The following is a 72,089-nucleotide window of genomic DNA, read 5'->3' as shown; positions in this document are numbered from 1 at the left end:
TCATAAGACACGATTGAGAAGTTCAGCTGAATATGCTCAGTGCATTTTTTTGCTTGTCATCCTTCACAGATTTACTTCTTTCCATTCCATCTAAAAATATTGTTTTGTTTAAGAAGAAAAAAACCTATCCTTGTGACAATTTGCATAATATGTTAATGCTGATATGCATCTAGACATCTGGATGGCATTTTAATATCTCATTCTCATTCAAACAACTAGAAACCACACAGATGGTGGAGACAATTTTAAGAGCATTGTTGTAAACAAATAAGGCAGCCAGGAAATCAAACACGCTTTAAGATAGGCTTTAGAGCCTCTACTGCTTTCTGTGTGAGAATATGCCTATGACATGTTTTGACTGCAAGAGARAGCAGCCTTCTTCAGTTTCAGATAAACTAAGAGGTAAATGCAGAATTTTAAATTGCGATTGGGGATCATTTTATGGGAAACTCCTCACTCTGCCTAGCTCAACTGGCACCACAGATCGTAATCAGCACTTGCAAGATCAAGTAATTTGAGGCTTAGGATGCTGCTGGGCAGAATATGGGTTTTATTTTCTCTTATTTTCAATTAGCATTAGAAATATGAAAAATCCTGACTGCTTCAGGAAGAAACAGGTCGATTTTGTTTTCATACTGTACATAATAATGTACCTTCCAGTACTTCCTTGTCCCCTTTTTGTTACAAATTCATCTGCATGAAGTCGTATAGGACTCAGTAATCCCCTGCAGTCTCCTTTAATCTGCTTCTTGTTTGTACCTCTTTACAGGTATGTAATCTTTCTAAAGCAGAGCGACTACTGCAAGCGCCGATGTTTTGGATGCCAGTCCAACATGCTTATGTAACAGTTACACGACAGCCTGTTCAATAGATGGAGCTGAAGCCTCACCAGATGCTGCAAACTGGATTGTGCTAAAATTACTCATAGGTATCTTTATCAAAAGATGTAATAAACTGATTATTTTTCCCTTCAGTAATGCTGCTCTTGGACCTCTTAGTAATTATGGCTATAGATCCCACATGATTAATTCCACTGACCTTATAGAAGAAGTTTACAGGAATTCAGTTTTACTCAGTGAAATAAATACATACCACAAGAGTCCAGGGCCTCCTCCTTTCCCATCATCTCCCCTAGCATAGATTAAAAAGTTACAGCTCCTACTCCCTGTCTTCGCTATATACTTTTAAGTACATTAAAACACTATGAAAGCTATTGAATCTTGCATTAGAATAAGAGGTATAAAAGCCTCTACTGATTACCCCAAGGAACACCTCAGGTAGTAAGAGCCAGTGAGCTATTTGGCAAACTAGTTAAAAATTTGTGCCCAGTGTAAATAGTCTGATCTCAAGTTAACTGAAGGCTGTGGGACTCTCTTGAATTCAATAGAATASGATTAGAAACTCACAGAAAGAAAGCTGGTGGGTAACCTGATCAGAAAGCAGTTTATCAAGGGAACTTGTAGTTCTTAAAATAGTTCTGCTTTTCCTCCCAATCTCAAAAAACCTGGATTTGTGCATGGCAAGTGCTAAGAAGAGAATGGAAAAACAACTCTCAGAAATGAAAGCCAATGAGAACAGATATTTACTTCAGCAGAAAAAAAAACTGTCTCTCAAATCTAGGAATAAAAATGACACTGCAACATAAAGTGCCCCAGCAGAATCCATGCAGAACGAACTCAGAATAAACCCCCTTCCATTCCTGAATGCACCTCACTCTCAAGCTGACACCCCTAATACCTAACATGTGCGTGACACAGGGTACAGGGTGACATTAGTCTTTCCCATAGATTTCTCTGAGTCTCTGTCTCTTGCCCCTTTCCTTCCTCTGAGAACCTCGCCGTACCCGAGCTTGGTGTCCCAGACTGGCCCATGAGCCAGCTCTGAAACATTCCCAGGTAGCTGCAATGGATCGAAGCCTTTTGCAGTGATTGGGGCTGGAAGTGCTAAGCAGGCAAACGGATGCTGGCAGGAGTGGGAATCTGGGCCAGTGATTCTTTCGCAGCTATGAAAACTTTATGATGTGCTATGTTTTAAGTTTGCCTTAAAAAGATCAATAAAACTTTAATTCTAAGCATGCTTACTTTGACAAATGTAGTTAGTGTCTGGCAGAATAGGAAGGATAAAAATAGTCATTTAATTTTTAGTCTGCAAATTTTAAGATTGCAAACAGCATTTTCTCTCAAAGATGATTCTTTACTTTGTTCACACAGCTGGATTTCTGTGATGTCTTAAGCATGCTTAAAGCAAATCATGTTCATACTGCAACCCTGTTGATGATGTAGCTATTGTGGCAACTGGAATGTATGGAAAAAGCACTAATAATAAATGGTGGAAATGTCACTCTCTGATCAGAGTGGTAGAAAGCAGGAAAATGATTAAATTATGACAGGAGTAGTCTAAAAGCAACAGATAGACATTTTTAAAGGACAGATTCTTGCTTTGCTCTCAGACTGATAGGGCTGCCATGCCTTCCCGTCCCCTGGCTTGGCAGGTCAGTAGAAGAGGAAAGAGCCCCAGCCATGGGGCCAACTGAAGAGGCCACGCTCAGGGAGGGGGAGCCCGGGCACAGCTTCAAGATCTGCCTCCTCATCTCCTCCTCAGTGAATTGAACCGCGTGATAAAAAGGTGAAGTGACAGGTTTGCAAAACTGATGGGGGGGCAGATGGGTGACACTGGTGGCAGGCAGTGTTCTTGGTTGCTTCACTGCTTCAGCCCTGGGGGGGCAGCTTGGTCTCAGGTGGGTGCAACAGCAGCAATATTCTGCTTTTACCTGTCTACTGCTCCTCCAACTGCCTGGATCCCTCTACGGATGTTTGGAGGATTCCTCCTGTGAATCACTGCAGAAAATCTGAGAATTGGACTTCAAATGCCTTGGACACATTTGCCTGATTCATTTCCCACTCACACTGGTTTCACAGCAGCTTGTATTAGTGAAAGTGAAATGTGAATCAGGTCAGAGAATCCAAAGTTATTTTTGAAGTCAATCATCTTACAAATATCAATCTTTCTGAGTATTAAAAAATACAACAAACAGGCATTTTTATAGGCTTGCAAGAGCATTTGGGGAAAGGTTTTCATAAAATATGTATGAATTCATCTTATATATGCCATAAAAAAAGAACAGATATATCACAGAAGATCATATTTTTATGTCATCTTTGGTAAGAAAATATAGATCAATTGATTCTAAACACTTGTTTTTCTGGTACAAAAGCAGTACAAGAAGCACTGATGTAACTGATGTAGACACCACGGGAAGAGTTATTGTCCAATGAGTTTTCTCTATTCAGATCTGTAACTTAGACAATTCCATACTGAAAGAAATTCATTTTGTTGTCTACTATTCTTTATCAACTTATGAAGAACATTTCAAGTCACTCATTTAAGTCATAGAAACATTAGAGCACGTCAATTAAAAAATTGTAAGAAATTCTACATAAAGAAAATGATGCCTTATTCCTTAACCATGTTTCAGAAATGACTGACTTTTTTTTAAAATTGAAGTATCATCTCCAAAACAATGTAGCTGATCATTTGGGCTGAATGATCGAATTTGGGTGTTCGAAAGCAACTGAAAATAGGGTATTAATCAGGTAGTATTGATCTGCATTATGTGTATAATCCCTACTACTGGAACTGGTGGAGGAGAGGAATCACATTTCTTGAAAATGCCTGAAATCTGTTATTACTAATTTGCATAGCCCTAGTTAGGTAGCAGAAAAATCAGTCAGTAAATTGAGGGATCATGACAGACAATCTCTCTCTCTCTCTCTCTTTTTTTTTTAAATATTATGAAGAATTGGCATCCTGCATTTCTATAAAGAAGCTGTCACTGCACATATGTATACAAAAGCATTAGATGGAGATTTTCAAATTTCTATCTGTGATATCAAATACTGCATTATTAAAAAGAGAGGTGTAATTAAAAGGGAATGGGGATTATTCACGTATTAAAGCACAGTGGCTCCTTTAGAGCTATTCCAGACCTTAGTTATTTACCTTAATCAATCAGTTAAAAGGAAACAAGGTAGGCTAGTCTCCTCCATCTGCATGACTAGAATAGCTGTTCTGGAATCATTCCAATATGCTGTGTAATTTTAGACTTAGGACAGCTGCTCACTCTAGTCGAGCTAATAAAATTTCACGAAAAAAAMCAGATCATTGTGTATGCAGAACTAGATGGAGGCAAAGAAATATCAAATGCTTGATTTATCTCACCTCCTTGCAGCAAAGCCGCTCCTTGTTCTCAGAAATGCCGGGGTGTTTGGCACTACAGAAACTCTGTGAGTGCAGCAAGGTGCCAAGGGAAAGGGAAGAGACGCATGCTCGTTGATGGGATTTAATTGTGTCCTCGACTCTCTACAGGATCCCATCTCTCAGCCGTCCTGAAACAAATGACAAACAAGTGGGTGTGTGGTGCCACGTTACAGCTGTATGTGTCACAGTCTAGCAATCACTTGTGGAGTCCTACTGATGGTGTTATGTAAGTTCTGAATCAGGTTTATTTGGGGAATGGCTTAGTACTAACTTTTTTTTTTTGCTATATTTGTGGGGAAGTCGTCTTTACCATCCTGACTCCCCACTAAACGGTCTTTTGTCGGTCTTCAGACATGCATGCATGTCTGCCCTGGAGAAGCCACCTGCAATACATTCACAAATCAATTTACTGTCGAGTGCTTTGGAGTGGGTCTGTGCTCTGTTAGAGATGTAGTTGCCATAAGCAGCTGAATTTCAACATCGTTTCCTAGAACAGTACTTACAGTAAATTAAACTGTTCCAAAGGTTTTTCATTTAGACACAGGCAAGTGTTTCTGTACTTAATCAATGTTGTTTTGATTAGGATCTATTCTATAGGACTTCCATGTAGCTCTTAGTCCTCCCTGCAAGCAGACAGGGAAGCAGAGGTTTCTATAATATCTCCTGGCTGCGTACAAAGGCAACTGCAGATGTAGCGAGCGAGCCAGCTAGGCTTTCGGTCACCCCTTCAACTGACACCAGCCCTGGCGCAACCAGCCTCCTTTTACCCGTACTTCAGCGGGAGCCCTACCTCTGCTAGGGCTGAACCTGTTTGCATCTCGCTCAGGATAGTTTTTTTCAAAGCTGAAGATAACAACACTTCCCTACCAATGTGCTTTCCACATATTATCAGATTTYGTTGTCGGTATCACCTTCCTTTCTAACAGACAAGTTGACCAATCCTGACAGCTTCAGGGTYGGAATGGATAGATGAAGGCAAAGCCCCTGAAATCTAGCAGAAGGGAATCTCACTCCGCTTATGCTAAGTAATTTCCAGGYTTGTGCTTTTTCTTTTATATTATGGACCATTCAGCAAGAGACCCAGCCACTTTTTTCTCCCCTAATGCTCCTCCTAGACAAAATTCCTGTTTCTGATCACCATGCAAAATACTCAATGGCCTGAAATGGTATCAACAAAGCAAAATCATCCCCAAAGAGCGGGTAACATTCTGCAACAATTTGTACGAGGAATGTTTCATCTGTGAAYGGAAATGAGGAGACCTGTATGCTTTTGTGCATGTGTATGCATTATGTAGGTATATATAATACAGTACCTGTAATATAACCTCGATACTGTTTAATTTTCTTAGCTGTTTTTTTGTTTAGTAAGATCARTTTTGCCCTCACTCTTAAGGGGATGGATATCTTAACCATATTTATAGCATTTATAAAAATCATACCTGCTTATATTTTATAAGATGACCTGAGGTATATAGTAAATTTCTAGAAAGAAACTTTCTTTCTTTCCAACCTAACAAGAGCTAGAAGGACCGCATTAGATTATATGAAATTTAAATGCATTAGCTGTTAGCCGAAGTGAATTTTCATATAAATTAATATTGTTATTGTATTTTAATAAAGCAATAGCTTTGTGGAATTACATAGACTTCAATCACTTGGGGGTGTCTTGGAACAATTATTGACTTCATGCATCATCTGCTTCTGCACTTCAAGATTTGTTGCACTTTTCATAAATACCATATATCAGTGAGCCATAAAACACATTTTAAATGCCTTCTAGACCATCACAAACACTGTTGTTAGAAAAAGCCCCCTGAGCTGATGACATCCTAATATTTGACTATGTAATTAAAATTTTGACATATGCAAAGAATTGTAAAATAGATAAAAGAGTATGTATTGTAAATAGAAGTTTAAAGGCGCTGAGCAGATGGTTCGTTTGTGAAAGAGGTACGGGGAGTGCCAAGAAATKACAAACAGATGGCTTAGGTGTGAAGGACAGACAGGGAAGTTTGAAAGAGCTGAGGACATAATGGACAACTCGCTGAATTTTTGCACACACTAAGTGAATAACAGGGTTTGAATAGAAGGTTAAACATTTTACATTTTTGTGTTTGCACTTATACAAATGTGTCAGTGGAAAATATACAGCAATAAAGCCCAATAATAACGATCAAGACAAGTCATGCTCCATAGGCTTTAGTGACAGAAAGTCTGTTCAAACTGCAAATATCACTTGAGTCAAAGCTGGTTAGATAACACAGGCACTTCCATCCCAAGTCATACGGGTGCGCTGAGTTGTCTTAATTCAAACAGAAGAATTCAGAACTGTAGCAAAATCATATTGCCAATGTTTACAGGTGCCTGAAGAATCTTATTAGTAAGGTACTACTAAATTACCTAACGCTTGCCAGCAGCTGCTCCTCGCTCCTCTGACTGTTGTGATAGCAGGCTGTTGCGTGAATTGAGTTCAGCTTTTGGTGCTTATATATCAAAACCATGATCAAAAAGGAATCTCATTTGGGCACAAAGAAAAGGTCAAATATTGCTCTACTTTTTAGAACAATGGCAAGTCTTAAACTATGACCAGTTTAAAATTATGACAGTGATAAATCTATCCTTGAATCTCATTTTCTGTTATTTTTTGACTCTGACATATCTGACTCCAGACAAGCTTGAAAAATACACTGTCAGCTATAAAATAAAAGAATTTGTGCACACAAATGGGCAAAGGAGCACTTTTAGTAATCAAAATCAAAGTTTCCTAAGAACTGTGAAAGTGGAGGGATTTTGAGAGTGCTCTTTGATTCAATTCTACGTGAAAACTTGATCTAGGTAGCAAAGGGGGACCGATATTTATGAACATTTTTGCAGAAGTCAGTCAGTTTTGTCAGCAGGTATTCATTCTGAAAATGGCAACTGGAACCAGAAGAACCTTAGGCATAGCCAAATAAACATCCTCATTTTATAGCTACGGCTAGTGCCCAACTGAGAAAATAGAAACTTATAAGCAGCATGAAATGATCTTCTGTGTAGCTTTGTGAAAACTCGAGTGAAGCGTTCTTTCAAGGCTAGGAAGACAGATTTCTCGGATTACTGCAGACGAAAAAGAAAAGCAAAATGGGACCTCCAGTACTTGTGGAAATCTTGCAGTGCTCACCATGCCTGTACTGAAAGTCTCACAACTGCAACTTAGCCTAGCAGACTGTATTAATGATGTGCCTTAATAGTTATTAAGGACCCAATATTCAGAAGTGCTTAAAGCTACTGTTAGTCATAGCATGTTTTGTGAAATCTAGCTTCTATAGGGCTGAGAGGAAAAAAAAGTAAGTTTATCCAGTGCAGATTACTGAAAGATCACCACCTTTCTGCAGGTTGTTACAGGTATGTATTTAAAACCTTCCAAAACAGCATTTAAATAAAATTATTCTTGCTTAATTCTATGTTGTTTAATCAGTATTTATTCTTTTCTCCTGCTACAAAAGGCTATTTATATTTGAAAATGGCATTTATGATGATGAAAACTTAATTTCTGCAAAGCAAATGTTACCTGAGAAATGATGGGCGGTTTTACCCTGGAAGAACTTGCAAATAAAACCTCTCAACGTGATCATTACTTTTGCATTCTGCAGTTTCTTCCACAACAGTAACACAAGTGGAATTAGTAGCTGTGTGCAGTGCAGGTACTATGGCAATATGCAGGGGGACACAGGATGGTTAATAAGAAACTGCTCTTTGCTAGCTTCTTGTCCATTATATACATGTATAGCACTCTTTAGTGCAACTGTTGAAACACTAGAAGCCTACGGTTCCTCCAAGAATCAAACCAGAGGCTGTAGAGTCCCATATTCAATATTACTGAAAGCAACAACCACTTACGCTTGCCTTGAGGAGTTCACATAAACTGGTTAAAGCCAATTCTAGTTTTTGCCTTACAGGGGCCCAGGAGGTTTCCAAGGCTGCCCTGGCAGAGTCATCTCCCTTGCAAGCTACATGCACCTTTACGATTCTGTCTGGTTTTTGATCTTCATCTGCATTTACTTTGCTTACAGGATAATCTCTTTTTAATCGCTGATTTACGTCTTCTCCTCTGCAATCTTGTTCTTTTGTACATGTCTCTCTGCCTAGTTAATTTTGTCTTTGCATTTCTCAGGCATGCCAAGCAGGAGCTAGCATCCTCCCAGCTGTCATCCCTCCCTTATGGTGACATTCCCTTCTCCTGCCAGCTTCTCCCCTGATTTTCCTACTCAAAACATCTCTGTTGCTCTTCTCTCCTGTTCTATGGTACTGGAGTGTGCTACCACATAGCATAATTCTCATCATCAATCCATCCTTTTTTCCTAGGATGTTGGTAAATTTATCTTCCATTTGCCTGGAGAGGAGCTGTGTATGTGAGCTATATGTTATTCTCAGAAGGATGAACTTATCTATCATCTGACCTCCTTTTTTTTGGCTAAAGGAGAGACTGTTACTCGTGATGCTTTTTATCTCGCTCTTGTATTCTAGGCTACAGTGGTTCTTCTCCTTGATTTCTTTTATCTGCTGGTATCACACCATACCAGCTGTCCAAAGGAGATGAATTTTAGTAGGGCTGTTTGTGTGATGACAGTTAAGGTTGTGTCAGAAAAGTATTACAAACAACATCCTTCAAAAGTTTCTAGTAGCCATAAACATTTGTTCTAAAAGTCTGTGTAGGTTTTTACTACGGTTTTTGCTACTATTTTTATGTTTATGCATCTGCATATGATTTATATAAATATTTATGAATTAGATACATATATAAATATACTGATCTATAATAAATGCTTAATATAACCAATATAACTATATAATTAATATGTGTATAGCTATAGGCTACTATTTTATCAACGGGGGAATTGCTCTTATGTAAAAATGTTACTTGAATAACAAACAGCATACTTATTTTGGAGTATGTATTTTTCAATAAATTTTAAGTATAAGCATTATATTTAGATATAACCGTTCCTCAAAACTAAAACAAAAACTCACCTCTGCCTAATTCCTTTTTCAGGAGAAAGCATTAAGGGTAGTCTCTATACATGTTTCTGAACTTCAACAAATACCTTAAAAAAATCATATATCCATACCTACTTTCTGGGTAAGGCACAGAGAAGGCAAAGGCATTCCCCAAGACGAAGGTAAGAATGCTGATGCCACATCATAAGCTTGAGAATTAAAACAAAGAATTAAAGCAAAGCCAGCCAGAGGACAATACAGTATTTATTTGAAAAGTAATGGAAACAAAGTGATAGATTTTCTCTCTTTCTCCCTTCCAGTCTGTACACTCATGAGGATACCAATGCTTGAACAGTTTGTTTAGTGTCTTTTCAAGGACTAAAAGGACTAAATGTTGAGGCTTCTAATATGGAAAGGAAATAAGGGTCACTGCAGTCCCTTTTCTCCCCGTGTGGGCTCTCCATGTGATGCTCTGCAGAGCAGACAGGAGAGCAGCTCCTGCAGGGCTGAGCACGAGGGGGAACTGCTGAAAGTCTGAAGTCCTCTCCCTGCCGCGCAGGCACGGCAAAGCAAGCATCTGYGAGGGAAGCCAGATAAAGCATGTGCCACTTACTGTATCAAGGCAGATGCAAGAAGGAGAGGAAAAAAGGAACTTTCTTTTGGATATCTGACAGTCACAGTCTCTCTTCTGGTGTCCTTCTTTGATGACATGTGGCTCCCTTTCTATCAGGACTCTGACAAAAATCATAGCAAATTTTGTTCTGTTCTCCTCTATGAGAATAAAAATCTTAAACTCATTCCAGTGAGGAAAGCTGTGCCCTCATTTACACTAAGTCAATGATTTCTTCAAATGACTTCAGATTTATAGTGCCCTGAATGAGAGAAGAATTTGACCCATAATTTTTTAAAAGTAGTTATGGTTTTTTGCACAATCTTCCTTCTGAAGACTCACTTTATTCAGCCATCAATATTCACACTTTAAAAGCTTATTTCCATCAAGTTCCATCAATGACCTTTAGAAATTGGTCCCTTCAAATAAGAAAAAAGACCTCAATTACAACAACATCTGCCTCCGTCTAGCACTTTATTTGCCTTAGAGAAGGGATGGAATGATGATTAACTTAATGGATAGGTCATTTTCATTTTTCATATTTACCATCTAAGTGCCTCCATGAATCACCATTTATTTGGGGCCCAATCATGGAAGGCAGTGGCAAAACATCCATTGACTTCCACAGGCTCTTTTCCTGCACACTTCAGTGAGGGGAAGCAGAGTACTGGCATTAAGCAACTTTTACAACCATCTCATAATATATTTGTCTTTTATTAGAGCTGGAAAATAAACACGATAGCCCTCAGGCTCCCACTTCTCTAAAATCTCCATTGGCTACCTCAGGTTTTCTGTTGGCACTCGGTTATACAGCATCACAGCTCTCCGTGGCCGCTCACGAGCAATAAATTGACAATTTTGCTCACTTAGCTAGGATAAAACAAAGTGTAGTAGGTGGGAGTAACAACAGAAGAGAGAACTTCTCTACCAATTTATTCTATTTTACTAGGCTGCTGTAAATATTTAGCCACAGATATATGGCCAGCGGTGGCATGAAACATGAGAGTGTCCTGGTCGGTACAAGTAGCACTGCAAAACACTGCACATCACGGCACGATTGTCCTGCATGTGGACTGCTGTTGCTGGCCATGACAGGGGCAAAAGAGGTGGCATATAATCAAGGTAGATTTGTGAACCCCTTAAGTGGAGAGGATACGTATAAGACAGGACGTGTATAACATAAGAGAGGATACGTGTAAGACACAGAAAGAGTGGAAAGCCTGCGCAGATTGGGCTTTTGGGAGGAACTGGACAGAAAGCTGCCAAGCTACAGGGCTAGCCACAGCTGCAGAGCTGCTYGCCCCCTATGCAGTGTTTTATCGGTCCTTGGATCTTCTAAAGTGACAATCTGCGACCAGAGCACCTCGTTTGCCCATCTAGTTTCATCTGCACCTTCGCAGGCTGGCGAGGACTGTCCTTGAAGATTTTAATTCCAAGACCAGCTTTCTGGTGAGCTATGCTGGCCAGATCTTGGCCTGATGATGGAAGCAGGGGACTTCCCCAGCACAATGTTGTGAAATTACCTGTGTACACACACACACACGTGCTTATATATGTACATATGTATATATAAATATATATAATACAGATTGAGATTGAAAATACAGACTGAGTCGCACAGTAACCTTTAAAAGGGAACAGAAGCTTTTAGCAAATGAAGGCTAAAGACACTAGAAAGCAAATGGAAGATCATTATGTACATTACCATTGCGATTGTTTTCTGATACATCTCGTACTAAAAAAGAGGGAGGAAGCAGAACAATCTGTCAGTGCTGGAGATGACACTGAAACTTTAAATGAGAGTGCATTGCAACAAATTAAACAAGTGGGAATCAAATATGCATAAAGAATAGCTCTCTTTGGAGCAGAAATGTATTATGGGGAGAGGCTGTTCAACCATACCATTTGTTGACAAAGTTATAAAGATCAAGATCACTAGACTGAGCAACTAGACAAGAATTCCAAGAAAAGGAACAGTAACATGAAAAAATAGAGATGGAGTTTTTTATTTGAACTGACAAATTGCATTTATTATTCAAACACTATAACCATCAACTGGTTCAACACCAGAAGGAACCTCGAATGACGAGACATAAAAAGAACTTAAACACAGAGCTGGAGAGAACAATATGATCAGCATAAGGACAATAAAAACCAGATCAGGAAGTTTTATTCTGAAAAACTCACGTGGCGTATGGAGAAGAGACAAACCGGGCTGAATGTCGTGACTTAAATGTAAACAAGGGCTGGACCGCAAGGCATGTAACAGCAGTATTTACTAACAGAAAGTGCCAAAGGGAAGAAGCTGCATGGAGTGTGTGTATTTGGTTAGCGGCACAAAAGCACTTGTGGCACAGAGCAAAAAGAGAGACACGTAAAGCGAAGAGCCTCTCAGACGATGAGGCTGGCTGTGCCGTGGGACTGGCAGCAGTAACGTTCGCAACAGAAAAATGTGAGAGCCACATGATTTAGCTGCCTATAAATGTATACTCAGAAATAACCTGTCACCGCTGCAGAGTCAACTATTGTAATTACTAGCCCAAAGCTTAGCACTTCGAGTTTTGGGTGTACACACACACACACACACACACAAATGCATGTACATTTTTTTCTAATGGCAGAGTATGCCCTGTGTCTACTGATACCACAGAACACCAAAATAATTAAGCATCACGTTGGAATATATCAGCTGTAAAAAGAAACACATTTGGGGATGTGATAACGTAAACAATCCTACGGAAAAAATTATTTCCAGAGAGAATCTTCCTGTTTAAGCTGCTTTTCCTTATCCTTCAGGGATATGGTGTCTCTTCATATGAAGATAATGTATATCAATTTTAAGCCACATTTATGAACTCCGTTCAAAAGCTAGGACTCCTCTGAGTTATGAAGCCATTAAAGGCTTTGTCACTTTTCATGTCAAGGTTAATAATCAAATGATTAAAACAGTTTAAAGTTAGAACTCCAGTAGTAAAAATGCAACATTTTCACCCATTTTACTAGATTCAAGAACAATCCTAAATGGTTTTTGATGTGAATAACTGCATTAAACCATTAGTAATTAAAAGATGGCTGCTGGAAAAGGAACTTAAAATATTTTTCATAACATTATCAAAAGGAAGTTGTTTGATTCTTCCTTCCAGCAGGGAAATTTATCTTGCATTTCATTTGAATATATTAACAATGCTTCATCACTTTAATTTCCCTTACTTTTTTTCAGATTAGGAGTCTGAACATGCTTTCGCCATCAGAAGGGCCTAATCAAGACCAACGGCGCATTATCACCGGGAGATCAACAGCAGCTTTGGTCCTGGCAGACTCCGAAGCCACCTCGCACAAAGCCGCTTGACAAAACACACGGCCGACGCAGCTGCTTTTCGCTTTGCCAGCGCGCGGGGCAGAGCGCTCTCAGAACAACCCGCACACAGCAGGGCGGTCGGAGGCGGTGTCGCGGTGGCGGCGGCCCCGTGCCTGCTGCGAGATCCTCGCGGCCGGGCGGCTGGGCTTCCGCGGGGCTGCGGCTCGGCCGCGTGCAGCTCACAGCCTCGAGGACGCACCACAGCTGGCAACTGCCGGATCTTATTTCTCGCAGCAGCCCGAAAAGGCAGCCCTCATTTTGGGTGATCTCCACCTAGCATGTGCTGCCTCACTCACTGTTTTGCGGAGGGGGCCACCTGGATATCTGTAACTCAGTTACACTTAGGTAATGCCAGCTCGGTCATGATCAGGAGTGCTTCAGCTTGGTAAAGTCTGCATTTTGGGTTCCTTAATTAACTTCCTTACTGACACTAACTTACGTGCTTACRTGTGTGCTTGAGCGCTTTGCTGTTTAGAGGCTTACTTTTGAAAAGCTAACCAACAACCGGAGTTAATGCTGCATGAAAAAATTAATCTAACTCATGTTTCAAGTAACTCTTAACCTCCCGATGATTCCTGCAGTTGGATTTGAATTGTCTAGATAGGTTTTCTTTAAGCGTAAGCTATTTTGGGGAAACTTGACCAAAAAAGGTGGTTTCTCCTACAAGTGTATGCAAACATATATATATATATATTTATATTTGCAAGTTATTTTTAAGTGGCAGTGGAAGGTTGAAATTTGCTGCAGAAAGAACTGCTGTAGAAACATTTTCCTGGAGRAGAAATGTGTTGAAATTCCTTCAAGAATATTGCTGACAACTTCACTGACTTCTACTGCTGCTTCTATTTTGGGATCGTTTGTGAAGGATTTATCTGGTCTGTGAAAAGCTGAAAGATGGTGTTGTACACTGTATGAAGATACAAAGATGTTAGCCTTCATTACCTTTTGGATTTGTGYGCTATAGCAATCTTTCAATTTTCTGATGCAATGCTGTGTATCAGATACCACCGTATAACACTGCATATTTCTTACCCTATTAGACGCCTCTAGCGAGCTCTTTGTTGCTCTTGATAGTAAGTATTGCTGTGGCATCTAGGTGCTGCAGCGTACTGTGATACACAATCTACAAACACGCAGTAAGTGACAGGCCCTTCCAGCCAAGCGGATGAAAAAAAAGGTGTTTGAGACRAGGGCTTTCTATCTTAGGTCATATGAAAAGTCTTAAGAAAACAATATTCCAGTTACCTAAAAATGTAAAAAAGTAGACATATCTCTTGCCATATACAACTGAACAAAAGCAGAGCAAAATTATCCCTATAGTTATGTATCCAATCACCTGAGTTACGTTCAGAGAAATCTGAATGACAAACACATGCCCTTGAATGAAACCTAGGCTTTGGTACACATCAAAATAAATTGATAATTAATGCAATCAATATCTTAAATTTACCATAGCAATGTCCAGTCATTAATAAAATGCACCTCTTGCAATGTGGTTCTGTATAAGAAAAATAATCTCTCTTGATTAAGATTCAGAAAACAGSAAACAAGCAGGAAAGTTAAAGCCCCTTCTTTAAAATTTAACYTTTTATTTCAATTCCGGGTGGAAAATGTGCATGTAGACATAGCAGTATTCACATGATGATTTGCTAGAAACATCCGACTTGAATTAACTTCACATTTTATTAGCTTGCTATTGTTGAAGATAGCAATATAAGGTTGTAAAAGACACTCCCTCGATGTATACTGTTTCTTTATAGTAAAATGTCATGATTTATTATTTTTATTTCCAGTCGCCTGGCTTCCTCTCTGGAGGAATAGCTGATTAGTCTCACTTCAGGCAGTTTCAACCGGAAAGAGAGAAACAGCCCAAACGAGCTAGGAAAAAACACTACAGGAGCTATTTTGCTCTCTTCATAATTTGAAAGAGCTCTTCAGCCACTGTGCTTTTAAATTCCATAGGGTTCTCCTCACAGGAGCAGAATGCTGCAGGCAACTTGCATAGGAATTAAATAGGTTTTTTTCAGCTGCATAGTTCTCCTTTTTAAAAAATATTTTTAGCTGAAATCCTTGTAGTCTAACATAAATCTCATACTTGAGATATATAACAGCAAATCTTCTTGTGCAGTAGTGAGAAGTTCGTTTCCCAGGCATCAGGAGAAAATGTCAATGCACTTGTATGGAAAGAGGAGAACTGAAGATGAGGCTTGCTGTTGCAGCAAGGGGACAATGGCATTGCAAGACCCATGGGTTGTTATCTGTGCTTGTAAGCGCAGCAGATCTCTGGAGCAAGACAGTGCTGAGGACCTGCTGCCCACTGTGCACGTCTCAGGGATGTCTACCCACGCAGTGAATGCCTAGTAGTGGTGGAGCATGTTAGGTCCGCTCCTCCAGCATATCCAGAAGGAATCCAGCCCATGTACTTTGAGATGTGAACTGAAATGCAGTAAGGGGAGACAGCCAGGAGATCCATTTCAAAATCACACTCCTGGGCTGAACTAAATCGCTACTGCAGATGCACTAGGAGAACTTTGCAGGGCTCTGAGCGCTCCCCGAGGAAGACGATGGAGAATCAGGTGACACTTCATCTGATGGGCCCAAATTAGGTGGTGAGGGCTGCAGGCCAGCTAGGAAGGAGCTCAGAGTGAAGGTGCAAGCTCCTTAACCTGCATCTGCGCACTGGAGCCTTGAACCAACTGTCACAAACAGTCGGAGTGGCAGAGACGAATTAGGGATCCAAGTGCCACGGCTTTTAACAGCACTGGAGCACCTAACTGCTCTTCCATAATATGCACTGACCTGCTATTGTTACAACCTTGCTCTTTTGAGAGGCTCTGAAAGAGAAAAAGGTCTGACTTCAATTTCTTCAGCAAAAAACACTCAGTGAAACAAATGACAGCTCAACAGAATAAAACAAACTCTTCTTCCAAAAACCTTAAATTAAGGCAACTGTAGAGATAAAATCTTCATGCTATCTGTTATAATTTACAATAACTTCATTTAGTATTGGCTTATTTTAATCATCTTTAGGCACACTAGAATAATATTTTTCCTTCAAATTCAACAAAATATAAGAGTTTTAGATTACGTATATCTATGAAACGAATTAAATGATGTGATATGATAGCAGGAGACAGGATATGCTCACCCAGGAGATCCTTCCCCAGTTCCATTTCTTTCAGTGTTCCTGTGTTCCTACTTAGGAGGCTAGTATAATACAAGTGGTACTCATAATATGCAATACATTTTTCCTGWTTACTTTAATAGTACCAAAAAGATAACCAATGAATAAGCATAATAATGTATATGTAAAGGGGATCACAAATCTCACTGATGCAGAACAGGAAGAATTTATTTTCAAAGTGTTGCTAATGACTTGCTGCCTGCCCCTTTGAAAATTGCTTTGAGCTTAGTACTATCCCTCGGAAATCCAATTCATACATTCACAAGCAGCATGAAATTCCAGTAGGAAATAAAGCACTTTTATTCAAATATATTACAGCATGTTAATGTTTCCTAGAACATAAACCACAGTAAACATTGCACTGAAAWACATACAAGGAGCGACCTTAGTGTACGCTTTTGAAAAGTTTCTGGGTTAAAAGCCAAAAACTCAACGCACAGACAACTTGCAAACAGATTACTACAAACGGATCCAGCTGATACTCTGCGGCTAACGCAATCGAAGAGGAAACGGCACTTGTGTGAGCAGCGTAGCCCRTCCCCACACTGAGGAATCAGTACGGGGACCTTCTGCCTTGGGTAGCTGCAGGAACAGGCATGATGCTTCCCAGCTCGCTGCCAAAACCAGCAATATGCAGTGAGCAGGTGCTGCAGACTGGTGGTTTGGCACGACTGCTGTGTCATTCAGCAGCTGCTGATATGTGATAATTTTTCATGGGAGCTATCTCAGAAGCACTTCTCCAAGTGGCTGGCTCTCGTGACTGCCTCTGCTCTCATTTTATTCCGAGTGCTCCTCTTAAGCACACTCAACTAATGTGCTATGCCTGGAGGGCAATAGAAAGTTGCTGAAATTCTAAATATTGCCACTAAACACATACTGGTTTGTAACTGGGCTCTGGAAATAGCTGGTAGCCTCCTTGTCTCATGTTCTCTATAACTCTGCTAAATATTTTCTCAGAGCAAATGGAAAAGGCTTCTCATACTACTGAGCATTGCCTATGCATATTTGGCTATGGCATGACACGGGTTGCTCACCTCCTTTTCATATTTTCTTTTTTAAAGGAAACCAACCAATATTCTTAAAGAATCATAAAAGGAAGCAACAGAGGTATCTAAGACATGGAAATAACAGGGAGAGCAGAACTTCCTTGGTACCTGCTTTAAGCAATGGACTGCAAGGGGGTTCAGGACTGGGAAGCTCCGAGCCCCATGATACCTGGAGGAGCTGGACCTCTCCAGGGACTCTGGAGAGCATTTGTGTGGAGTCATTTGTGACTCCAGAAATGCAGTGAAATGGTGCTCTCTTTGGAAAAAAAAAAAAAACACAAAAACCATTAATTGCAAATCAGAGCAATTATCTTTGGAAAAAAAAAAGAAGTTAATGAACTGCAGCTCATGTAGGTCCTGGGAACGGGAAATTGTCAAGCCCTGTTCAGTTCATGAGGGAAGAAGTGAAAGATCAGCCACCTGGAACGCTACCCAGCTGGGGGGGCTCAGCACAAACGAACATGGCCTTCACGGGAAACAGCCTGTCTTGCTCATCTTCTGGAAGTCTCTCAAAATATCAAACAGKAGATGAAAGTGACTTCTGCTGAACTCCAAAACTTATGCAAACTTTTTTAATAAGAAGCATTCATGCCTACTTAGTTCACTTTTAATTACAATTTAACTTTTTCAAATAATTGTATACATGCCTACAAAAATAGAAAGGACATCTTCATAGACTAAGATGACTGAACTACTGGAAAGACAGAAAGTCTAAAGGAAAGGTGGAATATCAAGAACTGGCTGATTTGRGATCAGTGCTCAAAAATCTGTGTTTATCCAGGAATGGTCTCCTGATATCTCGATAGCTGTACAATGCTTCTATCTATTCTATAGATTCTGTCTATATCTATCTATCATCTGCGTGTTGATTTATGAGAAAGGTTGCTCAAGTTTCCTATGTTTCTAACTAAAAAACTTCAAAGGTGAAAGAAGTCTGTTTAAGGGGCCACTCCTCTGGAACTCTACACTTTATAGAGTAAACAGGCAAACTACGCCTCTGTCTGTGYGTGTATCTGCCTCCCGGGCTCAGGCCTCCGGGGCTGGCTGAACGCAGCGGCACTCGGCAGCGATGGAGGCAGCCCATCATTGCAGTCCCTGGGCCGAGGCCAAACGGCTGCGGCCAGTCCTGGCACCCCTATTCCCTCYGGGATAACCTGCAGCCAAACAGCCTCTTTAAAATATTGTTTATTTTGACAAAAGCATTATAGAGAAAAATCTGTCTCAAAAACCGATACAGAGCTACATCTCCTCTCAGACCTAACTCTGGGGATTTGGCAAAGGTCAGTTCCTTCAGGCTCTTCCACGGCTGCTGCGAGCTTGGGCTCCCTGACATGGTCTGCAAAGCTCCCCGGCCCCCGGCCCTGGCCCTTTTAACCCTTTCCTTTTGTGCTCCAGTTCCTCAGGCTATTAAAACAAAACTTTCACTTCTCAGGAGACAAAGCAGCAAAATCTTCAAAGCAAACTGCATGAGCCCTTGCCTGCTGGGAAAGAAACCAGACATTCCTATTCCAGTTTGAGGGCAATAGATCAATTTTGGTATTTTCCACTTTGCTCCTTCTAAAAATTCTATGAATTCAGTCATCACAGTGAATAACAAACACTCTACTGCACATGCCTAATGGCCTCTCTTAATAAGTGTGTTGTATTTCAGTATTCTTCCACTACATTGTCTGAAGAGTTAAGAGCGTTATTAAATAACAACTCCAATTCTGTTATTTCAGGCTCCCTAATGCAGTTGAAACTGTCATCAGATTTGAAAATCAGATCCTAAAACAAGCCCAAGAATATCCTGTTGCTTAAAATTAGACATCTAAATTCACCTTAAACGTCCAAATAAAATCAGTCAGGGTCTCAAAAGTGCTAAGAATCTACATCATTCACAGACATCAGTGAGGTCAGATGCCTGCGCCTTTTGAAATAAAAAAGTGTGTTTTATGCCAAAATGTATAGGTTTACTTGCTAAATGTCAGGTACCCACACTTGAATATCTTATTCAGAGAACTCTCTATTTCACATCCAGAAATGTTTTCATTTCCTGGAATAGCTGTGTTTATTACTTTAATAAACTGAATTAGGAAATATGGTTATTGGCTTCCTAACTAGGCTAAATTAAGTTTCATTAAAAAATAAAATCTCGGATTCCAGTTTGTACTTGACGTACTGGCACTTAAAATGTAAAAACATCCTTATTCCCTTTCTTTTTTTAAAAAATGTGTTGATAAAGAATATCCCTCCTGCATTAAAGGTAGAGCTATTCTCAGCATTTCAAATGGACTAAATATCATAAATAAAACTTTTAATTAAAATAGCTGGTATAAAATGTTTCTATGCTTATTATATGTACGATTTTTTTTGTTTGCTATAGATCACAGAATAAAGCTGTGAAATGTCTTTATTAAACTAGCCGGGTGAGGCTACACAGCTGTTAGCTTGCATCTCCTGTAGGAAGGGAAGTTATTCAGTGCAGCTGCTTTGGGCTGTAGAAGCTGCTGTTCTGGTGGCCATGATCGTTTCTGTGGAAGCAGGAGATGAACATGGACATGGGCTGCAGCATTATAGCACAGCTAAACCCACCAAGAAATTATATGTCATTCCTGGATGAAATTCAGATGTCTCACACACAACCTATTTAATGGCCATGCTAGAGGTACATCTCAAAAAAGAAACATCGGGTAGCAGCATTTTTTGTGCTTACTATGTTCAGATTGAACACTGAGATCATTAGGTCACGACTTTCAAAGCAGATATCAAGTTAGTTGCACATCCAGAGATAATGTTGCTTGGCTCATGCTGAGTTGTTATGTTACCTCCCTGTCTCGCTGGTCTTTAATGGGCATGATGCATTAGCTGAAGCCTTTYGGAAAGCTCTGATACAACATGATTTACTATGTTATGAGTGAACAAGCATATGTGGAAGCAATGCAAGCAGGATACAACATTATGCTTGGGCCCTTCAGAGAGTTTGCCTGCTGTGAAAGAGGGCCAAAATATAACAGTGAGAAAAATGTGCACACACGGCTCAAGAGAAAAGCCTAAGTTTTGTTCTCCTGTTCACTCGACTTCACCGTAACACAGCATCCTGTGGCCTCCTGAGCGAAAACTGAAGGAACAAGCGAAGTATCACATCTTTAGCRTGGACAAAATGGCTTGGCTTCTGCTCTGCAGCTTCAGCTGAAGAGTCCTGCTCCCTACGCCACCTCCCCAGCGCCAGGTCTCACCCTGCCCGTCACCCTGCTGGGATAGTCTGCTCTTACAGATAGTCCTTCGGCACAGTGTGYGCGCACTGCTGTGATAATGCATTTTGTTGGAAACCTCACGGCGAGAGGAAGACGCRCCGTTAGCCAGCGAGCCCCTGACGACCGGAGGCTGCTCAGATTGAGCTGAGCGTACTAGGAAGGCACAAGCAGTGACGCACTGCTGAGAAGAGCCTGTCAGCTCTTTTCTTGTCACATCCCTTGCAGACCAATTCCAGCTGCATTTATTAAAGAAGAATCACTGAGGCATGAGCTAATTCTTTTACCTACAGTTTTGTCCCTGCAAATTGGTGTTTAATTGTCTGAGTGACAAAAATGGTGGGTGGACACTGTAACAAAGATAAACTCTGATTCTCATCAGGGCAGCAGTTAAAGCCTTGCTTATTGCCACAGAGGATCCTGCTTAGTATATTTATAAAAGCTGGAGAGCTGCTTTGGACTGTGGGCAGGCTACTGTGTGCTAATTTCCACTTGAAAGGTTTTCACATGGTAGATTATCTCCAAAAAAATGACTGGGGTGCTAAGCTGAAAAGGTTCCCGTCCTCAGAATCTGTGTTTCAAACCTGCAAGGGTTCAGTTCCCTCTAAATATAAAGAATGGCAGATTCAGTACATGTTCATCATGTGCCATGAAAATTTCTGTAGTTATGTTAGCAGGAAGTTCTGCAAGCTTTTTTCCAGATTCCTAATCAAATGGCTTCGCTTTCCACTTCCTAATTTGCCTGTTGCAGGGCAGACACTATGGGAAGGGACAGAAAGCATTAAATTCAGTTTCTGTGACAGCAGTTAATAAAAAGAGAAATAGTAACAAAGCTTTGTGGTATCTTTAATACTTAACTAAATGACCAAAACCAAAGAAAGTGGTTACCACTGGGAAGTCAAAATGTGCCAAACCCCTGTTTGCATATGTTGAAGGCTTAAYGATGCAACTGTTTATTTCTTTGTCCTCTCTCACATTTTGCCCTTTTTAAACTCTATTAAAGTGTACAGACAAYGCAGCTTAAGCTAAAGCCACCTTCACATAAGCCAGGCAAGTCAACCCGCTGAAATCAGTGAGAGGATTTCAGACATAATGTGGTTTAAGACATTAGGATAGAAATAATTGTCTTCTATTTTATAACAAATCACATGACCTTCCTGGACACCAATCCCGCCCAAAGCATATTCTTTCCTCTGATTACGTATCAATAGTTAAAAAGTTAATTACTACATCTGTAGCTACCAGCCTGTTGCAGAAGCGTAGGTTCACTAATCGCTGTGTCTTAAACAACAAGTCTGTGTAAATTATCCAGAGTCTTTCAGTCACTTGCAGGGAAGCAGCACTCGCCTATACGCCAGCCCAACCCACGCTCAGATTTCACGTACTGCATAAACAGAAATGCAGTGCAGTTAATCCCCCCAAAATAAGAACATGTTCAAGAACGAAAAGCCTCTTTAGCTTTGCGCCACCTGGGACCATGGTACATTCGCCACGCACTTGGGGGAGGCATCGAGTGCTTCCTCCTCCTGCAAGGGGGTGCCTGCGCACTGTTTCTTGCCTGCCATTACAGGCAGGCGTTTTTGCTGTTGTTACCATTGCCACTGCGCTTTTTTAGTCTTCATCCTTGAAAGAATAATAATTAAAGTGTTGAATAATGCTGAAAGACGTAGCAGTGAGTGAGTGAAAAATTACAGTCACAGGTTCTGGGTTTGTATCTATGCTTCACACAAGTAACATGAGAACAGGGCAGGACATTCCACACCACCAGGCAAGAAGAAGAGTAAAATATGAATTAAAACTGAAATGAACCAAAACTGCATTATTGTCTAGACCCTTAAATCATTATTCATCTTGATGAAGAAAACAATTCAGTATAGCGTGCAATGTTGTCCATCATAGTTCTGCTTTTAGCCTATTAAGAACGGTTCCAGTTTTAATCTCGCCATATGCTTTCTGCCCAACTGTTCCCACGTGRACGTTCACACGTGGAAGTAAGTTGCATCCTCACCTCCCAAACCTTGCTGCATCTACTCATGGCAAACTYGAGACTTCTCTGTCTCACCCTCCTTTCTTTCTTCCTGGCCCTTTCAATTTGTCCCTGCAGGCCCTCAACTGGCTGACGAGCCCTGAACGCCCTTCCTCTTCTCTCTACCCACTTCACCATGCATCAGAAGTCCGGTCCCTAAGTGGCCATCCACATTAGAAAYAGTTTGACCTTAATTATGAAGAACTTCTTCCAAAATCCTGTTGAAATCAATGGGAATTTTGCCTAAGAAAACATTGCAACATATAACTCTTCAGGTTAACATGACAATAAACGGTTGAGTGGAACGAAACAGCAGTTTAAACTGGTATCAATATATAAGGTTTAGCACCGCAAAGCTGTTTTACTAACTCCAGCAATRGTAACTGATTAATGGTAATGTGTTAAAAAATACATAAATAGATGCATTAGCTAATTATGAAAGAATCACTTTCTTCTCTAGTTGCATGAAGAGCACAGGAATGATTTCCCAGCTCATTAAGTTAGTAAATGAAAGAATAAAAACCCAAGCTGCATGTGGCGGAAGCAGTTACTGGAGACAGGCCTGGGCCGCAAAAGCAGAGCGCGGATCTCTCTGCCAGTGCACAGGTGAGGCCAAGGCCCAGAGCAAAAAGCCTAGCGTATCTGCAGGCAGTATATCAGCACACACGCACACAAACAGAAGAATTTCTTTCTGATTTTCATGCCTTGCCCTGGGTGCCTCGCAGGCTCTCAGGCAGGAGGTCTTCACCAAGCTCACTGCTTTATGCCTTAATTACAGCAGGGACAGGGACAGGTGAGAAACAACAGCGCAGCGCTGGCCTGCGCGGTAACCGGCGGTGCCCCGGGCCTGCTGCCCCTCTGCCGGCGAGCTGCTGGTTTTCGCAAGGGTCACGGCAAAGAGCAGAGCCTGCAGAGAAGCGGCGGAGCAACTGCACAGCTGGGGGAGCTCTTCCCACAGCTGAGATGAGCGCGCTGGGCTGCGCGGAGGTGCTCGTCTGAAATTGTAATAAATGAGCAATGCATACTGGTGTTATTGGGCCATGAAGGCAACATCCCAGTAATGAATTGAGAGATAACTGAGTGAGGAGAGGTCATGAAAAAGAGAACAAGTAGCTTATGTTTGCTGCACCACAAAGAGGAGCTAACGGGAGAACGCTGGCGGTGCGATGATGTGCTCAGGTGAGAGAACTAAATATTCATTACTGACGTACTTTGAATGTATGTGAGTGGAGCAAGATGAGATTTGTCAAGGTCAGAGAAGAGGATGATGCGTCCTTCCTCTTCTCCATCCCAGACAGAATTCCCTTGGAAAATCTGAGATACTTGATTGGTTTTGTCCCACTAAAACAAAATCTACTGCATTGATCACGGATTATTTGGGAGCTTTTATTTATACAGAAACCCTGTGGCAGAGCACAGATCAGATACAGAATCATGGTAAATGGCCACCGTTATAATAAATATTTTGATTGCAGTTAATTTGTCAGGTACAGAATACAAAGGGGAGACTAATTAAATGGGCCAAGATGCAGCTCACGTAAGCAAAGTCAGGATACCAGGTGTTAAAAAGTAAACCAAGATCTTCGAGAACAAAATTGCCAGGTTTTATATTTTCCATGATTTAGAGAAGCAAAACTGCTGATGATCTGTTATATTTCACAAAACTTCCTGCGAACACCCTGGCACAGAGGTTCAAGTAAACATACTGTAATGACAAGATGCAGAATGTAAAAATAATTAGCCAAGGTTTACGGAGCCTACCAGCTAACCAGAGGACACTGCAGAGTTATCAAAGACACTGTACGGGAGTGTAATAATATAAGAGTTACATGGCAGATTTAGGGAGCAGATCTGCAAGCCTTTGTAGCACAGTTAATATAACTTCTTTCCCAATCAGTCTTGTGATTAATCATGGTAAGTACAGCAAAACAGGCATAGAATAGGAGGACCCAGCTTACTTATACTATATCATTCACTACCTTATTTGTCTTATAAATCACTTTTTCCATTTCTGCTCTTAACACATTTTAAAAGAAAAAATTTCTTGAAAGCCATCTACGGGACTCAGATGCCGACTTTCCCTTCAGGCCAATGAGCACTCCATTCTGCAAGTGCAGAAGTAGCTTTGAAAGTGTCTGCCTTCATCTTTCCTGCCTCCTGTCATCAAAAGAATTTGTTCCACCTCACCAGTAATTTTCATCAGCCAGCGTCAGAGAAGTCGGCAYGCTCGAGGAAAACCGGACGATGAGCTAAAAGGCAAACAATCACCAAGAGCTCCTGCTGAGACGGCTGCATTGCCACACAGGTAAGGCAGCGAATACATAGCACAAAATATGCACCTGCAGGAAGCTTTAGAGCAAACAACGATCCCGGGGGAAGGTGAAGACTAATTAAAACTAGTGCTACAAAAAGATATTACTGTTCCAACATGTGTTAGCATGAGCTAGTCCAYGAGAGAGCAATAAAAGAAATGTCAAAGGAAGTGAGCAATCATGGAAGAGGCTAGGCTAAGGCTCGCAAGGACAAATGCCCGGGGAAGCAGGGCAGAAATTCTGTTTATAGCAAATAGTTCTCTGAAAATTTAAATTAGGGGGGAAGAATGGGTAGATGACTCTTGCTGTCATGGGGACAAAACATTAGCAGTGCTCTCAGACACAGATGCTGATCTCTGAACAGACGACCTTGCCAAATGAGATCATTTGATTTACATATAATCAGCGAGCAGTACCTAGACTCAGCTGCACACCCGCAGTCCAGAAATACCGCTGCCCRGAGATGGCTGGAGCCTGTGTTGGGGTAGCAGAGTGTTAGATTTCCAGCTCTTCACCCGAGGCTCAATGGGACAAATCACTGCCAAGTGCCGCATGTCAGCTCTGCCACCCACACAGTCCCCACCTTTGCTCCAGGCGTGCCTTGTAAAGCCGTACAGGCCCTTCCTCACGACAGGCGTGCAAGCCAGAGGTTATCGCCTTCATCCTACCCTTCCGGCAGAGAGCTCACCAAGGCAGTGGGCAGAAACTCCTGCCCGGAAGACGTAAATCCTCTAGCAAATATACCTCAGCACCTGAAGGACTGAATTCATTCCTAGTTCACATCCATTACAATACAGAGACATAACTGTCAGTTTTATGAGAGACAGTTTTAGGTAGCAAAGCCATCCGGGTTACAACCAGTGTGCTGCAGACTGAAACCTAATGAGCATGTAACCCTCCCCACAAAGGAACGGAGACCGGCGAGTCTGCCTTCCCCGCTGTCTTCCTCCTCCTGTAACAAAATAATTCCCAAGGGCCTGAACTGGGCCATATCCAGTGTCTGGGCCTCTGAAAGCRGTATGATAAATCCTCTCCCATCTGGTTGGTCTTGGACTAATTAGCTGACACGGTTGAAAATGAGTACCAGCTGATGGGAGAGCTCTGGTCTCCCTTGCCCTGGCAGTAATAAAATGGATTCCAGATGATCAGTGATTCAAAACCAATCAATGTTTTCCAAGTCAATCCCAAATCAATGCCACCACTTCTGGGCCAGTCCCCAATGACTTGCACATACCGTCACCCTGGGATATGAATCCAAATAGCATCACTGGGAAGGGAAACTTGCTAACTATCCTGAAACGGTGGGCGGATGTATGTAGTCCCCAATTCACATGGCATACTGGAAAACACGCCACCTGCAAAAAATAAGGGACCAGCTGAGCTACAGGGCTGCCTGCTCTCTCAATCCAAGGAAATCTTCCAAGCTACCCTATGCAACCTAAAGGTGCAAAAGCCATCTGCAGYGCTATCTGCAGGAGACTTGTCCTCATCCAGTGCTACGCACAGCTCAGCGAATGCTCTGTAGGCGATGGGTGCCAGATCTCTGAACCTGTGGTCCTCAGAAAGAGAGGAAGCACCTGTGTGCCACCACTGAGGAAACGACGTTAAAGCAGCAGCTTTGTGAAGCATAAAAGCCTGTACTTGACTTGGGGAGACCCCCTGTCCCGAGAAGTGCCTGGGACCACTAGCYAAGGCAAAACAGGGACAGAAGGAAGCGGGCTTTGGTCTGGGCAGCTCCTCCAGGCCCAACAGGGTTATTCCAGGAGCAACGCTGACACTAGACACAATGTTTGAACAAGCAATTTGTGAACCTCAGCTTGCCTGTACCTTTTGTCCAGGACACTCCTTCCCTTGTACCTGCTGCCAGCTGAGGATTTTATTTCTCCATCCTTTCTCCAGCTCCAGCTTCTGCCTGACGTAACTCTCCTGGGCTCCGTGTCCCTTACCCAGAGGTTTCCTCCTACATTCAAGGTGATGTCATCTGCTCCCAAAGGCAAGGAATGACTTTCAATGACAGCAAGTAATCCCCTAAATACTCTCCTTGCCTCCCATACACAAAATCAGAGGAATAGGTTAGACTGCAGCCACTACTAGTGGTGAGCAGCTGTGGCCAGCATTTCGATGTCTCTGTCCAGTGGCAGACATTTGCCCACAGATGGTGTCAATACCCACAGCTCACAAAACACAGACACACCAAGCAAGCAAACAAAAATCACCTCTGCAAACACACAGGTGAGCAAAATATTTGCAGCAATATGAGCACCAAAATGCTAGGAAGATCAGGCCAGATGCTGCGATACAGGTATATTGTGAATAATATTCCCCAGGATTTCCCTGAATCTAGAGATGAATATTGTTATGCCCATGAAAAAGTAAGATACATAAAGATGTCCTTTAAATATAAGTACACACAGTGATGAATGCTAAAACCAGCTGCTTTGATTTACACAACTCTCTGCACAACACACGATGAGTTTTGTTCTGCTCTCAATTACAGCAATGTAAGTCAGGGTTAAGTCCACTGAGGTCAGTAGAAACTGGCTGCAGTGAAACAGAGGTATATGAGAACAAACTCACATCTAATGTAGGTTTTCTTTATTTCGCTGCAATATGAAATTTTTAAGACTCTGGTGTATCTCGTTTTCTGCTCTTTAGTGGATGCTAAAAAAATGCATATTTTAAGTCCCAAACTATGATCATTTCAACAACTTTTTTCTTCTYCTATTTTCATCTTAAATAATTAAATTCTAGCAAAATTAGATTAAAAGTTAGATTTACTAAAAGGAGTTTTGCATGTCTGAGTATATTATTTCTGTGTTTATCAAGTTTGGAAATAAGAAAGCATTAATAAAATATCTCTACRGGATGCTAATTCACATCTCTTTTTTTAATACATGAAATACAGTTGTGGAATACAGATTATGTGCTAGCTAGAAAAAACATTTAATATTTATTACCACACCACTCTGCTCCGCAGATGTAAGGAGGACATCCCCCCACTTGCTGATCCGTGATCTTTTAGGGTCCTGATCTCAGAACTTATCACCGCTAGATAATGTGCCACCACTGGACCAGTATCTATTTTACCATAGCAAGCAAAGTTCATTTTAAACTACAGGTGTTCGGAYAGTTCCCAGCCTCAGACTTTTAGAAACACCAATGCGAAGTTCATCCTTCTTCACCGTAACACAAGCAAATGGCTTTGGGAAACCAGGGCAGGGGATTCCTTCACTCCCGCAACGGGAACCTCATCAAAGCAGAGGAAATGCCGTGGTACAGGAGGCCGGAGTCCTGGCCGAGGCCGGCTGTGGCCGCCGTTCCCCGATGCTCTGCAGTACTGAGGGGATAAACCGCTTTCCAGGAGCGTCCTCAAGAAAGCAAATTTCACACTTTGATAAAAAAAGAAAAACGTAGACTATACTTTGCAGGAAAGTGTAAACGTGCTGCATTTATAATAAGTATTGACATTTTCTACAGGCTTTCAGCATGTTGAATGATTTGGGTAGGTGGGTTATGTCCTGTATTCTTCATGGATGTTTACTTATCCTGGCTTAATGAGTTCAACTCTAGTGTATGTGTGTATATATATATATATATATATATACATACACACACATATATGAGTCATCACATTAAAATAACTTAATATAGCATGATGTACCTATGTGATAATATTTAATAGGTAATGATTTTAAGTACTGGTCACCTTACTTTGTGCACTTCAAAAAATGACAGTTTGGGAGAGGTAAAAGCTAATCTGCTGGCAGTAGTGACCCTGGAATTACTGTGGGTTCAGAATCTCTAATGCATTTTGAGTCATGGTAATAAATTAAATACCATTAAGGGCCCATTCCATCTCGCAGATGGATATGACACAAAACCCAAGCATGTCAGTGGAAAAAATGCTGTTGATTTGAACAGCTTTTCAAAAGAGCGGTTTAGAAAGCCRTGGGAGCTCTTATGCACTAAGCACTTTCGAAAATCCAGCCCCTTTAAACAAGAGGCCAAACTCCTCTGGATACCCGAGCCTTTATGTTCCCTTTCAGGTGGGAATATGTCTTCTTTCCAACATGAAAAATAGTTGCTAATAGAAGGATATTTTAAAAAAGCAGTCACCCCCAAAGCTTGACTGCTCCTCCAGCAGAGATCTGTGGTTCAATAGCCACTTTGATTTGTGCCTCAATAGCCACTTTCACTGGCTTCCTCTTTATAAAACTAAACAAAATACACTGAGAGTAATGAAAAGATTCCAGCTAAGGGCCAGTCCTATAAAACCTTCTTCACCTGCTCATTCCCATTGACACTGGCTGGAACTACATATTCYGCATTCACTCACACATAGACGTTCATTACGCACCAAGGTCTACGCATTTGTGGCATTTAGCCCCTAAATGCCTTTTCATGGAGGAACGAGCATATGCCACACGCATGCCGGGCTGGGCAGCGCTGCGGAGCGTGCGGGGCCGTGCTGGTGGCAGAGCGAGAGCAGGAGCTGGCTGCCGCCTGCTCTGGGACCTCAGTGCCGCCACCTGCTCTGGGACCTCGGTGCCGCTACCTGCTCCAGGACCTCAGTGCCACCGCCTGCTCCGGGACCTCAGTGCCGCCACCTGCTCCGGGACCTCGGTGCCGCCACCTGCTCCGGGACCTCAGTGCCGCTACCTGCTCTGGGACCTCGGTGCCGCCGCCTGCTCAGGGACCTCAGTGCCGCTACCTGCTCCGGGACCTCAGTGCCGCCACCTGCTCCGGGACCTCGGTGCCGCCACCTGCTCCGGGACCTCGGTGCCGCCGCCTGCTCCGGGACCTCAGTGCCGCCACCTGCTCCGGGACCTCGGTGCCACCGCCTGCTCCGGGACCTCGGTGCCGTGCGCCGCTGCCCCTCCTCATTGCGTGGCTCTGCTAACTTAGCTCTTGAAACCACAGAAGCGGAGGACCTGTCTTGAATCTCCGGTGTCCCACTGGCTTTGGTATTTTGCAAATGATGCACCCAACCATTGAAATACAAATAATCAGATAAGACAAATTCTGATTTAATCAACGGCTTGTACGCTTTTGGCATAATGAAGCTTGGGGCAGTAGTTGTTGCAATAGCATTGCTCTTATCGTGTGCGTCTGTGTGCACCATAACACAGATGTCAGTGTGATTATTTCACCCTTTAATTGTACTGTCGTTAAACATAATGGTACATGAAGAGCAGAAGTGCATTTGTATGACTACAAGGTTGTCACTGTCTCAGGGTAAACTTCCACCTCTGGAACACCCAAACACCCCAAATGTTTCTTTTCTTAAAATCAAAAGCTAATTTACATGCCTGATTRCTCATTTGTGGACCAAGGGAATTGAAGCATTCCTTTCCCTCTTTCCCATATAAAAATATGAAAAATACAATTTAAATTTATTTTTTTCTCATTATAAAATATTGGCAGGAGAGACAGCAGCCAATTACCCCACAAAAAATATATCACCAGCACCAGCACCCAAAACGAGGCAGTCGCGTGTGCTGCCAGGTGAYAGAAACAAAGAGTTACCAGCGGTGCACAGTGTTCGCTACAGTCTACAAACTACAGGCTATATCTCTGTAATCCCTGTATCTAGCACCACCACACTCTTTTTATCTGATTCTTAAATTCTCATCCAGCTAATGTGCTTTTGTCAGAAGAAGCAAGGACGGCAGGTCTGAAGTCTGTAGGCAGATGGAATAAACAGGACTGAAACAAAATGTCCTACAGCTGTGGGAGCTGGGGAGCTTGAGCCAGCTACTGTCTCCAACCCGCGTTAACCCTGAGCCTGCAAAGAGCCTTGCTGACATCCAAGCAGGTTCAGGTGCTGAAACAGATAGACTTTCCAAAACTATACAGGTTCCAAAAATACAGTCATTTCCAAGGCAGACCTGGTAACCATAAAACTCTAAAGCATGACAGAAAATATAGGAGGTGAATACTGAGGGTTAGGACGCTACAGTAAACTTGACTTTTATGAAGGAGTGCCATGGGAAGTYTAAAGTCAACATTGGGAGGACATTTTTTTCTAACATAATTTCATCCTATCTTATCATTTCAAAGTGCTTTCCATTTTCAGCAGTTTAYGCACCCTTCAGGTATCTGCAGACCGTTCACAGATTTTGTGTCTGCTCATCTTAGCTCTTGCTTACCAAAGTTACAATCTTGGAAATCCTTTCTTCATTAGCACTTCTATCATGAATCATTTAATACCGGTAATCCTTTGTGACGCTGAGGATTAGGGCTCTAGCTGGCGTGGTACAAACCGAGAACAAGAAATACAGAAACCCAAGCAGAAAACAAAAGACGAGCGATGGATTCAAACGGGGAGGTAGAGGAAGAGCAACGGCAACCCTCTGCTCCCCTAATGATCACCCAGGCCCGATCTCCCTCCAGGCTGCCAGCACTCCCAGTAACCCCATGCCCATGACTGAGTTCACTGCTCCAGCTGCAGTGGACCTTATACGTATAGGGAGGGTTTATTTTCTCTCTGAGCTACAACAAGACTCCTTTACGAGCACGAATTTATGGCAGTCTTCTTTTGTAAGCAAGATTTCATTTCAAGCTCATCTTCGGTTTGCAGTCCATTATGGCTCTGTGACTATTTTGGATTATCGTTTCTTCCTCTCTTGAGTATTTGCTTTGGATTACTTTCCTGTAGACATAGAGGCTTGTATGTTTTTCTTTGTAGTACCGTTCTTTGTAGTCCTTGCCCAGCTGTTGACTCCAGCCCTTATCTCCCCCTTTTTATGCTCCAGTTCAGCATAAAAGGAAGTCTGAGACAAGGACGTGCAGCGAGCTCACCTAAGCTCTGTTTTCATGTGAAATGTTTCTTCACAGGTGCTACTTGTTCCCAAGCAGTTTAGGATCAGTGGAAAACGCTCAGCTTTCTTTAGGATATCTAGCATTCATACTGTTATATAATTAACTCTAGTTACCACCTGCATTTGTCTAATTCCAGCAAAAACAACTTGCTTGCCAATGACCTCACTTTTGGAAAAGCACAGAGCACAGTGACTCAGCCTGGGGGTAGGTGAGAGCAGTCACTCCTGCACAAAATTGCTGTGCTTTGTGTGGAGGATATTTATTAGTAATTGGATTGCCTCCGAAATTACAACAACAGTGGATAATCTACCCCCTAGAAAAAACCTGGATATTGTTGGCTTGCTCCTTTATAGCAAATGGAAAAGAAGGTAATTATTGTACATGCCAAATGCACAGGCCCAAGCGCATGCATGTTTAAAGCACTCCATGTGTTATTTATTTTTTCTTACGGTGGTTTGGAGAAGGAGCATCCTTTAGAGACAGAGTCTGCAGAGCAGGTATGAAACGTCCTTCTTATCTCACTTGCCCTAAAAATCTCGGCCGGTTTTAATTAAACTAAGCAGAAGAGGGCAATTCTAGCAACATTTAGAGTACTGGAAGAAAAGAAATTCGTTCAAAAGGTGCAGGAGCTGAGAAGCACATCAGCCTAACCGCTTTGCATTGGCACAGCCGATACACTGAGCTGGGGCCGTGGTCTGCAATCCTCCCTCCCTTCCTAACTCTCTCTGGTTTGGTGGAATAAGCTACAGCTATTGAATTTGGCTCTGAAAGAATGTATAATATTATTCTGTATTTTAAAATGTATTGGGAAAGACTCTTCTTTGTGCTCATGTATTTTCTTTTATGCTTATCTTTTGGCAGAGGTGCTGCAGAATATGTGGCACAGCTGAGGAGATTTTCTGCAAGGACATTCTAAGCTCTCAGGTATGGAAGTTGCTCAAAATCTACTATTATTATTGCCCTTCAGGAAAAACATCTGCGAAAACTCTGATTGCATTTCACTTTTAAGACTTGCTGTTATATCTATAAACAGAAGTGATGGTGGTTTGGGTTTGTTAGAAGCCCATTTTGCTGTTTATCTGCAGAAAAAAAACCCATATAGAAGAACAAGTACATTTCACAAGGATGTCTTAGACAACACAACTAGAAAAAGTTTGCCATCTGCTACGATTCCATTAAATGCTAAAATGTGAAATTTTCAAGCTTCTCCTTTTGGTGGTAAAGGTTTAAGCAGTTAAATCCATAACTACAGTTTGAATCCATCCAGACATATGTGGACTGTTTATGCCCGGATGCCTGAAAAAGCCTAAACTTGTACACAGAGATAAGTAAATTTTGATTAATGAGTCATATTGATACATAACCCTCTACTTGTATTTCACAGACTTCTGAGTACACAGACATCTTGAGATAGGGACATATTCCATTATGAAACAGGAACTCACTTAAAAAGATAAAGTCTTAAAAATAACTATTACCTATCTCTCACTGGTATAAATCACAGTATTTTCAGCCTATGCTTGTCTTTATAATCATTTTAAATGAATATATTTCTTCAAGATTCTGTGCAATATGATGAAATGAAAAATCTGTAAAAAATATGTTCTATTTTGTTTCTGGTTACACAAGGGAAGTGTCTGGAATGGTTAACTGATCTTTTCATGAACAGATACATTGTTTTTTAATCTTATTCCTATTTAGCACATCTTCACCTGCCTTGCTTGTAGTACAGTCAGCACAGTATGATTTGCATAGAGGATAGTTCCATTCAAGTTTCATAACAGTGCTAATAATTACTTTCCACAAAATGACAAGTTATTTTAAAATCCTCATTGTCAATGGAGCGCACAGCATATCGTCAGAAGAAATCATATGCACTCAGAGACTCCCCTAAACCTGTACTATCTAAGCAAATGAATGATACTTGCTTATAGAAACTGAATATTCAGATAGGCAGGTAATGATTTGTTAACCTGTGCTGTTGATATTAGAGATTTGTGCCTTTAAACGGCAAACTTGCAAACATGTGTCTGGTCAAGCTAGCATGTGCTTTTGCAGATGAATCTATCACTTGGTCAGCTCAAGAATTAGAGTGGGTATTGTTAAAAGAGATTAACTCAGGTAGCATGTATGTGGTATTGAATTTTAAATGAAACTTGTGCCCGTCTTTATTAGGATTTTTTGAAAATCTCAGCTTTGCTTCCAACAATTTTTAAATGATAAATAAAATATCATAGTCTATATAATAGGGAGAAAAAAATCTCAACCCCACACAATCCTGCCTGAAGTTATGAAGAATAGTGGTAGTTCAGTGGCAGCAAGGATGTAAACAACCAAATGCACTTTATTGCTCAACTAGCAAACTGGATTTCATTTCAAGATATAATCCTTTCGGGAGTTCATAGTGATTAAAGCAAAAATGAAATTGCCTTCTTGACTCTATCTTTTTTGTGTTACTAAATTTTGGTTATTTCTATTACTAAGTTTTGGTAGTTTGGTAGTTTTTCAGTTCTATTTTAAACAAAAATCGTTCAGAAACATGATTATGTACTATGAGATATAGTGTAGATACGGTAGAGTATACCATATAATTTAAGACCAAAGAAAAATCTAGCAAAGCTGGATTTTCTGTTTCACCCCAGACTGCCAGGTACAGCGAGCAGAGATGAAGTGCGTGGAAGGTTGCAGGAACAAGAGCCTCCTCCGCCCTTCTCGCTTCCGGAGAGCTGAGCCAGCCCCCAAAGCCCCCAAAGCCCCGGCGCTACGGCAGGAGGGGAGAAGCAGACCTCCAGGGAGCTTCTGCTGCGAGAAAGCTGCTATGGCAAAAGCTGCCAGAGAGACCTAAGGTGAACACGCTCCCGCTGGCTGCTCCTGCGGAGATGCTAACCGCAAGCCAGAGACAGGAGGTAGGTGAAAGGGGTGTGTGCTTCAAGACAACAAAGAAATTATTTAAGAATGACACGATTAGTGGAATTTGCCTTCCTCGAAAGGTATTAAAGAATCCAGGTGCCAAGAGGTGCGTCCCATCGCCTGTGAGCTAAGCTCTGCTGTCCTCGGGCAAGGCGGCAGGGCTGGGAAGTCATAGATGAAACTGATTTTGGTGCAACGATGGCTTTAAAGGACAAGATTGTGATTCTGAGTTGGTGAGGACAAGAACTGGCTTCAGTGAGTGTACAGCTTTGTAGATACCAATACATTATGCTAATCATCTACAGCAATTTCTGTGCTATGCAAAATTGTAATCGTATTAAATTATTTAATGTTTATTCCATGAGATACTTATTCATGCTGGTATTTGCAACAACATGGGAATACTCACAAGGTAGTTTTCTTTTTATTTAACTACAGTATAAATTTTATGAACTCTCTGAGAGACACATGACAATATGTATACTGAGATACTGCTGAGTATATAAAAGAGAGATTAAGAGCCAATGTTTTCAGATCTTAGAGTATAAAATACATGATGAGTTAAACCCATACCTAGAGTATAAAATACATTGTGAGTTAAACCTTGTGACACTGCTCCCTGTGACACACAGGCTTCAAGCACAAAACCCAATATTTTCCTGAATATCAGTCTTCAATGTAACAACAATCTCTGGAAAACGATTCTACCTCTCTGCATCCCTGTGTCTTTCCACTTGCCCTGGTGAATACATATCCGCTCTGTTGTCCATTGGATATATTGGAGGATATGCCAAAAAGCTGGGATACCTGCTTATCGATTCACTAAGCCTTACAAGGAAGTCCTTCCTGTTATCCAGTTATCTCCAATTACAATTTATCCAATTCAGGTTAAGGTAAAATGTAAAAAGAGGCATTTATGTATAACATCAAAAATAGACCACACAGTGACAAATGACATCGGTGAATAGATAAAAGAAAGACTACTTCATCTATCCGGAGGCCATGTCAGAAAGTCATCTCCTGCCCTTCACTTGCTAGTAAACAACTCTGCTTCAGAGAAGTGTAAATCTCTTGCCCTCCTCCTCCTCTCGGGGCTATGTGGCATTCTGCCGTCCTTCACTGACTCTTGCAGACTATACCAGTCTATATATTAAAACCATACATGATACCGACACCTGAAAAGGCCAACTGCAGGCTGTCCATTACTGGTTCCTGGCAGAAAGCAGAGCGTACCAGCAACCAAGCTCTCTGCGGGGCCAGCAGGCTTGGGGCGGTGGATCTCTCATCTCTCCTTTCAGGCACACTGTAACGCGCATGCTGGAACTCATCCAAATAGGCCTTTAAAATTATAATTGAAAGTTTTATATACGTAATAACCTGACTACTGAAATGCATGTTAAAAATAATTACTATTGCCATCATATATCTATCTTTTTTAGGCAGTTCTCCTGCAGCATAACAGCTGATATCTACCGAAGACTTCAGGGACCATTTCAGCTTCTGTGCCTTGTTTCTTCAGGCGAGGGGAGCGGGGAGAAAGCAGGCCGGACGAACGCTTACCCCCTATTTCCATTTAGCCATTCAGGCTTAAAATCCTATTCATGGCTTTGCAGGAGTCTGCTCATAGAGCCCTTAAAAACGTAACTGCGGATTCTCCCAGGGCTGACAGTAGCAATGTTCTCAATGTTCTTGTTTCCTCTTAAAATGCAGTGCAATCAACTGCATTCCATTCTCCACGTTCCCTAGCCCATTTTATCAATCACTTTCAGATACAATGTGCTCAAGGAGGGATTGCCGAACTGTGTACATCCCTCACCACTGGTGATACAAAATTACTTCAAAGTGTTATGAAAAGGCTAATTGGATAGCTAAATGTCTCCACAGACATGTGCATGTGCCCAATTTATGGTGTCTAGAACTGCTGGCAGCACACAGGCAAATTAAATCCAGTAATCTCCAAGTGTCAGCAATGCAGGCTGAAGACAAGTCCGTGGACCATTGCGCCACAGAGCCCATCTGAACGATGAGGCAAAGCTCATCTTGCAGCAGGAGGGGAGCAGTGTGCTTAGCAGCTTGATGCTACCTAGTTATCCAGGTGCCTTCACAGCACTTCGAGGAATGGAGACTGGGTGCTAGTGTTTGGGCTGAATATTTAAAGCATTTTGCTTTTCTGAATAACTTCACTTTCATTTCCCCTGAATTCAGTCTGTGCCAGCTGCTCTTCATCCATGAGCTCATTTCTTGTCGGCTCCATGAGCCTGAGAGAGAATGTGAGAAGTTTGCAGAGTTGATGCATAAACTTTATCTTTCCAAGAAAATGCCATCTGTATTACATGCTAAAATTAACCAAGGCTAATTGGTTGCCACACACAGAGCATGATATGCTCTGCTTGATAAAGTAACAAACGTATTAGTAGATTTAAACTGTTCCATTATTCTCTATTATAGAAAGTGCGCTCACCCTATTAAACTCATGGCATTAGAGCCGCACTGCTGATTGCACAAAGGGAAAAGAAAAGCCTGCTCTTACATGCTGAATAAGGCAAGCCCCAAGACAGATAGTTTGAAAATATCTGAAAGAAAATAAACCTATTTAAAATACAAATGCATGTTCTGACCTTTCACATACCTTGGAAGTTTTCTGCAAATTAGAGCTTCATTTCTCTAAATCTCAGAGAAAGCCATGGGTATTCAATAGTATAACTTTTGTATTGATTTCTGCTTCCTAGGACAACACTGTTATTTTTCTTCCGCTCCTTTATACAGAATGACCCCAGTCATTCTGCGCAGCTTCCCAGCTTGAGAATTAGGGCACAGTAACCAGTTACTTCCCCTTTTGCAGGTAAGACAAGTAGCGAACCTGAGACAACTCAAAGCAGCGTTGGAAAGAGTAAGCACTTTATACGATTACACCTTTTGCATCGTTACGGGAAGCTGCTAACATGGGAGATGGAACCTCTGGTTCATCCCTAATCCCTCCAGTGGCCCATGAAGCAATCAAATAAAATGTCTACTTTGCCTAAATACCACTTCCTTGCAGAACTGCATGCTAACACATTTGGTAAAAAATAAGAGCTGAGATGGGCACCAGTTACAGTAATGAAATACAACAGAACTTTTCCATATGATTAGATGATTAGATGATGCTATACTAGATAAGATTCCATATTAATTTTAAACTCATTTGATATTAAAGGCAAGTTTTAAAAGTTATTATCTAAGGTTCAATTGCATACRTTATTTCTGTAGCCTTGGGTATTACAGGCATTTCTTTAATATTTCCTGCAATATATTGAGTTCATGGAGCAATCATTTCATTCTGCTTGAAGAATGTTCCAGAAATAACTACAGGAAAGAAATTTAGAAAATTTTAAAATTTTGGCTGTTAGGTGAAAGATGTATACATAGTATTTTAAAGATGCAAGATGCACGTTGTGCAAACTGGTGAATTTCCTCTAATTATCAAAAGATTTGGGTTCATTTACAGGGAACTTAAAAAATTAATAAATTCGAAAGCATATGAACTATCATTGGCATGTTATTGAGTCCATCCTTGGCACTCAAACACTGCATAAAAAATAGAATTCTTTTTAAACTGCAATATGGGTGTTTAAAACAGTATCAGCTTTTTTTCTTCAAAGATGTGAAACATCAGATGGGTTCAAACATCTAAATGGGGCAGCACTTTCCCGTACCCAATAGTGGAAGTAGGTCTGCAGTAGGAGTTGCAGCTGTGGAGAACATCTGCCTAGTGTCAGGGCTCTGCAGACAAATCGTGGGTGTGGGCTGGGAATATGGATATTTCCAGTCCTGCACCAGAGGAGCTGGAGATTAAGTGGGAAGTGATAACTCCCCTTAATTCCCTTGGTAACTGCCCTTCTACAAACAGAGATATCCAAAATTATACAGTTTCAAGAGCCCAGAAGTTGCTGGTGTCCAAGGGGGCGTGCAAAGCCGTAACCATTGCCCCATGATGCAAAAGTCATGTCATGTTGGACAGTTCCAGCTATGGGACTGCAGTCACCTTGGCCCCCCTCTCATAAATGTATTTTTGATACTCCATGGGCTAAGGATATCTCACTCAAGCAGGTGAACACCTTTGTACACCACACAAGGGACACTTTTAATGAGGCCCAAAAGGGGCCCAAAAGTAGCTGAAGTCCTTAAGAGGAGAATTAGAAGAGCTAAACCACTTCACCCTCCCGCTTACGCACACACACGCACACATACAATTTCTGTGCATAGACAAGCTGGTTACATTTCTCCTGCCCAAAGGCTTCTCATGCCAACTGCTATGGAAGCACTACTTGAGTGACCTGGGACCTTGCTGCAAATAAACCCACCCTCCCAGTCTCACAACATTACTGCTGGACTGCATACTTAACTCCAAAACTGCTTTCTGGAGTCCCTGGAAACGATAACAATTAACAAAACACACTGGTGGTTTCGCAGGAAGCTTTGGCACCACAACATTGACTTTGAGCCTCCAGAACCAAAGCTGGACTCACAGAGTGCCCCAGGTATATTAAGCCATTTAATATTACAGTTATAGCTGCCTGGGGCAGCCAACACATGAAAGGATTGAATCACAAGAAAATGCTCCACGACATAAAGACTTTCATATGAATTATCCAAGTTAGATTTCCAGTTAGGTGAAAACCATGAGTTGTTTAAGATTTTTAGTAACAGTTATATCATTGAAAGCATTTGAATAAAACATATAGGCCTGGATTCATCCTACTTAAGACAACTGCCTACCTTCGGATCAAAATTATCCTAAAATCTTTATCAGTTAATGGAAAGAGAGGGAGGCACTTTCACAGGTGGAATTCAGGAAAACTGCTCTCCTAACATAGAAATCTCAGTTTGGTATCTTATATATAACATAACTTGTGCAGGCCCAGGCCTGATTGAACCTTAAGACTGAAAAAAAATGAAAGTAACGTATTCCTTTTATAAAAATGTCTTCTAGAAAAGGATTAGATGGAACAATCAGTTGATCCAGTACAGGAAGCACAGTTTCTTATTTACTTCAGTGCACATGGAAGGACTTCTGAATTAAACCCAAGTAATTTTGCTAAATAACTGGAACCCTCAATGGTAGCTAAAATTCTGGTCTGCGGAGGACCAGCATGATATCTTTTGACTTCTTATCTTCAGTTCCTCGGTTATTTGATAGTGCTATGTTCTCCAAGTGTTTGTTTAACTTGGAATGTTTGCTTAATTAAAAGGAGTCTTTGCAGTGAAAATATACTGTCTGGTGTCTGTGTATTTTATTGAGAGTTGAGCAGAGGGGACATAAGGAAGCCAAGCTAGACTATTAAAGAAATACACCACACTGAGCAAACAAAAAGATACAGAGCTTTCACTTTTTGTTCAATCAGTTTAAAAATATGCAAACTTTATTTTTCTCTATCATTTAATTTTAAATTAGTCCATCCACACATCTGCTTGGATCTTTCTGCATTAACAAAACTGAACACAAATCTGATATGAACACTCAAGTACTGCTTTCCTCAAATTGCATTAACTCAAACAGACACTCTGAGGAACTAATTGAACATCCCTAGCATGATACTCCAGACTTTCTGATTTAACTTTATTATAGTCAGAAGAAGTAACGGTGCAGAAGGAAAAATACTGGTAAGGGCTCAGCAGCATACAGTTCTGAAGTAGATCAATAAAAGCAGGCTGCTGATCCTAATTTGTTATCTTTATTACTGCCACTTTAAGATGGGAAGAGAATTTCCCCCAAGCCAGAACAGCAGAGTTTGCCACAAAGGTCATTCATTGCCTTTCTTTGAAGAGCAGGGTATCGTTTAACTCCCAGAATTTTGGGGGAATTTTTGACAGTATAGGGAACTGTTAATATTGTGGTGATCTCCTCTTCCTGTGGCACATCATAGTTGTGTTCTTCAGGCTTTTCTGCAAGTTTTGCAATTGCTCTGCAGTGCTGGGGACTATTCTGCAGCCTCTGGAGATATTCTGAACCACACATCTGTTGCAAAGCTCCTGAAATTATCCAGGGCTGCAGTCAGTAACTCAGAAGGTCTTTTCAGGTCTATGTTCTTATCCTATCCAGTAGATAAGATAGACCAAATAGGAGGTTCCTTTTTGGTATTTGTGCCATTGATATTAGCACCAACATAATGATCATCTGGAACTCCCGCTAACTCAGCAGCCAGGCTGCCAGTTTAAATCTAACACGAGTGACATGTTGTTATTGGTTGGAAAAAAMCCCCCCAATGTTTTGAATAAAGAGAAAAGTTTATTTACTTATTTTTAACCAACACATTTTTTACCAAGATTTTTTAAAGGTATCTAAGATTTCAAGTTGCAAGTTTTACAGGTAGAATAACCTCAAAATTTGGTAATATATGGTAACAGAAGCATTTACTTAAGGGATTTAAGCTGTTGCCATCCTTGTCTACCACTGGATGTTCATGGCCTTCAGAGGATGAGTGCTAGAAGAGAAGCTTTCATTCCTGGGGCATTCCCACTCCCTGAGGTTACTGTCAAAACTGTGTAAGAAAGAAACAGCCAAGAAGTTTTCATGAATTTTTCAGGTGTCCATATCTCTATCATCTCTTAAAAAAAAAATCCACCCCAAATGTCCCTTTTTCTATGAATAATGGGAAATGAGATACAATCAATCACTGGCAAAGTAAAAGATGTTTAATATTGATTGTTCTCCTGAAGGGTGAGGAAGCTTTTCTAACAGTGCTGAAGGGGGAGGAGAGAGGGGAGAGGACAGTTTATAGATTTGTTTTCCTTTCTGTATTCCCAAAGGAGTAAGGAAAAGATGAGGCTATGATAGATTATAATTCTGTAAGGAATGACTAATGAATAAGTAAACGACCTTTGTAGCAGTAGTGAAGGGAGCAATAACCAGAGTAATTGGGTTTATTGGGTTTCTGCTTAGCACACATCCAGACCTCTCTTAAACATCCTGYCCCTTCAAAACACTTTTACGCACTAGGTCTTTACTTTTATTTTTTATTATACCTGACTTAATTCATGAAATTTGACTTTGCGTTCTTAATCTTATCTACTCAGTCTGAGTAGTTTATCATATTTACTGCCTTCAATAACTGTTCTGTCAAACAGTCCTACTAAGCATAACATCTTGGTCAGTAATGCCAGCCCGTGGCTGAAGCAGACAGTTGGTAAACATTAATGTAGCCCCAAGAGCTAAATTTTTTCTTCTCAGATTGGCTGAAGAAACAAAATACTTCAGGGTAAATTTTGCAGAAGTGCATGGCCCTCTTGCACAAGCCACAGTGGTACTTGTGTGTTCAAACTAATTAGAACTTCCATTTTCAACTAAAGGTGATTTTTTTAAACAGGTGGGAAACAGCAAGAGTTATGTGTGAGTCGGAAAAAACTGTTATTGTTTGCTGTGATTTTTTTTTCTGAAAGGCTTTTATACTCCTGCTGTGAAAATCTCTCTCTCCAGAAATGTGTTTTTGCAGGGAAAAAATCTCACATTTCATATTTCCTGTCAGTGACATTCTACTTCCAATTCCCCCAGAACAAGCTAGACATTTCAGTCAAGCCTAATGACACAGTAACCGGTTGTTCCCTAAAGCTGGGTGCTTTGCATAGTGACTTCATTCCTCCTGAAATATCTTCCTTTGAGGAAGTGCTGCAGACCCCACTTGTGCTCCCAGCGTATTTGGTGCTTGCAGTCACAGATTTCCCAGTGGTGGCTCATTTCACAGGCACTGTAAAGGCATGGCTCATGGTTTCTTATTTCCCCCACATATGTTCCTAGTCCCACTTGGCAACATTCCCTTGTGAGAGAAAACTGATCATTTAGAAGATGTTTGGTCTAACTATTATTGTGTCTCCCTCTAAACAATATTTTTCATGTGCAGTATAGCAGATAGATTCTATTAGGGGAAAAATCCATTTGTATAGCTAGTCTGTATCTTCTCCTTAAAAAAGAGACATTGTGATGCTTACTTCCTTTTTGAAAGACTTTGAGATGAACTGTTGAAAAATACTGCTATAAGAGCTAAGCACCCTTTAGATATTCCATTTGCTTCATGGGTTTATTCCCCCTGTACTTTTGCACAACGGACAATAAGAAAATCACTACGAGATCTACTTGAGGACTGACAATTGCCACTTTAGCTTCTGGTTATAGATGCGCCAGGCAACTTAAACACAGCAATTTGCATTTTAGTGAAGGAAAGGAAAGGTGCAAAGAGGATCTCAGCAACTTCACAGTGGTCACATTTGCTCTAAACCCCTTAAAGTGCAGTCTCATGGGATGACCCCAGTTCTATGTAACAAGATCTATGAGTGAAACAGTCCTATGGCTTCCATGTAACGATTATGGAAATTTTATTTGAAAAGTTAGGTGCCTTTTCCAGTTCATTCTCCAAATCGTCTAGCTTCCAGTCAGGCACAAGACCACACATGACTACACGCAAGACTACACTTAGGGAATCTACAGACAGGACATGGATTAATGACAGTCCTGGAGGTTTTCAAACATTTTGTGTTATACTTCAGTGGTTACCCTGCACATCATTACACAGAGAGAGCAGAATAAAAGTATTTCTAATGGAGAAAAGTTATATACAATAGAAGAGATTAATTAAGTCTTGCATAATGCGGAGATTATTCAAGTCTTAAGAGATTCACTGTAGCTATTCAGTGAGTATAGTTTTAAGTTGCCTTCCTTCTTTATTCACTAAATCTTGAACTGAATCCTCCTTGCTTTATGCACTAGCATTCTCAGCCTCTGTCAATAGAAAGATCTTGGCATTTTTCAAATCCAGAGAATCTGACTGCAGCAGAAATAATACGTRCAAGAGTTGGTACCTTCAATTACAGAGAATAACTAGTGGAGGTAAGAAAAGGGACTGATGATAATAAGTATAATAGTAACCATATTAGGCCAACAGGGTCAACAGCTAATCTTGCTGCAGTCTGAAAAAGGTTATTTTAATTCCAGTAATTGGCCCCAACCACCAGCAACTATTGATGTGCTGCCACTTTTATCTGCTTGCTGCTCTCCATGTTCAGATGCAACTGCAATGCAAGATGAACACAAATTACCTGCTAAAGTCAATGAAAGTGATTGCTTCTGCTTACATTATTGATCAGTTGTGTTGCCTATACGCCAGCTTCAGTCATTGTACTACCTCTAGCTTATTGAAGATGAGTTGTCTGTAGGTATCATAGTCTTCAGAAAGCCAAGGGACAGGCTAATTATTATTGTGCTGATGATCATTATTATGATTATTTTTCTTAATGACTAACATTTATTTGATGCCGATCATGAAGTTACCCTATGGCAGCCTGCAAGCTTTGCAAAATATTTTATAAATTACATTCCTAAGCCTGAAAGCATTATTATTTCTTAGTAACTATATGTACTCTGGTCTAGGGCCCAGACAAAGATCAGGACTACATTTAATAGGTGTTGTACAACTTCTTGATCACACAGAAAACCTCAGTTATGTCTAATTTTAAATATGCAGGTAGTTCAACAGGACCTACATCCATACTGTATGTGCATGGGGAGCGACAGTGTGAGGGATATATCATAGATTTCCAGTCTACCAGCACCAGAACTGAAAATCAAGAAAGTCACCAAGACAGGCTGCCATCGTTCACAGGCTTGCATCAGCGTCTGTCACAGCAGTCAAACCAACGGACATGGTCAGCTCCTCAGGAGACCGCTTTTCGCTTTCAACTCAACCTCCAGATTTGACTCTAATTTCATCCATATTATACCCAAACGCACAACTTGCACAACCTCACACTTTCCATATATAAAAAATTATAGCCACATCTCTTCAGATACAAATATTCAAGCTTTTTTGAGTTCAGGGTCCACCCAGAGGATGATGTAAATGAGGCAATGCACATAGTGGGCCAGTTCAGAAGTTATCCATCAAGTGATCTTAAATGTCTCCTTACTGTACTCCTACATTAGAATATAAGTTGAACATAGTTATTATAACAGCTTAGTGATTCCTTGTGGATGCTTGTTCTGATCACAACATTACAGGTGAACAGATCAGTCATAACAAGAACAATTCTACTTATTTTGCTTTTTCTGTCAGTTGATTAGTTATCACTGTTAGTAAGAGCATTGCGATAGCGCCCGGGACAGCGCGGTGCAGTGCGCTAGAGGCTGCAAGCAGAAAGACCAGAGGACGATGCTAATCAAAGAGGCCCTCAGACCAACCCACTGCCTGCCAGTGGCAGCCTGGAACTAGGACAACTTGAAATTCAGGAAACTCCAGTTGCCAGGGGGGTGTCTGCCTTCATAGAAGCAGTTTCAAGTTCAGGGCCATGTGCTGTCATTTAATACTTTGCAAATTCGAGTGTCTGAGTATCCTTAATCCCACAAATAAGAGCACCAGGCATTAGCAGCAGCCGGTTTGAGAATCCTCTTTCTCACAGAATCAAGATACCGTTAAACGTCTTTTCTTCCTGGTGCTTTAACTCCAGATTTGTGTGCTAAGGTGGAAGCAATTAATTACAGAAGTTGCAGTGGAGCTGAGAGCTTTTCATTGGAAAGCACCTTAAAATGAGGTGGAAATAAAACAGTCCAAGAACTTTGGACCTACTCCAGGAGTAATACTTTGTCTCCTTTCTTTATGGATACTGAGAGAGAGACTACNAAGATACTTGAGGAAATGATTTTTTCCACCTGATTATTTGGCCAATTCCACACAGCAGAGATAAGAACCACATCATATGCATTTTGCAGATTACTGATCTCTGTTGTCCTTGTCCTTGTAGAAAGGGACACACTTTCTGCATGAGTATTTCAGCCTAAACAGCTGCAGAACTTTTTTTAACCCCACAAAAGGTAAATGAAATTAAAAAGTCTGCTCAGCATGGAGAAGTCTAGCTGTCTATCTCCAAGCCACACATGAGATGACACAACTTTTTAATTGTTAAACTCCATCTCACTGGCTCAGCTGCAAAAAACAATGTGTTCCATTTCTGTTTTACTTATTTATTTTAACTAAAAAAGTAGCAAATGGCTAGGAACTCTGCTGTTACCCTCTGCCATTTCATGCACAATATAAGAAAGGTAGATAGTTGCTGTTTTTATACCATTTTCTAAGCTGTTCTGTCTGAAACGTTGGGGTAAGAGGTAGGGTTTCTGCCCTGCTTAAAGCATTGGTTTCTATATGGAGAAGTTTGTCCCCGAGCGCAGGGGGGACAAGCGCAGCCACTGAGCTTGTGCAGGGCAGCAGAGGGACCCGGCTGGCACGCGCGCAGCCTCCTCTCCTGTAGACCCTTACAGGACTGGCAAGCATTTCTCTTCAATTCAGAGAAAATGGATTTACAGCAGCTATGCATATTTTTACAGCTTTACAATTACTTTCAGAATGATTTGGCTACATGTGGAATGAACAACTATGGCAACACATGCCTTTTTTAGGTATTAATACCTAAAAAAGGCCTTACTTATTAAAGTTCCTCTCAAATCTGCTTCTAACTCCACTTTTTGGCACCAGTGCAAAAATCCCAAACTCATATACAGTCTGCAGAGTATACGAGAGACTAGAAATGGATAGATAATTTATAACCGTTGTTTCATGCTTAACTGTAGTTTTATTTGTTGATTTCTGCCTAATTGAATGCGGATTAAAAAGCAAAATATGTTAGAAACATTCACACCAATCAGTTGGGTAAATAAAGGTAACAAAATTTTATGTATTTTCTCTAATTACTACCATGATAATGGAGAGTTTTATCATCACTTCTATTCTTTATTCAGTTAAAGGGAAGCATGTTCCAAACAGCTATGACAATTTTATATTTCAGTCAGCTAAAGTGTAGTTTGAATATGGTTTGTGCTTTAGATCAAAAGCTTAATTCATAAATAAAATTAAATGGCTTATATGTTAGAAGGCATGTTCAATCTTGCAGCTTGTTGTAAATCAACTGGGAATACAATAGCTGTCCCAAGATTTACATATATATGTTCCAGGCCCGTTTTCTAAGCTCCAAAGGAAGGGGGAGGGGGAAGGAATCATACTAAAAGATTCCCAATGCACTATTCAAACAAGCTGGAATTGAACCCATAAGAGACTAGTACATTTTCATGTCCTTCTCCAGAGGATTTTTTCCTGATGAAGGAGGGATATTTTATAATTTCCCCCAGCCCACCCCCTACCATTTTTCACTCCTAATGCACCACATCCTCAGCTTGCATAAACTGGAATAGCTCCGATTTTGCAAGCTGAACTACACTACTTTTTGCTAGCAGGAGTTTTGGTCTGTTCTGGAGGGAAATACCCAACTCCTCCTTATGGAGGAGTTGCTCATTTTTCCCGTGAATCCTCGTTTTTGTGACGACACATTTGCTTTAGTGTTGCTTCTGCCCCACGGGGCTCCTCCAGGAGCCGCCGGCCCGCGTTGCTGCCGCTGGGGATGCTGAACTGGCTGCGGGACCAGGGCTTGCTCGAGGGGCCGTGGCCGCGGCGATGGGAGCGACGATCCTCTGCGAGTGCCGTGCCCTTCCCTTTCCCTTTCCCCTTCCCCAGCCCAACGCCTGCGCAGGGCAGAGCAAGGCCCTTCTCATTCAGCAGCACCAGGAGGCAAGCGACAGCTGGCCACATCTGCAAGAGTTGCTCCAAGGACTAGATTTGCTGTGGATTTTGCCCAAAGTCTCTTTATGGAATCGGAATCTTATGGAAAATAAAAAAAGAGATAAAACAATCTTTGTCATTCAAAAGGTTATGTTGTCTGATAGCTCATGAAAGTGATGGACATTTATCTCCTTGGAAAAGTCTGATGACTGACAAAATGATAGACATGGTGATTAATGACATGAAGGGATTATGGCAGGTTAATGAGGTAAGTCTATCTCACTGCATGAGCAAAATTTCATTAAGATTTTTTTTAGGTAGATGAATTGCAATTCTCCTCACATGCTACATTTACAGTTTTTATTTTTGAGAGTGAAAACATCCTTAGAAATTATTTTCTCTGGCCATTCAAATTATACTCACAAATCATACACAACCTTTCTCTTGAATTGGTCTTCAATTGGATTTGTAAAGCCAAACTTAGCTTCCACTTTTCATCACACAATTGTCACCTTTAAATCTCTGTCCTCCTCCAAACAGTCCCCCAAATCGACTAATGCCCTGCCTACGTTCAGCTCTCTGTGCCAAAAGCATGCCCTTGAGAAGGGACTCACAACGGCAGCGAACGCGGGGCGATGCACCGCAGAATCGCACCGCGGAAGCCATAATTTCGGTTAGTCCTTTTCTGAGAGCTCAATTACCAATTTCTGCAGTCATCTCGGAGCTGCACTGCGATTAAGTGAGGACTTTAAAACAGAAACAAACAACTGGCCCAAAGCCCGCTGTCACGCCCAGAGACTGCCGCCCGCTGAAGATAAAGCCAGGTCTCCCTGAACGAGCAACCACCCGAAGCACCGCTAGAGACCACAGAAGGACCTTGCTTAGGAGAGTCCGAGGCACAGATTTACAGGTCGGCTCTCTTTATATCGGCACATATGAAAATGAAATCATATTTAAAGCTAAGTGAGTTTAGCATTGAAAATAATTACTCAGCTAGATATCTGCATTTTTGTTCAGACTGTTCGATTTAATACTGGCTAAAAATTATGTATGTGATGTGTTATTAAAAATGAGCCTGGTCATTTTGTTTCACATGGCACACGTGTATGCAGATATACACATACACATAGACACATACAAATGTACACATACTTGTCTACCTTTTTCTTCAGAAATAATATTAAGATAATACAACTTGTGCGCATGCTTAAAGTGAAATATGCTAAAGCTTTGTGTTGTTCTGCAGACCAGTCCAGGTTGTACTGCAATAAATATAAGTAGTACCTATCTCTCATAATTTATTAAGCTAAATTAGGATGACGCATAATAGGACACTTCAAAAAATGATCCTAGCAAGCACTTATAATAAAATGATGTAGTTATTAGTAATATAAAACAGTGATTAAAGATTTAACATGTTGTTCTGGACTCATAATACAGCCATCCTGAAAATCAGTAGCACGCTTGTAGGGCTTGTAATTCTTTATGGAAAGCATTATAATTCACTTTGAAGAAATTAAGCCCATTTGATCTTGATAATCTTTTAAAGAACTTATTGAAGCTTATTAAGAGCAGAGGAGAGACTCTTGCCAGGAAATCTGTGGTAGACCTTAGAAGAAATAACGAAAAGATTTTTTTTTTGTAAAACCATAAAATCTAACAGGAACAACTAAAATTTAACTAGAATTTAATAAAATCTTTGGAATAATATCTTTGGAACATGCCACATCAGTGAATGTGCTTCTAAAATAACTATGTTTGTAGAAAATAAATAAATAACTCCTTAATCCACAGACTAGAAACTTTTCTGTTAACATTAATATGCCTTTTCATTTACCCTTCAGTGTATCTATTACTTTTATCTGAAACCTTCAGAAACTCTGACAAAGAGCAATCTGAACCATGTTTTTAATGTAAAGCACCTCATGCATTCAGATGCATATTTGCATATAAGTTGAAGTTAAATCCCTTCCACATATTACAACAAGCTTGATTCCGTCACCTGTATCCAAAGCAAGTAATCACGCAGGCCTGATCTGCCAAGGTATTGTGGTACTAAAGATGCAGACAGGCACTCAGTAAGATTTTCAAAAGCAGCTCACTGATTAACTCATTTTAACATCAGTGCTTTTATTTGAGTAATAAAAACTAAATAATTAAAGATACGCAGGCAACCACATATGCAGATAAACATGTCATTACAGTGGTTTAGATAGATGTTATGCATCTAAGCTCTTTTGAAATTCCCACTAGCTAGATCCTTATATTTAGGTGCATAAATATATTTAAAATTTGGCTTCTGTGTTTTCAGGGGCCCATCTGCAAAATAAAGATAATCCCTAAYTGATGTAAAGCTTATTATATTAAAAGATTACGCTGTGCTCTGACACCAAAGTAAAAAAGGCGTACCTGAAAAAGATTGAAACCAAGACACTGCCAATGAAAACTTCACGGTGTTACGTCCTAATTTATTTTTAGGGCTAAGAGCTGATATATCACAGAGTTCAGAGGAACTGGGGGATACAAAAGTGTTTCTGAATGGGAAGAGAACAGTTCTGCTTTTTCCAGTAAGTCTGGTATGTTACGAGATAAAATAAACCAAACTAGAAAAAAATATTCAATTTCTAAAATACAGTGTAATTCAGTCAGGTTCTCTGTTCTCCAAACATAAGTAAAATAATTGTTATCTTTACCAAATGTGTCCTTCCTTCACTACATTGCATATGCAGCTACGGCTGCTGTAGCAGCTTTGCCCTGTGTGTATTTTCAAAGCGAGCCCATAACCAGCTTCTCTCAGACGCCCTGGTAGTCCCAAGACAGAGGAAACTGGAGATGTCAAGGTCTTTGCAGAAAGGACAAAGGAGTGCATTACCTTGAATCCCCACAGACCTGCTGTAGGCCTTGCTGTCAGTGTGAAAGTGAGAGATTAGGGACAACCAAAATGATGGTTATGAAGGAATAATCCCTCCAGACGTTTGTGTTCTTCAAGCTTAAATCGCCCCCCAACCCTTCCCGGACTCACATCACTGGGGACCAGTTCAACATCACTTTCTATAAATAAATGTTGTAGGGTGGAACCAGCGAATCCTTCATTACCTTCTATGAGTAACTCATTTGGTGACCTTGATGCAGTTACAGGACCTTGTTCCTCAATCGCACTGAGCCAGAAATGTGGGTGACATGAGGACCACACTCAAAGCTGGCTGCTGCAATTCATCTCGTCTTTTTTTGGCAGATTGATTACAACTGTATCATAACATGTTGCAAATAGATTAGTTTGTCTGAGAACAATCTATTTTTGGTTACCAACTTGTATTCTGAAATTAGAAAATATTATTGTTTAAGGGAAATGCAAAGTGACCGGTGTAGGCTGCTGAAGTGGGATATTCAGGCCACTTTGATCCAAGTCGATATCATAAAATGAACCTTCTCTCAGGCTTCCGAGCAATGATCCATCAGAAGTAGTGAAGGGCAAACTCAAGCACTTTGGAGTTCAGCCCGTGTTAGCTACAGAGCAGGAGTGGTTGATATAAACCTCATCTGAACTCTCTAGAGCTTCTGCATGCGTCAGATCGGTTTGAAAACTCATGAGAATAGCCTCTCCTGGGACTATGCACACTTCCTGCAACTAGAGTGCAATGGGGTGTCAATGTGATCACTACAGAAATAAAGCATTTTAATATTTTGAATATTTTGAAGAGAGGAAATTCAATCAGATCACATGTGGAGACTATCTGGCAATTTAAATTTCATTCATTCTGATGCGCTCAAGCACTACGAATAGGCAAATCTGAGCTATCATCTCCATTTCTGGCCATCATAATTTTGGGGTATATTGTGCCACAGTGAACGGTTAGCCATGGGCAGTATTTTTAAGGACTCTGAAAAATAACAGAGTCCTTATGCAATGGCATGAATATTTGCATATGGACAAATGGACAGGTGCAGCTGAAGCATCAGCTGCAGACAGAAACACTTGTGACATAAATACCTTGAAATCGTTTAAGTATTCTGCTAAGCCTAGCTGGTCCTAACTTTTTCACATTGCGTAGTCTCATGAAAGTCCTTCAAGGTTAGCATTTCCCCAAGTACCACACTGAATCTCAGCCCTACTGAAATAACCATCTTGCATGAACTAAATTCACAAAATCTGCTGTGAAGACGGTTGATAACTTTGCAAAAATTACCCTTGACTTGCCAATACTGGTTATTCATTGATTACTCCATGTGTCTTAATTTAATAGGAGTCATAAGGATGTAAAGAGGTCCCACCCTAATCTCACTGTCCCCGAGACAGATGAGGTTCTCTGCCACTATGCTGAAGTTACTTGAAGCCCCAAACGAATGAGACGACAGGAATGCTGAAGCTTTGCTTCTCTGGTGTGCTTGACCTTTCAGTAGCTGCCTGAACATTAAGAGGAAACTCTAYGATGCATCATGCAAAAAAATTACAACTGACTAAAGATACCACCTGAAGCAGTGGCACTCCTGCCTTTTCACACTAGATGAGCTTTTTGCCATCAATGTAACTTACTCTATTTTTGCATGTATTCATTCTTACCACTTCCCTGAAGTCACCAAATTTTAAATAACATGTATTTTCACTCCAAAACCCAAAATAAATCTCTATTTATTCTTGAATATGGAACTTTTACTCTCCAGTCTTTGTCCTAAGTGAATAAATCAATTTCTATTTAACTAGTAGAATAGTTTCTTCTTCCCACTGTTCACAAACTGCAAGAATAGTTACGTTTATTCTATGCAGAAAAAAAATTCACCTCATTGGGTACTTTATAGAGTTTGGTGCTGACTGGGTTGCTAATTTACTCTGTCAAATCAAATTAATCTTGTCTCAAAATTTGCTCAGTTATGTTAAATGGATCAGAGATGAACTGCAAGTAATTCAATGGAAGGCCATGTTCAGATTAAACAGTGTATTACAGAAAAACAGTTGAAGAAATTAATAGAATTAGTTCAGCTACTAGGAAAGATTGCCATTCAGAATTTACTTCCAGAGAAGGGCCTAGAGTTTTTCGGCTTTAGTTCACAAGTTTCCCATGTTTACCGATCTTTAGTCTTATTGTTTACTTTTAATTATAAAATGGAAATCACACATCGTAATATATATGTCCAAAAAGAGTCCTGTCTTAATTGTACATAAATCAATATAGTCTTTTAAAATTACTAAATTAGCCAAGCCAAATCTAAATCGCTTCAGCAAATCCTCTTCTGCAAACACTCAGACATGCTACTTGAGATGCAACACAGCTACTTCTATTCTAAACAGCTTACTGCTTTCAGATTATTTTCCCTTYAGCTCAGTAAAACATAACAGAATAAACAGAGCAGGCAAAGCAGACGAATCGGGATAGATGCTGACTTGTCCATTGACGCAAATGAGTGTTTTGCATAWTTTTTAACACATTGTCCCTACAACTGAGTCTAACAAGGTTAAAAATTCAAGCAAGACCTAAAAATGACACTTCTTCCAAAATTCAGCATTACCAAACAGGTGGCTGGTCTAACTGGCTACTGCAACTAAATTTTGTATTATTTTAAACTCTTTACCAGGAGCTTATATACATTTTACTAGATGTAACCTAAATCAGTGTACATACAAACGCATTACATTTACACACTTAGCCATACAAAATTCAGGTAAATGAGTAGGATCTAATTTTTTAGGTGTTAAATGTACATAGCAATAAGAAAGCAGGGGCAGAGAAATCAGATCTTTTCAGCTTTAGTAGATATTTTTATAGAATCACATGTGTTTGCTCTTGCAAAGAAAGGTCAGTAAGGCAGATTCAGAATACTGTCTCTTGATTGTTGAAAAACAGGTTCTTGGGTTTGTTTGCTTCCCTACCTTTCCCCTCCCTTAAAAAACAAATAAACAACCCCCCCCACACCCCCCTTTTCAAAGTAATTGCCAAATCCTAGGGAGAGATAAAGACAAATGTTTTAAAACTACTGTGCACTACAGATGGAAATTTTTTAAAGCTTCAGTTCCAGTCTAGTCCCCGTGGCCACGTTTGCCCGCCTGAGGAATTYGCTGGCTTTGGTTCCTGCCTCGCAGGCAGAGAGGAACACGAGCACGTTCATTCTGGTTTTCAGTGAGAATTTCTGCATCTTGCTCTACCTAACAAATTCAACACCCAGAGCAGACATGACACCAACGTGAATTCAAGAGAGAAATTCATGATGCTTCACTTCAGACCTCTAACTTAGCTGGCTTCCTTGGGAGGCACTTCCGTTAGGTTCCCRGCATAGTCAACTTCCAGACTATCTCCACTGGAATTGACAAGACTAATCGCTTAATTTAAGTACTTCAAATAAACACCTAYGTGTAAATGATGTGAACTTTCTGTTCAGTGTTGAAATTTAGGTTCCTTAGGTCTTCCATATTTAGACAACTGGGTTGAAATCCTGGCCTTYTGGAGCACCTGACAACTCCATCTGCAGTTTCCTAGTGGGATTTTCACTACTGATTTACACTAGTGATTCTAATGTGGTCAAGATTTTTTAGCTCCAAGTAACGTGCCTGGAATTTCAGAACATTGTCAATGTAACAGAAGAGAGAAAGTCCACAGCGCTTTTACAAACAGCCTCTCACTTATTAGGCACTCACACAGGCATCCGGAAGGCAAGTTTGGGCGCACACATTTCAAATCTGCAACTTGCTTCAGATAGAAGCCCTCAGACTGTATTGAATTTCTAACTCTAGTACAAAACAGCCCTGACACAAGTATTCTCTTGCAACCAGCYCTTGCAACTTCAAGCTTTAAATATACTATAAAGGKTTTTTTTTAAAAAAACTTACCACATCTCTTTTGATAGATGAGACAAGAAACAAATATCATGCATAATTAAAACCTTATCTACTACAGTTTACCATAATTTATAAACACCTACACTAACACTATATAGCAGAGTTTGCAGAATACAGAGAGATGATGAAGCGATGTCATGTTGGGCAGAATAGTCCTCAGGTTCTTTTCTTATTAGTAACACTTAATGGCCTTTATACTTTTACAATGAATTATACGCACTCATATCTGACACTTAAGAAATTAACAAGACACAAATCATGTGTAAAAGACTTTCACTATAGTGACAACTGATTTCAGCTGTCTTCACTTGAAAGGAAGAAAATTATTCTTTTGTGGGCAGTCCTTAAAGCATTGAGCAGGAGCCATCGCTTTACATGAGAGCTGGGAATTCAGCAGGAGCGCTCAACCTTTTGCAGAATCAGACCCTTAATTCTCATTCTCCAAGAAGGGCTTGGAGAAATTTGCAGTAGCAGAATTTATAGAGATGTACTTTATATGCACAGTCCATAATACAGATGAATAGTGCTAGATGTTTACGGTATATTTAAGTACACTCATGGGAACCATCCCAACTCAATTCTGTAATATCAATTTTGTTATATATTTGCTGTGGGGAAGATGTTAATAGGCTGTTAAAACAGTCACTAGAAAAAAAATTGTATCAACTTCATAAATCCTAAAGCATCTGATTTCAGYTTCATGGTTATTCCTTTCACAAAGATATCCACAAGAAGAGTTAGATTCCCAGTAAATGTTTTATAGGTTGCACTGTTTTACGGTCTTAGAGTGATGCAGTTGGTAGTTAATTTTGTTTCAGGAAAAAAGCAACATTATACCTATATCACGTCCTCAGCTTAACTACACATTCTGTAGCCATTGCTCTTTAAGGAATCATAACTTAAAAGCTGAGATTTTCATTTGCCTCTATCTTTGGAGTTTTCTTGAGCAAAGCACTTCACTGCTCTGAACCACATCATTATACGCGATAGATTAGACCACGTGGTGGATTGGCCCACTCCAGTTTGCAGGATCATTGCTCTTTATGCACAGTAGTGGGGACTGGAGAGACAACCCAGGCACAGCAATACCAGTAACAAAAACATGCAGAAACAAGGCTGCCAGAACCTTGAAGAGTTTCACCTTTGAAGAATTTGGATACCCATTTCTATCTATGGAGGACAAACGCACCTTTAACCACAAGCACAYGCTCAGTGGCTGCAACAAGGGTTTTGCGGCACTGTGCTGAACCTAGGGATAATGGTGAGACAGGTCTGTCTAATTCACAGTTGCAGTAGCCGCCTCAAGAAAACTGAGCTTGACTCCTTGCTGATTTATACTAGTTGAGGATTTGGCTTTTGATTTACAGGTTTGACTCGGGTTCAAGTGAAATAGTGACCAAAATGCTTACAAATGCACACTCTAGCCTTGCATCAAGCTCACAATACCCTATGTCCCATTACACAGAAAGCTATTGTTGGCTATGCTGTTATGGTTGTTCTTAAACTTCTTTTAGCTCATTTTTGCAGCAATACCTGTAGATAACACAGCATGACTCTACATACATTGCACATGGTCATTGTAAAAGTATAAAGTCACCTAAGTCACAGGTTTAGTCACTGTAATGAAAGGATCCCTGGAGGCCCGATCAGCCACTCATTACTTCTGTAACGCTCTCGTCGAATCTAATCTCTCAGCGGTGTTTTTCTTCTTTCTCTTCAGCCTTCTTTAGGATGGCTGATGAGTTTAATTTCTCATTTTGGAAGATTTAGGGCATGTCACACAATACAAACCCAGGCAAGCTTTGCAAAGGCTCCTAAATCAGAGACTGCCAAGAGCCCTAGCACCCCTTTGCTCCCTATGGGAAGCATACGTGCTACATTAAAAAAACCAAGCTGATTCCACAGCCTAGCGCCAATAAACTCTCACTGAAATAGAGCTCACTACATCTCCAAGCAGTAATGAATAAGAGGTGAGAACTGCTGTTAAAAAAGAAGGGAATTAGCAATAAAGCACACTCATTGCAGACACATGACCCAGGCTCACTCAGAGTATTAGCTATTTGTTTGTGGAGAGGAACTGTCACTTGCTAAATGAAACACCTTCTAAGTGAAAAGCTCTCGAGCACTTTCCTTCACTGTTCCAAAAGCTTCTCAAAACATCTTCAATGAGATTTTTGTTTGCTTTCTGATTTAATTGAAGGAATTGGTCTGAAAGGTATAACAAGGAGAGAAATCAAGCTAAAGAGAATAACCACCTTGCCTTTACCTCCTTCCGCAACGCTGCATGAAGCTTTGCTCTCTCCATCCCCTCTGCTCTTCCCTCTCTGCCTCATCACGAAGTAACTCAGCAGCTCCAACAAAAAGGATCCTAGGGGCACTGTTGTACTACTACAGATTTTTAGTTCATTCCACTTTGCGTTTAGCTATGGCAGAAGCTGCCAGGGAACATACATTTTGAAGTATGAGTCAGGCTCACTCCTGTTTTGAGACACGATGCGGGTTTGCAGCCCTGTTTGCTCTCCCTGCTGCACGGCAAGGTCCTGGGCGCCGGGGACAGGCCCAGGTAACCCTGYGCCTAGTTGCTGGTGTTCGCTCCGGCGCTGGCTCGCAGCCACCGAGGTCCGGCCGATCCCGCTCGGGCATTCTCCTCTCTTCTGGTGCCAGCCGCTAGGCCACAGCAGGCAGCCAACGGGGTTTTGCAAATTCTCTCTCCCTGGCATGCTTACATGAGGGAGAAATTAGAGGTGCTTTTAAACTAACCTCTCTCCTGTACAGCAAAATGCTTGGCTACCACTCCAGAGRGAGACTTAATTTTTTCTGGACAAGTTCATTCCTTAAATGCAAACATTCCATTCTTATTCTCAGTTTAAATTAGGGGCAATCCTGAGTTATTCACTTCTGTTACAAACACGCAAAGCCTCTCAGAATTCAGGCTGTGCCCTGTCTGCCTATCATAGGAAAAAACCTGATCTGGGTGAAATTACTGTCTATTTCTAAGGAAGGCAACAATAATTCCACACCATCAAGGGCTTCCTGTGGTGGACGTATTCATTATTCAGAAGTATTCAGGTCAGCAGTGACAGAAGACAATGCAACCTTCTTTGCAACTATGAACTTCAGTCCCCCAAGCCAATACAAAATCTCATTTAGCAGTGTTTGGCTTTGTGATGAATTGGAGAAACTTGTCTAAATATGATTTATGATTTCCAGTTTGCTTTTATGAACTACCTGTATTCTTGTATCTTGTGACTCTCCGCACTGTCTTATGACTATCTTTTATTGTATTTTGCCTCATGGTCCTTATGCTAAGGWCACAAGAGAATGGTGTTGGTACGTCTGCTCTTAAATAATTGATAGTTAAGGACTACAAGACGCTGAATAGACCTAATCTGGGCAGAACAAATGACTTATGGCAGTCTAGACAAAGCCYGTTTTCTCCAATTTCTGTTTGGAGGACTGGGATTTGAAAGGTTGTGCTTTACSCAGAAGCAAAATAAACAGAGGAGATGTTAGCAATAGTTCTTAAAAACTGCATAGTCTGAGCTGCTCACCGAAGGGACTCGGAAAGCAAGTCCACTCTGCACAGAGCACTTAGCTACCACAGGTTCGAAGGGCGAACACAGCACAATATCRGGCTTCAGAAAATGCCTGAGCTAGCTGTAAGGGAACCATCTCTAGTACAGCCCCACCCCTGTGTCCGTAAGCATCCACGGCTTTCCCACAAGGGCAGGTCTCCCACTGTTTACTGTGCTGCTGCTTCTCCTAGCAGACAGTTGAGAAGAGATAGCATAGACAGACCATCCCCCACCAGAGCTTGTGCTTTGATTGCTGGCATGAAGCTTATCCAACCTTCCCTTCACTGCTACTCTTCTCTGGACTGGTCCAATTATATTAGCAAGGGTAAACCAATAACCACTCCTTTATTTTGGCTTCTCAGCCCTGGTGGGGAGGTGGCAAAAGGAAGCACAGGGAAGGAGGAGGAGAAGAAGAAAAGAAGAGATGTCCCATCATTTGGGGGAGAAGCTCTGTGTACGGTTGGAAATCCTGCATTGCTTCCAGGAGTCTGGCTTAAACCCAAAGAACTTGTAAGTGTTAAGGAAGCTACRAGAAGGAAAAGCAGATCACCATTTATGTTTGTTTGTTTTGCTACATTTAAACATGGTTTCTTAAAAAACAATCTAAAAAGTGATTGACTTCTAAAGTCYCTTAGGAATCTAACACTGATGAGCAAAATAAGTCTACAGCACTGAGAGCAGAGGGCAGAACTGTCYTCCTGGAAAGTGAGATTATCTTCTAAATAAGTGAAGCTGTGGCTATTCAGGGTTTTGAACAGAGCACTGCATGTCTTGACCTTGACTTGCTAGTCTAACGGTAAGCTGCTTCTTTAGGGTAAGATCAGTCTTGTCCTAACACTGCCTGTTTCTCTCCACTGACTGTAAAGGGAGGCTAGGTACAGCTGGGTGCCATCTACATACTGTTATTACTTGTCAACTTGCCAATTTTAAGTAGTGATTGCTTTGAGGTGGAGAAGAAAAATCAGAGACAGAGGCAGTCCTCAGAACCCCAAAAGCGTGTGGGATGCTAATGGAGAAACCAGTTCTCATCCCTCAGGGCTCATRAATCTTTTGCAAGATTCTTATCACTCTGTGACAGTCAATCTTTTCCTGAAACGGTTTCTCTGTCGATTCCCTCACTAACTACAGCTAGCATTTTCTAACCACATTTAAAAGAAAAACACTTTAGCAGCAAATAAAAATATATATCCCAGTTACTAAGTTCAAAGCCAACCCAGTCTTATAAATGAGAATATTTTGCAAAAATTTGTTATCTGGAGAATAATAGCTAAAAGTAGTGGTTCAAAACACTTTCTTTGTAGTCCTATATGAAGGCTGTAATACAGATGCTTAACACCAATCCTCTACTTTAATTAAAGAAGCCTCCTTTGAACAGCTTCAATATATTTTGAACAGCCAGTCCTATTTTGCATTAGTAAAGTTTGGTAAGTGGAAATTGTCATTCAGGCATATTGTTATATAGCAGAAGGTTGGATAGTTTTATCAAGAATTACTGTCAGTTGGTTGTTATCTCTTATTTTTGTCATTTGTTTGAGATGACAYCGCACACATCTAGGCCAGAAAAGTGTGCTTTACCAAACTTTGGAGCAGYCCAATTAAGTAATCAGACCCCATCACGCCAGTCCCCTCAGTTCGGAGGGAAGGCTGAAGGCAAGGCATTTGAGAGCCTGCCTTGCTCTGCATGCCCTGAGCCTAACATAAGGAGAACTTCAATACAAAGTTCACTGCATACCAGAAGCTTTTGTCTTTTAAAACAGTTTCTGCTAGGAAAACTCAGGATCCAGATTTGCAAATTAAGTGTCATTAACAAAAGCAAGTGAATGGTTTTCCAGAATGAAATCAGAACACCAAAAAATCCCCAACCCCCCAAATCCTAACCTCACCCCCCACCCCCAATAATCAGAAACTTCAGTTTTGAACATATGCAGCCAAGAACATGTATTTGCTTATCTTTCATTTCCTAACTTGTCAAAGATACAGTCAAAGAAAGGCAAGAAAGATCCACTGATTATAACTGATAGAGGGTAATGCTCTTTAAAAATTGCTCCAGTGTGTTACTGCTGTACTAGCTTATATTGTAGGGCTTTTATGGTTAAATAAACAAATAACATTTCATTGCTGACAATTTATACAGGATTTTATGTTCCTATTAAGAACTCTGAGCCTTGCAGTCAGCTCGTGAAAGAAGAGGAGCTGGCGGTTCAAAGGGAGCGCCGCGGCAGAAGGCAGAACGCAAGCGAGGGAACAGGATCTGAAGCCAAGCAGCGGCGGGCTGCTTTGGCACAAGTGGCTCTTTCATGATGGAAAGATCCTTTTTGTAAACTTAGCCAGGAGCCTTTTAATTTCAACAAAATGGAACCAACTCTAATGTCTTTATTTTCTTTTCTGTAATGTGATCGTTCCCCCTCTCAAAAAAGAAAGTTCTGTCTACACAGTTTAACTAGTTTCTGCAAAAATAATTTCATTTTGAAAACCGTAGGACTTCCTGTCTTACAAAACAGTAAGAAATCCTGGGTTTGAAAAGCTGTGGAGACGATATTGCAGACACAAGAGAGCCCTGAAGATGTAAGCCAAAGACCAAGAAGCTCGGGGAAGGACTCCCATTGCCTTCGAGCCCCTGCAGAGTAGGTAGGTCACAGCAGCCCGATAAACAACCCTAACATCTTGCTCTAATTTTGCACGGTCAGAGAATAAAACAGCTGGGCTCTTCCAAGCGATGTGCCTATCGGCAGGGGAAATCGGTGCCRCTGCAGAGAAGACGGGACTTACCATTGCCATGCTGGGAGACTGCGGCACCGCAGGCTTTTCTGGGTGTCTCCTGTCCTCCCCCCTCCGTGGCAGAAGACTCAGAAACTGAATTTGGTTAATAAACACACAACATATAAAGTAAACGCATGCAAAGTCATTTTGCAGGCAGAAGCTTCAACACCTGCAGCTTCCAAGTCTTCATTTTACCACTCCAGAAGCATTTTAAACCTAGCTCTGTGACTCACTGAAATTGCTGAAAAAGTTAACTGCACAAAATACATACGTGCGTAAATGAGTGAAAAATAACATTAATTTAAGCAATTTTTACTCTGAATAGGTTTTTATTTTGTATTGATTAATAAAAAAAAAAATAAGAGCTTTTGCAATGCTCTGAAACAAAAATAAAGGGACATTTTTTTTCAGCCAGTGGGAACAGTAGCAATTATTGGAAAACAGATCATTTTACCTAAGAAATGTGGCTGCTGTGTCTGCCTTAGTATCTCAGAAAAAAAGAAAGAAGTGAACAAATATTGTCCAGTAAACAAGGGATGAATATAAGCATTTTTTAATGTTTTAAATGTTGCAGAGGGAGTGCAATTTTTCCTTCCAAGGAAGGAGAACTTGTTGATATTTTTGTAGACTTTCACAGATTTCCTACCCTGTCCTGTGCTGCCTAAAAATATAGCGAATAATCCAAAGAAAAAGCTAGCAGCAGGTAAATCAAAAGGGCTGGGCTGCTATTCTGATGACTAGTTCATAATCTGAGCTGAATAGTTTTAAATAAAAATATTCAAATAATGCACTCCAGAGTTTCTATTTTTGAAATTACTGCCTCACACACACGTTTTAAAAATAAGTTCTAGCAAGACAAAAAACTAGGATTTCTGAAAACATCCATTAGATAATTTTATGAGTTCCACACACTGAATTAATTTAGGAAATGTATTTTTAAAAGTTCTTTTTTGTAGCAAAATTCAGAAAATGAATTGGTAGTAAAATGACTATGAATAGCAAATAATAAAGATCGGAAGAGAACATAAAGACAGCTTTAATAGTCAGGGAACATTTTAAAATAGTAAGCTAAGAAAGACATCTTCTGTGCAGAGAARAACTCTATGCAGGGTGACATCAGCTCACACTAGGAAATGTGAGATACTCTGAAGTTATTTATATTCTGTAAAATGATTGCAATTTTGAGACAATTTTAGGAGAAAGATCTGACAACGTTATTTTATAATGACTTTGTTTTGGTTGTGTCAGATAATTACTGCAGATATAATAACGTGTCTGCTGTATGCTGGAGCATTTCAGTTTTTGTGCCATTACTGAATACCTGAGTTTTGATTTAGAGAGCAAATGGGATTCATCAGAACTAAAAATTAGTTATCCCTAAGAGAAACTGGAATATATAAAAGGAAATTAATGAATGAACTACTTAAATTGATAATTCTGTTTTACAAGTCAGTATCGTAGGAATATGATTGACTAACGTCAATTTTACGGACATGTAGTTATTATTCCTTCAGTGTTTATAACACAGCACTCACCATGAATACTAATTCGAGTTATAGGTGGATGTAGCACGTGTTATCTTTCATTAAGGGATGATTTTTCTATTTAACTGCCAACACCATGTAGCCCAGTGTAAGTTTTCTTTTTCAAGATCTCATATTAGAAATTGGTAGATAACCCATCCTTTCACAACAGAATACAAGCAGAGAAACCAAGGTCATTGGCAAAGATCTCTCCTTTTCTTTGCAGTTTGAGAAATGATTAAAGCAAAGGTCAGAAGAAGTATTGCGGCCCCTGTAAGGTCACTGGAGTTTGCTCCCGACCCCAGTAGCACTGTGATTTCCCCTCGAGCGCGGAGGCTCCGCGGCGGCTGCTGCTCCCAGCGCACCGGGGAAGCAAAGGGTGATCGTCCGCCGCGGGGCCGCGCTAGCCGTGCCTTCAGCTCCCGCCACACCAGCTGCGGCTTGCTTTCGTCCGAGAATTCCGACCCTTCTCGCCTCCTCCGCGAAAGCAGGTGTGCCCACGCTTTGCAGAAGCACAAAACTTCTCCTATTTATCACGTCCCATCCAGGATCCTGCTGCTATTTTGGGGGCTGTAATTCATACTCAGCAATCTGGTTCCATTCTGAAGCCGTTGAGCTGGCAATCAATTTCCCACTGTTACTGGGTTGAAAGCTAAATCTAAAAATGAAACTATTAATATATTACAAACGAGTACTAAATCTGTTAAGTAGGGCTGACAGATCACATTAAAACGCGCACCCTTGAGCTCTGGGTGGCATGGCAAGTGACTTGTGATACATGATACCATTACTGACCTTTGAATTGTGCAATTTGTAAGAAAAAAAAAAAACAGTTTCTTTTGCACTGCACGTGAACTGAACCGAGAGCGGAAAGGTTTCATGCTGACATTGTGGGAAAAAACAAAAAAAAAAAATTGCAAAATTGTGTATAAAGTCTGGTAAAAGTTTGTTAATCTTTTGCATGAGTTCCATGATACTAGTTTAAAAGCAAACCCCATCATTCTTTTGTTGCTTTCAGTTCTTATCTCTATATAATCCACACAGATGAGTCAATTTGCAGTCAGCAAGATTCTGGTGCTGTAACGTGTCTCCCATACAAACATATTTCAGCTCTCTGCTGAAGGACCAGGATCTGCAGCATACGCTTCAATGCTTGAAAATGTTGCTACAGGATCTTTCCCATGAAATGGGCAATATCACTTTGAAGGTAATAACCCAATCTGYGGCTTCACAGAAGATCAAGTCTCTTTCAACTAGTTTTGACATGGGGAAACTTGCATAGAAAAAGCAAATATAATATTTAACAATTTTTAGGGACCTTCTCATTCTCTCCATTTATAAAGCACTAAGGACTATGTTTTAATTCATGTTGCTCCAGTGGTTGAGGCTAACCATCTGCTTTATGCAACTAATGAGCCGTTCACAGGTTGCTCTTGGCACGTTCAGCACAGTGATCTGTAGGCGGGGGTCAGGAACCCCATGTCCTAACCACCTTCTCCRTAGGCTCAGTTGACCATCGCCAGGCTTGCTCACTGTTTTTGTCTTCCTGGAGAAGGGCATCAGAGACAGAAGCCAAGCCACATAAGCTATGCAGATGGCAAATACATTGTGGCCCAGCTCCAGAAGTCAAATGTACAGCAGTACCAATAGCAGGGGATGCAGAATACAGCAGTTTCATAGACATTACAAGTGGCGTCAGCAGGACCAGCAGCACTAGCAAACAACTGGCTGTTGGATTAATCATTTTACAGAATGTAATTGCGATTTTGTTATGGTTCCAAGCAAATATAGAGACATTTACTGGGCTAGGCAGTATTACACAGAGTTCAGTTTTGGCTTATTTTTATCTCAGCACACCAAACAAAGGGCAATGTCTCAGACCATATTTCAGACCTATCCCCAACGACAGAACCCAAATGATCACAGTTTTAGAGATGCTGGACTTGATCATGTTTTAGTTCACACTGATGTAAACGGGGAACAACTCCACTGAGTTTCATCAGTGAAAGACTAATAAAAGTATTATCAGAATCAAGTGGATTGTTTGGAGACTATTTTGAAGGCTGTACACACTTACCCTGCTGGGTTACATTTTCAGCAGCAGTAAGCTGGTACGTATCCACTGAAATCACGGGAGCTACAGTAACTTTGACCAGATGAGCCGATGGCCTGTATTCTCAGAAAACATTGATTTGAGAACAGAATTGAAAAGTTAATCACACTCCATTCTAGTGGGCAGTTCTCCACTGTCAGATTCCCTGCCTGTGGTGGTTTTACAGGCTGTTTTTAATTGCCTTGCTAGATTTCCTTTTTTTTTTAAAAAAAAATTAATTTGTGAGCTATTTGCAGATTTCTAACTATGAAGCCAGCAAAATAAAAGGATTGCTGAAAGAATTCTCTCAGATCAGTCTTCACTGGATTTAAAAGCCTTCAGGAAACATTTGAGGTAATCGAGAAAGATTGAAGAGTACAGATGTACCTCCCAGGATGCGAGGACTAATGCATGTAATAACTGTATTTCTTTCAAATGACTTTCTCAGGCAGAGTTAAAGGCATAGAAGTAACTAAGGGATTGGATTCAGGCCAAGCTGTAATGGCTCTGCTGTTTATCTTTTTTTTTCCCCCCAGCAGAAAAAGCAGAACAAGCATTTTACTAAAAGATTTAAGGTTTGCTTTCACTCCYTCTCACACTCAGACCTCCTGCCCCAAACATTCTTGGAGCACACAAATCAAAAACTAAATTGACTAAAACCACAGCAAAAACAGAAAGCCCACTGCTCTGGCTAATTTTACTTTCTTTGTCCACTAGGAAGAAAGCGAAGATGGATTAGACAAAGTATTCAATATTTTAGTATTAATATATAAAAGGACGAAGAATAAAAAATTGTGGATTGTACTGAGTGCAATTTAGCAGTGGACACTCTGTCACCAAGGTGACTGAGATTTGTCTTATACGAAAGTTATTTTCTTAACATACTCATCCAAAGACTACAGAATAGATCCAGAAAATATTCTTTTATGTTTTTTTCCTGCTGTTTTTCATATGAACACAGTGTTACTGCATTATATATGAATCTTAGCTGAAGAGAGCAACAAGGATACTGAATGCATTCAGGATTTTGCTTTTTCTTAGTTAACTTGATGTACTCAAAACCAATTCAGCTGGAAATGCTGGATCCATGCTCCTGCCCACGAAGGCTAGCTCTCCGCTGTACATTACCTGCTTATCTATACTCACAGYGGGATGAGAAAGGTTTAATCCATACTGCCCTACAACCCCTCTTCAGTTTACACCTATGTCAGTTACTAAAAACAGCGTAAGGAGCAACCTTTCTTCCTGGATGGCTAATATGAACAATCAAGGACTTACATGAACGCAGAAGAAAGATTTGGGGCCCTGCTCTGGGTATTTTAAATAGTTCAGGTGGTATATAGCAACTGCTCCAGCCTCTCTCCCAGGAAAGGCTGTCTGGAAACTACTCTTGTGCAGAGGATATCTTATATCCCCCAGGAAGGGTAAATGTGCCTCAGTCAGTATAAAGGACAAGGTAGAAAGAAAGCTGTGTAGCTTTCATGCCTCAATATTTTGTATAATTCTAGATGTTGTTAAGCTTTTTATGGTCAACTAACAACTTGTTACAGCAACCTTCAGGACACTAATTTACAGAAACTTTCCTAAAGAGACTCAAAAATCTAACAGAGAAGTGATCCAAAGCCACCTTTCCTATCTCCACTCCAGTCTGTACTAAGTGCAGTAATAGCTCTTGAGCTTTGGGTAAGAAAACAGACCTTATTTTCCTTAATCTCTTTTCAGCCATGCTATTCCTGCTTATTTTCCACCGTCTCTCCCTGGGCTAAGTTCTGCCTTTTGAAATCCATGCTGCAGAAAACAAAACTTGGCCTCTTTCCATTCTCTTACGAAGTCATTTCCAAGGTTAACCACAGGAAAGACAGATGAATTTATGTTGAAACAATCATTTGCAAGGACGTTTTTTCAGGTGCTCTTCCCCATCTTGCCCATTTGCTCAGCACGTCCCGTGGTGGTGGACTGACACAGCATGTTACTGACCAGAAAATTGGTCGAAGAATTTAGACCTATGCAGTGCAGTAACAACCAGCTTCACAACAAGGCTTACATGGAGAAAATACAGAAGAAAACTCAGCTACATTCCTGCCAAAATCTCTGGAAAACAAAAACAACCCTGTAATACCATCCTGTTTGTAAAAATGCTTCAGGGTGCCTATGTTCCAGAGCTGGGAGCATAATAAATTAACTTAAGTACTGGATGCCTAGGACAAAACCCTGTGGGATACCTGAGCCAACCCAACAGGTGGAGAAATTGAAAACAAATTGATAGCCTTGGGACAGAAAATATTAGAACCAAGCAATTATAATACCAGACTGTCTAGCATGAAAGGCAAGGAGAGCCAACAATGATTTGCATTGATATAGCACCGTAAGTACTGTATGTCAGATGATGTCCCAAAGCTTTTCACAGCAATGGAACATCACAGAACATAGCTGCTAAAGGAAAAAAAAAACAAAAAAACAACCAAAAACAAAACTCCAAAACAATAGAAACAGGAGTATTTCTAAAACCAACAGAGAATGGTTTCTGACGCATGGTGTCAGCCAGTTGATTCGAACACTTGCCTTTACGGCTTCTATGTTGTAAAAGAAAGTCAGGTAAAGTTTCATATCACACAGTTTCCACAGCATCCCTGGAAATCAGAGCTAGCACAACAGCTTAATTCTCCAACGTGAGCAGTCAAAACGAAAGGAGGAGAAGCACTGTCCCTCATGCTGCTCCCTTTCCCCCGTTTTTGTTTTGCTACCTCAACACTCTTCCAACTTGCCTGGTAGCTAATGTTGCCCTTTTTGGCTCAGTGAGACAAATGGGGATGGCAGACCTTTAATTTTGCTTTTTTGCTCTGCATTTTCTGATGTTAACTGGCACTTGGGCCACTCTGCCTCTCCCCTACAAGCTACATCTGGGTAGAGCTGCAAATTTCTGCAGAATCAACTCATGATGGCTTTGAATTGTGACCTTTCATTGAATGCACCTCAGCTAGGAGCTGTTATAAGTCTGTAATTAATTGCACCTCCAACACCACTGCCAGCTCTGCGTTGCTTTCTCTCTCAGTTGTTAGACTCTCAGTTTATATGTACACTGTTAGCACTGATAAATGGACAACAGCCACTCTATGGCTGGCTGCTCATGGCTCTGTTATTGGAGAGAAAAGTGAACATGTGGTGAGTTTTTCCACTTTGCCCTGTAGGCTAGAGCAATCACAGTGCCTGTCCTTGAAACAGTGTGGATGCCACCTTATCTCTGAGCTCCAGGCACACTATCCATCCCAGCCTTGAAGGAAGAGGTGGACCAACACTAGATATGCAAGGAAATGGGATTAGCACGTGCCATTTCAAGACATGATACATTCTGTTCTCTATCCGGAGGAGCCAGGAGCTTGGCAYAGGAATTGTGCATCTTAGGTTTTCCCAGGAAAACCTGTTTCACAAAGGTATTGGGAGGGCTTACTATTCTGAAAGCAATTATCCAATAGAAAGTGCCAGAGAAGCACTCTCTATAATTACAATTTTACCACTTGAAAAGCTTGGCTATGTCATAGTAGTGGCTCAGTTAGGTTGAAATGCTGGCCTGCTCCTGATGGTGCAATGGTTGTGAACAATATCATAAAACATTTGTTAGTCTCCTGGAAACATACTGATTATGGGCACAGAGTACACTCTATTTTCTTTCTGAGCACTGAGGCTCAACACATTTACTTACATTTGGACTCGGGACAAGTACTGTCTTTTTTAATGCAGCTTTATGTCATTTATGCTTCACATCAAAATAGCTCTGCTACAGGCAGCACAGGAGTATGCGCTTTTGGGAGCCTCTTTACCTCCCAGAACAAAGTCTCAGGTAAAACTGCCACAGCTCTGTGTGACTGCTGCAAAATTAAAGGCACTTGTCTTTGCGGGACAACGGAGAACTGAACCAAACGGGAGCCATGAAGCTTGGAATGGTGCTGATTAGACTGCTACTAATTAAAAAGGCCTGGGATTCAAATGATCCTACACAAAGAAACCTGAATGCAGACAGTACCTGATTTAATAGATTATTTCTGCAAGCCTTTCAAGACATTTTACTAGGCAACCTCGTGCAGGAGTGCATGTAAAGACCAGATAAGCAGCTCTGGATAACAATCTAAATGCAAGAGCAATCACCTCATGTGCTGAGGCAGGTGAATCCAGGCAAGGGAACAATTTAAATCACACCCCATGATACACGGCTCCCCTTTAGTACTATGGGCACTGTGGGGAATTCCCATCTTTTTAAATAGTCCGTCCCCAATTTAAAGGTGCAGGAGAGAATATAGAAAGATTAGATTCAGCCTTCCTATTCTCAGAGCACAAGCCAAGAACAACAGAGGGAATGAAGTGTTCCGCTAGTTACTCGTCCTTACAAGTAGCAGATTACTTCCCTGTCTTCTGATCAATAGACAAAAACACTGGTCACTGTTTAAAATTTACTCTTCCTTTATTAGATTTCTTTAGATTTTCACAATCTCACTGGATGGTATTCCAAGATAAAGTAAAAGCAGCAATACATCCATGAAGAAGAGGGTTAGAGGGTTTCTTTGACTGAAGAACATGTTTCCATCATGAATAAGGATTATTCCCTCACCATAATGAGCATGGAAAAAGAAAAAATAAGCAAATAATGTGGACTTTCAGAGCAGGTCTTTAAGAAAATGTTGGCTCCAGCTGATTTCTTTGAATGCAATCATTTTAACTGCATTATTTACCATGCTGTATAGCTCTGATGCATAGCTATTAGCTCAGTAGGGCTGTCTGCATTTATACTTAATAATATAATAAAATTATATTTAGCATAAAATAAGAACACAGTTACATGAACTGTACTCTCAACAATGCCAATATTATTCTTTAGATCAAATGCTAAGGTAATTCCTGCACCTCTGAATCCGGGCCTGCCACTCCTGTGCTATGCTTTGCGCGAGGATACCTGACGGTTGTACGCACTATGCTAAACATTTCCCAACTGCAGAGGAAGTAAGAAAGACTGAAAGTAGTGAGTATGCTGCCCAGTAATCCCTCTAAGCCAGAATTTCTGACAGAGATCAGCTTTGGTTGGTATCCAAGTGCTAGCATCGCATCACATGGTCCTTTATACAACAAATCCACCAATTCTGACAGTTCCAGCAAGTATCCAGAAACATAGCTCCTTGCAGGCAGGACCTCACGTTACATCTGCCATTACAGCGTAGTTTGGCATTAGCATTATCCTTGACAATACAGATCAGATAAAAACRTGAAAGTAGCCATTGGGTCTGGGGTTTGCTGTGAGAGAGAGTACTGAACACGGTCAGCCTGCCGTTCGGTTGGACAACGGCCCTTGGGGGAGCGTAAGTACACATTAAGTGGTTGTAAGGAGATATAAATCTCCTTGGACTGAAGAGCCACTATCCGTTAAGTGGCTGCATAATAGACGTTAATCATTTTGGACCTGATCCAGGATTTAAAAAAAAAAAAGTCAGACTTATTTCTGTGCTTTAAGTTGTTGTGAAAGGCTGAGGATGCCCCAGCAAATTGACTGGAGCCGYGTGAGAGCCAAATGGACGGTTCAGTTTGAAGGAGGATGCATGCAGCCTAGATCAGCAATTGCACTAACACAGAAACTGAGTTTAGAGTGATACCTAGATCTCTGCTAAAGCACACACCTCAGTTCTCTTTATTTTTGCCTCATGGGCAAGTTTTTTGCTCCCTTTCCAGTTTTTTTGAGTTACTCCAGCACTGTAAAGCTGTCGTTAAGGCCAGTTATGAGCTTTTCAGGGACAATAATGTAGGAATAACATGYGAAGGTGGAAATTTGGGCATTGTGGGGCAAGGCCCTCCTCCCTCCATCTCTCTCTCCATTCCCGCTCCCAGCTGCCTTTTCAGTCCCTCCTCTCTCACAGACGGTAGCTCTCTCTTGGTCTCTAAAGAGGAGAGAGATGAACTGAAGCAGACAGGGAACTGCAGAAAGCAGCTAATTCTTTAAACTAGCTCTGACACCCATAGAGCTGTCCATGCAATCATTTCTGAACTCGCGCTTCCCAGCAGAGGACACAAGGTTGTGCAGAATGATCTCTACAGGCACTGGCCACGCTGCTCTTGTCCAGGTTTAGCAGTGGGTGGTACAGGCTAGATGCACTGGTCCTGCCTGCAGAAGCCAGGCTTTGCGCCACCTGATTCACAGGTTGCTCCCTCTAATGGATCTGTGTTTTAGGATTTGTGTGCTAAACGCTGTGCACAGACYTACAGAGCTGTCATGCTCAACACATGCCATAATCTCACCTTCTCTTAAAATGGCTATTCTGACTAAATGCCTATGTTCTTTCTGGATGGGAAGCACAACAAGCACAAATAAGTGAGTCACCACCACCATCTGTGGAGCTACTTGCAYTTTTCCAGCATTGTCTCTACAAGAGTCCTTATGTTCAAACATAAAATTCCATCACGCTGTTTCCTTTGTTGCCATAATTATTCCAAAATTTTGTGAGGCACTAAGTGGCTAAATATCAAAAATCTTTCTCTTCCTGGTCTATTATGCATATAAAGATGYGGAATTAAGATGTTTTCCATCACTTCACTATTCACTTTGCTTATGGATTATATTTTTGCACTCTGCCTAGAGCTTGACTTGTCTGTTACACCACTCTTTGGGTAGATCCTTCTTAATCTCCTTATTTCTACAGTGACAATCAGCTAAACTTGGTTAGTCCCAAAATGCTATCTTTTTGTCTATGATTAGTAATTCTACTCTTCTTGGTTACTTGGTTCCTTCATTTCAATTATTTTAAAGCCTTTACCCATAGTCTATCAAAAAGAAAGTGTGATGCTAATGTAAACAATGTATTTATAACCACTTTACTTTAGCTTGGAAGTGACAAATATTCATGGTTTCAACATTCCCTCAAGCCTTCCATAACATGTGATTTCTTATTTTGTATTTTAAAGCCTTAATCTCTGTTCTCTTATAGCTAACAATGAATCTCTATGTATTACACACAAACATGTACACACATAAAAATTGTCAGCCAAAAGCTGGAGGCAAAAAATTTAAATTTTATTGATAAATGATGCTAACTAGATTTGACATTTGACCAAACTTCTGTTAAAACAATCAGAACATTTGATACCATTAAACCTAATAAAGATGGAATATCCAGCTTTACAAATTATACTATGCAGCCCAAGCATAGTATCTTCTGCAATAAGGACTCTCAGACAGAATTTGCCTTTATAAACTTTCAGCATGGTCTCAGAACATGGGTTTGTGTCTACACTAACGCTACTGCAAACACATCTAAGGGCTGAAAATTAATTCAAGGTGCATAAGCACCTTGAATAAACACTTCTAATCAGCTAAGTCAAATATACTAATTTTGGAAACTCACAGCATCAAAAAAGTTTTATACTGGAATCATTCCAGAATTTATACAAGAGCAGGTAGATAAGGAGGTCAAAGGACTTAATTAAGCCAGGAATTTTTTTGCAAAGAATATTGAGAAAATTAAGCATCATTAAGTGCCAGGCAATATAATACTATTTTACAATTGAAGCATATGCTGCAATGTAAACTCGTTGCAGAATATGAGGAGACTGAAGTCAGGAGACTGTTTGATCTATAGGTAAACAGTCTGGCAACAGATCAGAGGTTCAGTTATACGAAAGAGAGAACTGAAAATAAGAAAGATCAAACATTAATTAAAAATGTGGGTGTAAGAGACCTGCACAAGCTACTGGATTTATCAGCTTCTTATCTCAAGAGAGAGGATGGTGACCAGGACAAGATGATCGTTGGATGTGACAGAATGTACAGCTTCAGTTTGCTTGGTATAGTTTTAATTTCCAAATCAAGATTCCCAACTACAAACACAAGGAAAACTAATAAAGGGTGGACGACTACCATTTCATAGCAAAACCCACTTTGACATCTCTTTTCCAATTCTTATTTGCCCCAGTTCACACTGAGGCTGTCAGGACACTAATATATATGCCAAATTTTAATTTCCTTCTAA

This window comes from Apteryx rowi, unplaced genomic scaffold (assembly GCF_003343035.1).
Source record: "Apteryx rowi isolate R43461 unplaced genomic scaffold, aptRow1 scaffold_4, whole genome shotgun sequence".
NCBI lineage: Eukaryota > Metazoa > Chordata > Aves > Apterygiformes > Apterygidae > Apteryx > Apteryx rowi.
The sequence above is the reverse complement of the archived record's forward strand: the minus strand, read 5'-3'. Positions refer to the sequence as shown.